Here is a 72,089-nt window from a genome sequence, read left to right as displayed (position 1 = left end):
CGGGCAAAAGAACCGAACTAGATGCAGATGGGAATATGATGATTGTACACACATCGGATGATGTTGCGTGGAAAAAGTTTGATGAATTACATGGTGACAAAGCGGCAGATCCGAGGCATCCTCGAGTCGGCATCAGCACGGATGGGTTCAGTGTGTTTGGTATGACGGCAGCCCAATACAGTTGTTGGCCCGTATTTGTCTTTCCACTCAATCTCCCCCCGGACAGATTATGCAAAGAAAGAACATTTTCCTGACGTTGATAATTCCAGGGCCCAACTATCCGGGGAAAAATATGAATGTGTACATGCAACCGCTTAAGGACGAATTGCAAGAAGCCTGGGATAATGGGTTCAAGACATACGACGCCTATAGCAAATGGAACTTCATAATGCGTGTCTGGTACATGTACTCGACGCATGACTTGCCGGCGTATGCGCTATTCGTTGGCTGGTGTGTGCATGGAAGGTTCCCGTGCCCCACATGCAAGGGAGCTCTTGAGTTTCGTTGGCTTCAGGCCGGTCGCAAGTTTTCTTGCTTCGACATGCATAGACAGTTCCTGAATCCTCGCCATAAGTTCAGGAAAGACAAGAAGAACTTCATCAGAGGTAGAGTTGTCAAAAACTCTGCACCACCTGCATTGACAGGCCAACAGACCCTGGATCAGTTAAACGCTCTCGAGCCAGATCCAGAGCGTCCAGGGTACTTCAAGGGGTATAATTCTAAGCACGCCTGGACTCACAAAACATGCTTATGGGATCTGCCTTACTTCAAAGACCTCCTTTGCCCACACAACATCGACGTGATGCACACTGAGAAGAATATCGCCGAGGCACTTTTTGGTACATTGTTCGGCATAGATGGGAAGTCAAAGGATAATACTAAGGCTAGAGTCGATCTGGAGGCGCTATGTGATAGGCCGTTACAAAACATGAAAGAACCGAAAGGAAAGCAGAACTGGACGAAGCCAAAGGCATGGTTCAATCTTGGAAGGCCAGCTATGAGGGAAATTATCTTGTGGGTGAAAATGCAGTTGATGTTCCCCGATGGGTATGCAGCGAATCTACAGAGGGGAGCCAGTCTTGATAAATTGAAGATATTTGGTCTCAAGAGTCATGATTGGCACATATGGATTGAGCGGGTAATGCCGGTGATGTTGTGTGGCTTCATCCCTGAGGATGAATGGCTAGTACTGGCAGAACTCAGCTATTTCTTCCGTGTTCTTTGTGCGAAAGAACTATCGCCTGGCGTGCTAGAAGAAATGGAAGAGTTGGCGCCGGAGTTGATCTGCAAGTTAGAGAAGATCTTTCCACCGGGCTTCTTTAATCCAATGCAACATTTGATTTTGCATCTCCCGACCGAGGCAAGATTGGGGGGGGCCCGTGCAAAATCGTTGGTGCTACCCAACTGAGAGGATGCAGAAGACGCTTCGACAAAAATGTAAAAATAAATGTAGAATTGAAGCATCGATGGCTGAGGCATTCATCACTGAGGAGGCGGCAAACTTCGTGACAGCACACTATGAAGCCAAAAATCGTCATTTGCATAATCCGAAGCCTCGGTACAATGCTGACGACCCTAAAAAGGGTGGATCCAACCTCAGCCTATTCAAAGGGAATCTCGCACCAGCCAGTGTTTCAAATCCAGTATCTTTGGATAACGAACAATGGCGGACCATTTTGTTGTATATCTTCAACAACCTGATAGAAGTGCGGCCGTACATTGAGTAAGTTCTCGGTACATAGTTTCGCAACTTCTATTTCCTTTGAACTGCTCTTATTCCTGGATATTTCATACAGTCGATACGTCGCCTTATTCTCGTATGGAGCGGTGATCCAAAAGGATCCTGTCGAAGAGTATGAGCTTCTCGCAAAGCAAGGAGGCGGCTATCCCGGTTTCATCTCTTGGTTCAAACAAACGGTAATTTCTATTAGACTTGTAGGCTAATTTGTAGGCGGCTATCCCGGTTTCATTCGCTAATTTGTGCGTAATGCAACAATCCTTTCATATTAAACTTGTAGGCTAATTCAGAGTCTATGGACGCCGAATTGAGACAAGTCGCTAATGGTTTTGACTATAAGGTCCGTTCATTTGACAAATACGACATCAACGGGTATCGCTTTCGTACCTATGGCAAAGAGCTATCTATGGCCGACCGAAAGTCTACAAATTGTTGTGTATCTGCTATCGGCGAAGGAGGTACCGAGTATTATGGGAGAGTTGAAGCAATTTATGAACTTCTATTCTATGGTGAAAACCCACCGAATGTCGTAGTCTTCAAATGTTATTGGTTTCAGCCGAAGGAGACTAGAAGGACTCATGAACATATAGGGCTAGTTGAAATCAACCAAAGCACCCATTTAGATGTTCCTGATGTCTATATTATGGCTCAACAGGCGACCCAAGTATTCTATCTACCGTGGGCCTGCCAAACTAATCCAAATCTGAAAGGTTGGGATGTCGTTTATGAAGTGCCGCCACGTGCTAGACTATCTCCCCCAAAGGAAGAGGATTATGAACCTCACATTAACCCAGACACATATGAAGGAGAATTCTTCCAAGAGACACGTCTTTCCAAAAAGCGTTTCAAGAACTGCTATACTTCACCCCAAAACATTGAAGTAGACAGCGACAGTGAATCCGACATCACCCCAGAGGAGGAACAAGAAGAGCCGGAACAAGAAGAGGTTACTGCTGCGGATGACCTGTCATTGCTTGACCAATTACGTCAAGGTGGCCTTCCACATGTTGATGCCACTGAACCCTATGAGCCCGTCATTGATTATAGTGATGATGATGATTATGCATTTATTGATGATACTGATCGAGATTATTAGTAGTGTCAGGTATTAAATTTTTTTATGTTGTACTTGATGATGATACACTTAAGTGATACACATATTATTATTCATGTCGGTCTTTTTTTTATGTTGTACTAATTTTGTTTACTGTTTGTCATGGCAGGTGTTGAAAGATGGTGGGCGCTGGTCGGGAGCGCGCCAAGGCCCCTTCTTCGTCGGCGCGTGGTTTGAGGTCTTCCATTCCAGACGCACCTCTCCGCCGAGCGTTGCTGGACAGTATGGCCACACCGCCGGGCCCTTCTTCGTCGACCGCGGTGCCCAGCAGGGGACGAGGTAGGAAGAGAGGAGGTGGGGCACGTGGTCGCGGGAGAGGAGGTAGGGTGACTGCTACGGCGCCTTCCTCGCCGCCACCCCCAGCTGTTTCACCCGAGCACGTGACTGCTAGGGTGGACTCGTCCGAGGAGGAGGCTACACGGACTCCGGTCCATGAGCCTCCGGTCCACGGGTCTTGGGCCCACGAGCCTCGGGTCGACTGGCCTTTGGCCCACGAGAGTTCGGCCCACGAGACCCCGGAGGAGCACACGTCCGGATGGGGTACCTGGCCGGATCAGCCCGAGGAGCCGAGTGGCCATGCTGATGATGGCGGGGAGCCGACTGATCTTGAGGAGGAGGGGGGCACCGTCTACCAGCGTGGTGCTACACGGCTCCCGTCCGTGCCGACGACCTGTGAGCAGAGGTGGTTGATTTTCCCTGATGGGAAGAGGTACGTAAGTGCATTTAATAGTTTTGTACCTTCTGCATTCACGTTTCTTTAAATAACTAATGCGTTGGCCTTGTCATGCTGCAGGGGTTGGGACCACCATCATAGTGTCCGCCGGCCCAACTCCGTCCTTGGAGTTCTTTGCCGGCAAAACTTCCCGGGGTTTGTCACGTTGCCTGGTGAGGGTAGGCTTCCAGATCTTGGATTGAGCTGGGAGCACTACGTGGCTGCCCCGGCCCCGCCGGATGATATTATCGACGGTGTCGTGTGCGACACGAGGGCAGACATGGTGATCATAAAGTTCTGGGTAATTTCTCCTTTACACATTTAAAAATCTTCAACTAGCTAGTTATTAATTGTACTAATCAATATTGTCTCATTTGATTGCAGACATTCTACAGGTGTGAGGAGGGATACGAGGAGGACGCGGCACATGTTATCGAGAACGTCTGCAAGCGCCTACTCCAGAACTTACGGCACGAGGCTCGGGTGCAGGCTGTTCGAGACTACTACGCCTTGCGTGGTATCAAGAAGACCAAGCCGGCGTGCCGCGATAAGTTCCTGAGTAAGGAGTAGTACATGAAGGTAATTCTTAAGGCCTTCTACTTAAGTTCCTTCATTTAGTAATTCTTAGCCGTAGCGCTCAAGTTTCTATTTGCTAACTTAGGCGCCTCCGAGATGGTGTGCGGATCGGATGGATTGTTGGGAGGTGTTGGTCGATGAGTGGTGCTCAAAAGAATGGCTAGCCCTCCACAACGAGGCCAAGGACAAACGTGCCCAAATGGAAGGTGTGCCACACCATCAAGGCAGCTCCAACTTATATCAGTTCGGGCGCAACTGGGTATGTGGTTTGCTTCATGATTCATGCAATTCATTCATCATGCTAGCTTGAGCCCTTTAATTACTAATTTACATTGTTTCTCTCTTTCAGGCACGCCACAATAAGGTGGATAAGGTGCCAGAGGTGTACAACCTGTATGCCATGGCCCACACTGCCTCTTTCAAGAAAGTCAAGGCTTTCTCTCAGTCTGACCTCGATGATGCAAACAACTTCACCAACATCTCCTCCCACAACAAGCTCATGAGATATAGAGATGATGGGAAAGCGAGGAAAGGGGAGGACTTTAACTCGAGCCAGGGTCCCATTGATCCAGAGCTGGTGATGATATCTGGTGGCGGGAGGTCCCATGGCTCCATAGCCATTGGAGATGGACTTATCCGTTGTCCTAGCACTCTCCCGGAGATCAAGGCGCGTCAGTCGAGCTCCGCTCCTGAGATAAGGCCTCGTGAACGGCCAGTGCAACTCGCCATCAAGGTTAGTGATACGTACTCAGTTATCTTTCTCCATTACATTGTGTGCGCTTCCATCAATGATTACAAATGGTCATGTGAGTGGTGTTGCAGGCTGCTATTACAGAGTGAGAGAGATAGAACGGAGAAACTTCTGGCGGAGGCGGCGGAGAGGCAGCGGGAGTTGGAGGAGAGGACGACAAAGATGATGGAGGAGGAGAGGGCACGGAATGACATGCAGGCAAGGGCCATGTACGAGCTCCTTGTGGTAAGTTTCTTCTGCAGATTAGCCAAAACATTCATGTAGTGTTTGTCTCATTACTAACTAGTATGACTGAGTCGTCAAAACCAAATGTGCAGTCTGTGTGCGAGAAGACCGGTCAGACCGCTCCGCCGATGCCAGTGATTGCTCCTGGGACCACGGTGAGTTTAATTTGAATGGACATTACTTGCTAGTCTTAACATTTGAGTGTCATAATGCTAACAAGACATTGGAAATGATCTTTGGTGCAGCGTAACTCCAGACAAGCATCGCACGATCCTTCTCCAGCTACCGACACGAGCCAGCCCGCTCCTACACCTCCTGGATCTTGGTAAGTTTATCTAGTGTTTTGCTTAACACATGCATAAAGACCTAGACTTAGCTTTATTTCCTCCAATGCTTACCATAATGACCTAGACTTAGCTTCTTCTCCTCCAAAATGACTTAATAAGCTTACTGACCTCCAAAACCATCCATTTTACCTAAGTTAGCTCTAAAACGATCTGTACTTAGCTTACTTATGTCAAAAATTGCATAATTAGCTTAGTTAGCTCATAAACGATCCATTTTTACCTAAGTTAGCTCTAAAATGACCCATTTTACCTAGGTTAGCTTATAAATGATCCAGTTCATCCAAGTTAGCTCAAAAATGACCCATTTTACCTAGATTAGCTCCTAAATGATCCATTTTACCTACGTTAGCTTTAAAATGACCCATTTCACCTAGGTTAACTCCAAAATGACACATCTTACCTAGGTTATCTCATAAACGATCCATTTCAATTAATTTAGCTCATAAACGATCCATTTCACCAAGTTAGCTAAAAAACGATCCATTTCACCTAAATTAGCTCTTAAATGATCCATTTCACCTAAGTTAGCTCAAAAAGATCCATTTCAACTAAATTAGCTCATAAATGATCCATTTCACCTAAGTTAGCTAAAAAACGATCCATTTCAACTAAGTTAGCTCATAAATGATCCATTTCACCTAAGTGAGCTAAAAAACGATCCATTTCACATTAGTTACCTAAAAAACGATCCATTTGACCTTAGTTAGCTCATAAACAACCCATTTCAACTAAGTTAGCTCATAAATGATCCATTTCACCTTAGCTAGCTCATAAACGACCCATTTCAACTTAGTTAGCTCATATATGATCCATTTCACGTAAGTTAGCTCATAAATGACATACTCTTCTTGTTCTAGTCTTCTTCTTGTTCTACTCTTCTTGTTCTAGTCTTCTTCTTGTTCTACTCTTCTTGTTCTAGTCTTCTTATTCTAGTCACCTATTTCTAACTTTCTTATTTTTCATTTTGCAGATTTCATTCACTTGACGAAAGCTTGCATAGATGGAGTGCTCCTTATCCCTTTCTCTGTTTCTTTTGTATTGTTGAACTATGCATGTATCGTTGGATGAAACTATTGTAATATATATGGTTGGATGCCTCTATGTTGAACTTGCTATGTATGATGGAACTATGCATGTAATATATATGGTTGGATGGAACTATGCATGTATGATGAAGTTATGTATTGGATATCTTATATGTTTGCTCTGTAATTGCCTTGTGAAATATATCTATATATGTCATATATATTTGCTGTGAAAATTGTTGGATTTAATAAAACAGAAAAAAGAGCCAATATGCAGGCTCTTTGCCGTCTGCCACCGACAGCAACGGGCTCTTTGCCGTCTGCCGCGGACGGCAAAGAAGACACGTGGCATCCAGCTGTGCTTCCTGGGAGCTAACCCATTTGGTCAGTTTGCCTACAGTGGCAGACGGCAAAGAGTAAACGATTTTGCCGTCAGCGGCGGATGGCAAAGGCCTGCCATGTAGTGACGTGTAGATGACATCATACGGCGGACGGCAAAGACACTAGAAAGTTTGCCGTCAACGGCAGACGGCAAAGGCACTAGAAAGTTTGCCGTCAGCGGCGGACGGCAAAGGCCTGCCGTTAGCCACTTAACGGACTGACAGCGCAATTATTGCCGTCCGCTCTCTTTGCCGTCCGCGGCAGACGGCAAAGGCCCTTTGCCGTCAGCCGCCAGGAAGCAGACGGCAAAGTAGCTGTTTACCATAGCCTACTTTGCCGGAGCCTTTTGCCGTCCGCGGTTGACGGCAAAGGCCTTTGCCGTCCGCCGTTCATGCCTTTGCCGTCCGCCGTGGCAGACGGCAAAATAGCTGATTCCTGTAGTGTATGTTTCATGATATGGTTAGGTTTACCTTAATACTTCTTTTGCAGTTGTGGATGCTTGCAATAGGAGTTAATCATAAGTGGGATGCTTGTCCAAGTGAGGACAGCACCCAAGCACCGGTCCACCCACATACCAAATTATCAAAGTAACGAACGCGAATCATATGAACGTGATGAAAACTAGCTTGACGATAATTTCCATGTGTCCTCGGGAGCGCTTTTCTCTATATAAGAGTTTGTCCAGGCTTGACCTTTGCTTCAAAAAGGATTGGGCCATCTTGCTGCACCCTATTTACTTTCATTACTTGTTGCCAATTACCTTATCAGAAAACTATCTGTTACCGATAATTGCAGTGCTTGCAGAGAATACCTTGCTGAGAACCGCTTATCATTTCCTTCTGCTCCTCGTTGGGTTCGACACTCTTACTTATCGAAAGGACTATGATAGATCCCCTATACTTGTGGGTCATCAATACTCTTTTCTGGCACCGTTGCCGGGGAGTGAAGCGCTTTTGGTAGGTGGAATTTGGTAAGGAAAAAATTTATATAGTGTGCTGAAATTTACTGTCACTTGTTACTATGGAAAGTAATCCATTGAGGGGCTTGTTCGGGGTATCTTCACCCCGACCAGTAGAGCAAAGAGTTGCTCCTCAACCTACTGAACCTACTGAAAATGTTTACTTTGAAATTCCTTTGGGTATGATAGAGAAACTGCTAGCTAATCCTTTTGCGGGAGATGGAACATTGCATCCCGATTTACACTTAATCTATGTGGATGAAGTTTGTGGATTATTTAAGCTTGCAAGTATGCCCGAGGATGTCATCAAGAAGAAGGTTTTCCCTTTATCTTTGAAGGGAGATGCATTGACATGGTTTAGGCTATGTGATGATATGGGATCATGGAACTACAAACGATTGAAATTGGAATTTCATCAGAAGTTTTATCCTATGCATCTTGTTCATCGTGATCGTAATTATATATATAATTTTTGGCCTCGCAAAGGAGAAAGCATCGCTCAAGCTTGGGGGAGGCTTAATTCAATGTTATATTCATGCCCCAATCATGAACTCTCAAGAGAAATGATTATTCAAAAAATTTATGCTCGGCTTTCTCTCAATAATCGCTCCATGCTCGATACTTCTTTTACTGGCTCTTTTATGATGAAGACTATTGAATTCAAATAGGATTTATTGGAAAGAATTAAACACAACTCTGAAGATTGGGACCTCGACGAAGGTAAGGAGTCAGGTATAACACCTAAGTTTGATTGTGTTAAATCTTTTATGGATACCGATGCTTTCCGTGAATTTAGCACTAAATATGGACTTGACTCTGAGATAATAGCTTCTTTCTGTGAATCATTTGCTACTCATGTTGATCCCCCTAAGGAGAAGTGGTTTAAATATAATCCTCCCATTGAAGTAAAAGTAGTTGCACCTATTAAAGTTGAAGAAAAGACTATCACTTATAATGATCCTATTGTTCCTACTGCTTATGTTGAGAAACCACCTTTTCCTGTTAGAATAAAGGATCATGCTAAAGCTTCAACTGTAGTCAAAAAAAGTAATATTAGGACACACAAACCCCCTGAGCAAGTTAAAGTTGAACCTAAAATTGCTATGGTTAAAGATCTATTGGCTGATAATATCGATGGGCATGTTATTTACTTCTGTGATGAGACTGCTAGAATTGCTAAAACTGGTGCTAAAGATAAACATAGACCTGTGGTAGGCATGCCTGTTATTTCTGTTAAGATAGGAGATCATTGTTATCATGGCTTGTGTGATATGGGTGCTAGTGCTAGTGCAATACCTCATTCTTTATACGAAGAAATTATGCATGATATTGCACCCGCTGAGATAGAAGATATCGATGTTGCCATTAAGCTTGCCAATAGAGATACTATTTCACCGATTGGGATTGTTAGAGATGTTGAAGTCTTGCGTGGGAAGGTTAAATATCCTGCTGATTTTCTTGTTCTTGGTTCCCCACAAGATAGCTTTTGTCCCATTATATTTGGTAGACCCTTCTTGAACACTGTTAATGCTAGGATAGACTGCAAAAAGGATGTTGTTACTATTGGTTTGGGGGATATGTCTCATGAGTTTAATTTTTCTAAATTTAGTAGACAACCCTGTGATGATGAATTGCCTAGTAAAGATGAAATTATTGGTCTTGCTTCTATTGCCGTGCCTCCTAGTGATCCTTTAGAACAATATTTGCTAGACCATGAAAATGATACGTTTATGAATCAAAGAAGGGAAATAGATGAAGTGTTCTTTAAACAGGGACCTATTCTGAAACACAACTTGCCTGTTGAAATTCTAGGGGATCCTCCTCCACCCAAGGGTGATCCCGTATTTGAGCTTAAACCATTACCTGATACTCTTAAATATGCTTATCTTGATGAAAAGAAGATATATCCTGTTATTATTAGTGCTAACCTTTCAGAGAAGGAGGAAGAGAAATTATTGAAAACTCTGAAGAAGCACTGTGCTGCTATTGGATATACTCTTGATGATCTTAAGGGCATTAGTCCCACTCTATGTCAACACAAAATAAATTTGGAGAAAGACGCCAAACCAGTGATTGATCACCAACAACGGCTAAATCCTAAGATGAAAGAAGTGGTAAGAAAGGAAATATTAAAGCTCCTTGAGGTAGGTATAATTTATCCCGTTGCTGATAGTCAGTGGGTAAGTCATGTCCATTGTGTCCCTAAGAAGGGAGGTATTGTTGTCGTTCCTAATGATAAAGATGAATTGATCCCGCAAAGAATTATTACAGGTTATAGGATGGTAATTGATTTCCGCAAACTAAATAAAGCTACTAAAAAAGATCATTACCCTTTGCCTTTTATTGATCAAATGCTAGAAAGATTATCCAAACATACACATTTGTGCTTTCTAGATGGTTACTCTGGTTTCTCTCAAATACCTGTGTCAGCTGAGGATCAAGAAAAGACCACTTTTACTTGCCCTTTCGGTACTTTTGCTTATAGACGTATGCCTTTTGGTTTATGTAATGCACCTGCTACCTTTCAAAGATGCATGATGGCTATATTCTTTGACTTTTGTGAAAAGATTTGTGAGGTTTTCATGGATGATTTCTCCGTTTATGGATCATCTTTTGATGATTGCTTGAGCAACCTTGATCGAGTTTTGCAGAGATGTGAAGAAACTAATCTTGTCTTGAATTGGGAGAAATGCCACTTTATGGTTAATGAAGGCATTGTCTTGGGGCATAAAATTTCTGAAAGATGCATTGAAGTTGATAAAGCTAAAGTTGATGCTATTGAAAAGATGCCGTGTCCTAAGGACATCAAAGGTATAAGAAGTTTTCTGGGTCATGCCGGTTTTTATAGGAGGTTCACTAAGGACTTCTCCAAAATTTCTCGGCCTCTGACTAATCTATTACAAAAAGATATTCCTTTTGTCTTTGATGATGATTGTGTAGAGGCATTTGAAATACTTAAGAAAGCTTTGATTTCAGCACCTATTGTTCGGCCACCTGATTGGAATTTACCTTTTGAAATTATGTGTGATGCTAGTGATTATGCTATAGGTGCTGTTCTAGGGCAAAGAGTTGATAAGAAATTAAATGTTATTCAATATGCTAGTAAAACTCTAGACAATGTCCAGAGAAATTATGCTAACTGAAAGAGAATTTTTAGCAGTTGTTTTTGCTTGTGATAAGTTCAGACCTTATATTGTTGATTCTAAAGTAACTATTCACACTGATCATGCTGCTATTAAATACCTTATGGAAAAGAAAGATGCTAAACCTAGACTTATTAGATGGGTTCTCTTGCTACAAGAATTTGATTTACATATTATTGATAGAAAGGGAGCTGAGAACCCCGTTGCAGACAACTTGTCTAGGTTAGAGAATGTTCTTGATGGCCCACTACCTATTGATGATAGCTTTCCTGATGAACAATTGGCTGTCATAAATGCTTCTCGAACTGCTCCATGGTATGCTGATTATGCTAATTACATTGTTGCTAATTTTATACCACCTAGTTTCACATACCAGCAAAAGAAAAAGTTTTTCTATGATTTGAGACATTACTTTTGGGATGACCCACATCTTTATAAAGAAGGGGTAGATGGTGTTATTAGACGTTGTGTACCTGAGCATGAACAGGAACAGATCCTACGCAAGTGTCACTCCGAAGCTTATGGAGGACACCACGCTGGAGATAGAACTGCACATAAGGTATTGCAATCCGGTTTTTATTGGCCTACTCTCTTAAAAGATGCCCGTAAGTTTGTCTTATCTTGTGATGAATGTCAAAGAATTGATAATATTAGTAGACGTCAAGAAATGCCTATGAATTATTCACTTGTTATTGAACCATTTGATGTTTGGGGCTTTGATTACATGGGACCGTTTCCTTCCTCTAATGGGTATACACATATTTTAGTTGATGTTGATTACGTTACTAAGTGGGTAGAGGCTATTCCAACTAGTAGTGCTGATCATAACACCTCTATTAAGATGCTTAAAGAAGTTATTTTTCCGAGGTTTGGAGTCCCTAGATATTTAATGACTGATGGTGGTTCACATTTTATTCATGGTGCCTTTCGTAAAATGCTTGCTAAGTATGATGTTAATCATAGAATTGCATCCCCATATCACCCGCAGTCCAGTGGTCAAGTAGAATTGAGTAATAGAGAGCTCAAATTAATTTTGCAAAAGACTGTTATAGATCTCGAAAGAATTGGTCCAAGAAACTTGGTGATGCATTATGGGCCTATAGAACTGCATATAAAAATCCTATGGGTATGTCTCCGTATAAGATGGTTTATGGAAAAGCATGTCACTTACCTCTCGAACTAGAACATAAGGCATATTGGGCTATTAAAGAGCTCAACTATGATTTCAAACTTGCCGGTGAAAAGAGGCTATTTGACATTAGCTCACTTGATGAATGGAGAACCCAAGCCTATGAGAATGCCAAGTTGTTTAAATAAAAAGTTAAAAGATGGCATGACAAAACGATACAAAAGCGTGAGTTTAATGTAGGTGCTTATGTGCTATTCAACTCTCGTTTAAGATTTTTTGCAGGAAAACGTCTCTCTAAATGGAAGGTCCTTACGTTATTGAGGAGGTCTATCGTTCCGGTGCCATAAAAATCAACAACTTCGAAGGCACAAATCCGAAGTTGGTGAACGGTCAAAGAATCAAACATTATATCTCAGGTAATCCTATAAATGTTGAAACTAATGTTATTGAAATCGTAACCCCGGAGGAATACATAAGAGACACTTTCCAGCACGCTTCAGACTCCGAAAAGGAATAGGTATGTGGTACGGTAAGTAAACCGACACCAAAACAGTTCTAATGGGAATTTTTCTCTGTTTTGGAATATCTAAGAAAATAGGAAAATAAGAAGTAGTCCGGGAAGGACACGAGGCGTCCACGAGGGTGGAGGGCGCGCCCTACCCCCTGGGCGCGCCCTCCTGCCTCGTGGGCACCCCGTGCGCTCTCTGAACTACGTTTTCATGCACGATACTTCTTTTGGTCGGTAAAAATTCATTATATAATCTCCCGAAGGTTTTGACCACCGTATCACGCAAATATCCTATGTTTTCATTTTGAGCTGTTTTTCTGACAGATCTAGGTCACCATGACGTCTCCAAGCGCCCCCAAGGATAAGTTCTTCGAGAAGGTCATCAACCCCTACCTCGCGGAGGTGTTGCAACACCCTCAAACCATTGAGATGCGTGATGGATTGCTGCACATCCGCGATGTTGAGGGACCAAGGAGGACCGGAAGCGTGGAGACAAGGCTTGAAGCAATGGAGCAGCAAGTCTTCAAGTGTTAGGAGATGGTGGAGCGTGGACTCGACACCAATCACATAATGATCACGGAGTTCACCAATAACCACAAGCTGGACGCCAAGGACATTGGGGAGGCCATCTTCAAGCTTCACGAGAAAATCGAGCACCTCCAAGCCCAGATCTATGACCTGCAAAACCAAAACTGTGAGTATGAATATAGATTCAAGAGGATGAGTTTGGCTGCAGATTTGAGGATTCCGGAGACTCGATCATCTTTCTATGATGGTGAGCCTATGCCTTGGAAGATGCACGACAAGTCTACATCATCAACAACTCCATCATCACCACCCCCGAGGAAAGAGATATAATCACATGGGTATTGGCACTCCCCTTAGCAACTGCCAAGCTTGGGGGAGGTGCCCCGGTATCGTATCACCATCACACTCCTATCTTTACCGTTTTTCTTAGTTCGATCCTTTTAGTAATATCTTGATCTAGTAGAATAAAGTTTTAGTATGATTTAGTTTTGAGTTTTGCTTTATGATCCCTCTATGTAATCGAGTCTGTGAGCTATATATAATAAAGATTAGTGTTGAGTCAAGGGCTTGATTATCTTGCTATGATCTCGAGGGAATTAAAGAAAAGAGAAGGAATAAAAAGAAATAAAAGAGATCATGTTGATCTTATGGAGAGTAATGACTTCACATATAAAGAGTATGATGAATAAAAGTTGCTGAGAGTTGACAAACCCAGTTTTAGTCATCGTTGCAATTAAAAGGAAGTAATAAAGAAATAGAGGTTTTCACATATAAATACACTATCTTGGACATCTTTTATGATTGTGAGCACTCAATAAAATATGACATGTTAAAGAGTTGATGTTGGACAAGGAAGACAACGTAATGGGTTATGTTTTCTTATATCTGAAATAAAGTATATTGTCATGGATCATCCAACATGTTGAGCTTGCCTTTCCCTCTCATGCTAGCCAAATTCTTTGCACCAAGTAGAGATACTACTTGTGCTTCCGAATACCCTCAAAACCAGTTTTGCCATGAGTGTCCACCATATCTACCTATGGATTGAGTAAGATCCTTCAAGTAAGTTGTCATCGGTGCAAGCAATAAAAATTGTCTCTAAATATGTATGATTTATTAGTGTGAAGAAAATAAGCTTTATACGATCTTGTGATGTGGAAGAAATAAAAGCGACGGACTGCATAATAAAGGTCCATATCACAAGTGGCAATATAAAGTGACGTTCTTTTGCATTAAGATTTCGTGCGTCCAACCATGAAAGCGCATGACAACCTCTGCTTCCCTCTGCGAAGGGCCTATCTTTTACTTTTGTCTTATTCCTTATGCAAGAGTCGTGGTGATCTTCACCTTTCCTTTTTACATTTTATCCTTTTGCAAGCACATTGTGTTGGAAAGATCCTGATATATATATATATATATATATATATATATATATATATATATATATATATATATATATATATATATATATATATATATATATATATATATATATATATATATATATATCCAATTGGATGTAAGTTAACATGAATCATTATTGTTGACATTACCCTTGAGGTAAAAGGTTGGGAGGCAACACTATAAGCCCCTATCTTTCTCTGTGTCCGATTGAAACTCCATACCCATAAGTATTGTGTGAGTGTTAGCGATTGTGAAAGACTAAATGATAGTTGAGTATGTGGACTTGCTGAAAAGCTCTTATATTGACTCTTTCCGATGTTATGATAAATTGCAATTGCTTCAATGACTGAGATTATAGTTTGTTAGTTCTCAATGAAGTTTCTGATTCATACTTTACGTTGTGAATAGATTATTACTTGAGCATAAGAAATCATATGACAATATATATATATATTGCTGTTATAAGAATGATCATGATGCCCTCATGTCCGTATTTTATTTTATCGACACCTCTATCTCTAAACATGTGGACATATTTATCGTTATCGGCTTCCGCTTGAGGACAAGCGAGGTCTAAGCTTGGGGGAGTTGATGCGTCCATTTTGCATCATGCTTTTATATTGATATTTATTGCATTATGAGCTGTTATTACACGTTATGACACAATACTTATGTCTATTCTCTCTTATTTTACAAGGTTTACATGAAGAGGGAGAATGCCGGCAGCTGGAATTCTGGGCTGAAAAAGGAGCAAATATTATAGACCTATTCTGCACAGCTCCAAAAGTCCTGAAACTTCACGGAAGTCATTTTTGGAATTAATAAAAAATACTGAGCGAAGAAAATACCAGAGGGGGCCCACACCCTGGCCAAGAGGGTGGGGGCACGCCCTACCCCCCTGGGCGCGCCCCCTGCCTGGTGGGCCCCCTGGCAGGCCTCCGGTGCTCATCTTTTGCTATATGAAGTCTTTCGTCCAAGAAAAAATAATAAGCAAGATTGCGGGAAGAAACTCCGCCGCCACGAGGCGTAACCTTGGCGGAACCAATCTAGGGCTCCGGTAGAGCTGTTCTGTCGGGGAAACTTCCCTCCGGGAGGGGAAAATCATCGCCACCGTCATCACCAACGATCCTCTCATCGGGAGGGGGTCAATCTCCATCAACATCTTCACCAGCACCATCTCCTCTCAAACCCTAGTTCATCTCTTGTATCCAATCTTTGTCCCAAAGCCTCAGATTGGTACCTGTGGGTTGCTAGTAGTGTTGATTACTCCTTGTAGTTGATGCTAGTTGGTTTATTTGGTGGAAGATCATATGTTCAGATCCATTATGCATATTAAGACCCCTCTGATTATGAACATGAATATGATTTGTGAGTAGTTACGTTTGTTCCTGAGGACATGGGAGAAGTCTTGCTATTAGTAGTCATGTGAATTTGGTATTCGGTCGATATTTTGATGAGATGTATGTTGTCTTTCCTCTAGTGGTGTTATATGAACGTCAACTACATGACACTTCACCATTGTCTGGGCCTAGAGGAAGGCATTGGGAAGTAATAAGTAGATGATGGGTTGCTAGAGTGACATAAGCTTAAACCCTAGTTTATGCGTTGCTTCGTAAGGGGCTGATTTGGATCCAAATATTTCATGCTATGGTTAGGTTTACCTTAATACTTCTTTTGTAGTAGCGGATGCTTGCAATAGGAGTTAATCATAAGTGGGATGTTTGTCCAAGTGAGGACAGCACCCGAGCACCGGTCCACCCACATACCAAATTATCAATTAACGAGCGTGAATCATATGAACGTGATGAAAACTAGCTTGACGATAATTCCCATGTGTCCTCGGGAGCGCTTTTCTCTATATAAGAGTTTGTCCAGGCTTGTCCTTTGCTACCAAAAGGATTGGGCCATCTTGCTGCACCCTATTTACTTTCATTACTTGTTACTTGTTGCCAATTACCTTATCACAAAACTATCTGTTACCGATAATTTCAGTGCTTGCAGAGAATACCTTGCTAAGAACCGATTATCATTTTCTTCTGCTCCTCGTTGGATTCGACACTCTTACTTATCGAAAGGACTACGATAGATCCCCTATACTTGTGGGTCATCAGAAAGCGAGCTACGCACACCCACGCTCGAACCCCCCCACCTCCCCCGCGTGATTTTGGGCCAGCCCATGGTGGGGGGGGGGCTCCCCTGTTTCTTCGTTTTTTTAGTTTTTTGCTTCTTTAAAAAATGCTAGGGATTTCAAAAAATGTTTATTGTTTTTAAAATGTTACAAAATTTTAAAATATTCATGTAATGTAGAAACTATTCATGGTTTTAAAAACATTCCAATTTTTAAAAAGTTCATGAAATTAAAAAATGTTCATGAATTCAGAAAATATTGACGAATTTCAAAATTATTTGGACTTAAGAAAAAATGTTTGTCGATGAAAAAATTGTTCCTAAATTTCAAAAAAGTTCACGAATTTCAGTCCGCTGATTCAAAAAAATTCATAAATTAATAAAATGTTCGTGTATTTAAAAATGTGCCGAATTTGAAAAAAGTTTCCCATTTAAAAACAAATTGCACTTTACAAAAGTTGTTCCCAATTTTTTTTAAATCATCGATTCAAAAGATATTCAAGAATTCAAAAGTTGTTCGCGAATTTCAGAAAAATGTTTCCAAATTTCAAAAATGGTTCCAATTTTAAAATGGAAAAAATGAAAAGAATAAAAAGGAGCCACGTGAAATTTCCAAATATGGGCTGGGCCGGTCCATAACACGTTACATTACTACTCGTCAACGTAAACGATAAATAAGTGCCGCACAACAATTTGTCAAAAAACAATCTGTAAAAAAATAGATTCTAAAAAACAATATGTCAACCAAAAAGAGTCGCGCAACAATACCACATGGCATAAATAGTAAGCTATCTAAAAGAAGACGTAAAAAAAGTATCTAAAAGAAATCCAAAAAAAATGTCTGAACAATCATCTTTCTTTTTATTCATGAGCACTCATCACTGCTCGGTCTGTCTTTCAGGAAAAAGGGAGGAAAGTGGTAGCATGACATGTAACTCAAGATTCTCCACTACCGTCAAGAGATCATCAACCGACGTGCCGGGTCGTGTAGCCAGTCACGCGACATCTTCTATCCTCCAAGATCACACAGCCATGTTCTCTCCAACATCACAAGCAAGGCATATAAATATATAAACAGAAATGCATGATGGACACGGTCAAAGATAGCATAGGATAGACAAACGCATTCACATATATAATAAGGCAAAAAAGCAAGATGATTTGGATTAGGGATAGGGTGATAACGAGGCCGATCGGTCGGTCGATCGACACCTATGGACCACCGGTGGATCCGCCGACGACGTACGTCGTCTCTGGCTTTTTTAGGAGCAAAAAGCGGAAAAGGGTCCCTTAATTGGCTTGGATTTGTCTGCTCTCGTGCCCACTCTATCTATCCTAAGAAACCTCAGCGTATGTGTCGTTTGCATGCCTATGCAGCAGCCTTTTCCCCACTCCCCTGCCTCAGCGATTTCACTGCCCCAAATCTGAGAACTCGACCCCATGATTTTCCTGAGCGTGGCACGTCTCCGTCTCCATCGATCCGGACTGTTGTCCATCGCCGTACGTAGCATCGCTAGCTAGCTACTACTAGCACGTAGCAGTAGCAAGTTGATGATCGATGATAGTTGATAGATGTAGCGCGCCCCATGTGTGGTAAGAGCAAGAACGAACGGACGGCTGGGAATCTCGCTCGTCAGCGGCAACCCGTCTGTCCGCGGGGATCAGTCTGTTGACACGGATATAGAAGGATGCCATCCAACGCCAGCCACATATATTTCAAACCGCATTTTAACCAACCTAAAGAAATTCATGGAAAGCGCCGATATTGATCAAAGTTTGGACATAATTTTTTTCTCCAATACGTACGAATGTGCGTATCATATATTAAGAGAAGGAGGAGAGAACCCCGCCCACAGCTATTTACAAAGCTTTCACATATGGACGCACTCCACCCCACGACACATTTACATTACATAGGACTACTCATCAGCCGCGCGCCCATCTACCCCTACGAAAGAAATTGGAAAATCTGCAGGCAAGATGCCAGCCTGCTTCCATGATGAACACTCAGAGGCAATCCGTCGTATGACAAGCTGCACATCCGGCCTCATCCCGTCAAACACGACAGAGTTCCTATGCTTCCACAATGCCCACATGGTCAACAAGTGAATGGCTCGATAGGTCTTACCATGCTTTCCCTGTGGTATGGCCCTTGTGCACCAAGTTTGTAGATCTTCGCCCACTGATGGTGACAGGCCTGTCATGCCCATGGCATGGCCTAGCTTGGTCCATATCTCTTTCGCGAACACACATTGGGTGAGGAGGTGATTTATATCTTCGTCGTCCTGGTCGCAAAGATGGCAAGCATTCCGGTGTGGGAGTCCACGCTTTGCAAGCCTGTCCGAGGTCCACACCCTGTTCCGCAGGGCCAACCATGCAAAGAATCGACAGCGCAAAGGTGCATTCGATGACCATGTGAAAACTGTTGTCGGTGAGACATGGAGCATGGCAAACCTAGCCTCGTAAGCCGACCTCGCCGAGAATTGGCCATCCTTCTCCTAGGACCACGACAGCTGATCTGGTACCTGAGTGTTTAGCGTTATATTTTCCACCCTCGACCAGGTCTCCAAAAATTGTAGTAGGCCGGTCTCGTCCATGTTCGGTCCGATATCTCGAGCCCACGTTGCATCCATCAGAGCCTCTGCAACGGTTCTAGAGCTCCGAACTTTCTTTGGCACCTTCACATATACTGCCGGGGCCAGCTCTTGTATTCAGTAACCATTGAGCCATCTATCCTCCCAGAACAAAGCTATGCGTCCATCGCCAAGGGACAGTCTAGTTGCCACCTGGAATAGGCCTTTTGCCTCATTGGTGATTGAGAATCTGAATTCTGCCCACGGTCTGGACGGGTCTGTCCACTGCAGCCAAAGCCATTTGGCTTGCAATGCCGCATTCATCCACCTCAGGTTCGGGACACCGAGACCACCTGCCCACTTTGGTCGACAGAGAGTCTCCCATGCGACAACGCATTTTCCTCCTCCTGCTTCCTCCTTTCCACACCACAAGAAGTTTCTACAGATCTTGATTATTGCCTTGATCGTTTTCGGTGGCAGACCCATGGCTATCATAGAGTGCACCGGGATTGCACATAGAACCGACTGAATCAGAAGCAGCCGACTGCTCTTCGGTAGGGACGCCGCCTTCCATGTTGGCAGGTGTGCTGCAATTTGATCTACCAGGTCTTGGAAGTGTGCAGTTGATTGCTTCCAAATGGACAATGTTAGCCCGAGATATCGGCATGGGAAAGTTGTAGTTGCACATCCCAGCAGCCCCGACACCAGCTGCATGTGCTCTTGCATGCAACTTATTGGTAGGGCAGAACTTTTCTGAAGATTGATCTTGAGTCCCAATGCCTGCCCAAACAGGTCCAGAATGGCAGCACACGCCTGAAGGTCCATCTCCTTCGGTTTTAGAAAAATCATTGCGTCATCTGCATACATGGATACCCGGTGCCGCAGTCCCGTCCTGGCCAAAGGGGCAAGCAATCCAGCTGCGGTGGCGTGCTCAAACAGTCGGTGCAGTGGTTCCATGCAGAGAATGAAGATCATGGGTGAGAGCAAACTTCCTTGATGCAGCCCTTGGCAGTTGAAGATTGTTTCGCCGGGAATTCCATTGACATCTATCTTGGTTGAGGATGTAGCAAGCAGTCCATCATCCATGGAGGTCCACCTTGGTCCGAAACCTATCTGCCTCATTACTTCCAGAAGAAAAGGCCAATGCACAGAGTCGAAAGCTTTGCTTATGTCCAGCTTCACAAGGACCGTAGGATCCTTTAGAGCGTGCAGTCTATGTGCCATGCCTTGCACGAGCATGAAATTGTCATGCAGATATCGTTCGCGCACGGACGCGCTTTGATGATTGCCCACCAGGTGCGGCAAGTCCTCAGTGAGCCGAGAGGCGAGAACCTTGTCGAAGATCTTGACTGCGCCATGATTCAGGCTAACGGGCCGGAAATCCTTGATATCCACCGCTCCCACTTTCTTCGGCAGTAGCGAGACGGTGGCTCTGTTGATGGCATGTAGCCCTCGCATATCTCCACCGTGAAACATCTCAAGCGCCCTTATGAAATCATCTTTTATAATGTGCCAACATGTAGCATAGAAGTGTCCTGTGAAGCCGTCCGGTCCGGGTGCCTTGTCCATTGGCATTTCCTTGATCACTTTTTCCACCTCTTCCATTGAGAACGGCGCCTCCAAATTCGTCAAGTCCCTCCTTGGCAGCCCAAGCACTCCAGGCTTAGAGTGTGGCTCCTCTTCGCGGCCGAACCTAAGAGGCGCTGGTAGTAATCATCAACCGCCCGCGCGATGTTGTCTTGGCCTGTGAGAACTTGGCCTTCTGAGTGGATGGAGAGGATAGCACAAATCATTCATACATAGCATGCAAGTTAATTCTAGTACAACAATTTCTCTAATTCGACTAGACCCCAGATGTCCAACAAGTTTTTTAATGAACGGATCATGTCGTTCCACACATACTCCCCCTTCAGCTTCATCCAACAGTGTGTGCACGTAAATGACCGTCTCTCTGTCCTGTGGTACACCACGACGGCGCGTGTGGGCTACATGTAATGTGCAGACCAACATTGAGTGAATGAATCAATTAACAAGTTAAGCAAGAGGAAGTAAAACTTACCATCTTCTCCATGTCCGCGTGCAATGGCCACCTTGCCTCGAGCTGACTAGTCAAGTTGCAAAACTTGATGACGATGACCTGGATAGCGTGCCAGCGATACGACAATGACCTCACGTTGCATGGTTGAATGATGTACATGTCGTAAAGCGCAATGTGATTTCGTGCGTGAAACTTTTCATGCACTTTCTCTCAAAAGGGCTCCCCTCTGCTCCTGCCTGTGAAATCTGCGGATACGGCCAGCCACACATCGCACAACAACTCATCCTCCATGATCGAATAGCTCACCGTTCTTGGTACTCTAAAAAACGACATAACATTTGAAAATAAGCTCAATGGCATTTGACTGAACACCTGCCGGGAATGGTGTCCGCCATGGAGGTCGTCGACAGGGGGCGGAGTGTAGCTGAGTACAAATAGCTCCAGGGTGGAAAGCTCCGTCGGAACGGCGAGCGGGCGCGTCCGTGCTGGTTGCGGACGTACAACAATACCTCTGTGGCGGCCGGAGAAGAACAGCAGCGGCGGTGGAGGTGGAGGGTGCGGATGCAAAGCAAGGGGGAGAAGGGACGGAGTGGAAGGAAATGGGACCGGGAGGGGGAATTGGTGGGCCGGGGGTGTCGGAGTCGTGCGTTTTGGGTGTCCGGACTCCCGCAAACCTCCCCACTTTGTCTCCAACTTGCAAGAGAAATCACGTCCGGACCGTCCCGTGGACCGATACAGGTCAGCGTTGGATGGCTTCTGCAGTCCGTATGTAGCGGGAGGTTTGCGAGTCCGCCTAGAAGATGCCCTTACCCATCAATGTTTATAAGCTGGTGCACAAGGTTATTTTTTTTAATACCAAGCTACACAAGGTTAATAATTGATGGGAGTGCCTGTACTTAGGGATGAAAATGGAGTGGAAACTTTCCGTTTTTTCGAAGGAAAAATGGAAACGGAGAGGAAATATGAAAACGGAAACGGAAATTTGCAAAACCGAAGTGGAAATGAAATTTTTTATGCAGAAATGGAAACAAAAACGGAACGGTGCTTTCCGGTGGAACATGCATGGAAACGAAACTTTCCGTTTCCGTGAATATGGAATTCCTGTTTTTTACTATAGATCTATGGCTGCTTTGTAGCCCAACCAGAAAAGAGAACACAATGACGCAATTAGTAGAATGGATTTGAGACCCAACTTCTACTACCACACATGTACTAAGCTTGACCCTATACGCAATTGTCCAGTACTACTACAATACTATGCTAAGTTGCTAACATAATGATATTATTTTATAGCCATGTTAACAACTCATTAAATTTGTTTATTTTTGTGTGTATTTCTCTATGATTCAAGGGGTTTTTAAGTTCCGATCAACGCCCACTTCTGTTTCCATATCCGCTTTATATTCGCTCTGTGTCTGTTTCCGCTAGTATTTCACTACTGGAATTTTCCTCTTTGCCGAGTGTTAGGCTCTTTGCCGAGTGCATTATGTCGGGCACTCGGCAATAGTATCTTTACCGAGTCCCAATCAGAAAGTACTCGGCAAAATAGTGAAACTCGGCAAACAGGTACTTTGCCGAGTGTCGTGGACAAAACACTCTGTAAAACAATAAAACACGGCAAACAGGGTCTTTACCGAGTGCTACACTCGGCAAAAGTGGGTCTTCACTACGCTGCACGGTTTTAACTGTACAGGTTGCATACGACCTCGGATGAAGATGTTCCAAAAATCAAAGTTGTTCATTTTGACGAGACCTAAATTTTTCATGTTGAGAACTTTTTCATTTGAGGTCATATTAATTACACTTTTGCCATGTAAATTTTTGGTCTCAAATGACCAATGTGATGGCCATATTTATTGCATAGTTTATGATAATGTGGTGAAGTTGGCCATATAGGTGCATTTTGCCATTACAAACAGTGTTGCCAAATAAAGTTTCCAACTTTTTTTTTACAAAAGAACCATTTTCGATTTTCTAAGAATAAGAAATGAGTATTTTTTTGTGAAGTAAGTACAAAAATAGTGTGCAAAATGGCACTAGTCCAATTATCACAGTAAGTAGACCATATTTTATGCACAATTCGTTCACAAAACGGGCTATCGTGTATGAACAGTTACGGTTTCAAGTCAAATGACCAAGGTAATGGCCATGTTCATTGCATAATCTTTTATAATATGCCCAAATTAGACACATAGGTGACTATTGACATTACAAACAATGTTGCCAAATAGAGTTTCCAACTTTTTTGTACAAAAAAATCCTTTTTCATTTTCTAAGTGTCAAAATTGGGTATTTTTTGTAAAGTAAGTACAAAAAATAGGGTCCAAAATGGCACCACTCAAATTATTGCAGTAAGTAGACCATATTTTATGCACAATTCACAAGTTTCATGGATTTTCTAGTTTTCTAGCTACCTTTCGCACATTTAAATGACTTTATGTCAATTTCCCGAAAGTAAGTCAAAATTGAACTGCAAGTGTGTGATAGCTCAGTCATAAAAATTGGCAAAAAATATTTTTAAGTACACAAGTAGTCATTATATGGGAGAACCACTTAGAGTTTGAGAGTTTCGACCCCTTGTGATGAATAGCCATGTAGACTATTTTGACCCCGTTTTGGAAAAAATGAAAGAAAAAGAATACAAGTTTAAAAAATGCAATCCTTTCGCATGGAGTCTTTTTATGTGTACTAGTTACGAGGAAAAATGCCAAACTTTCAATATAACAAATTTGAAAAAAGAATCCTTCACAAAACGGACTACCGTGTATGAACATTCGTGGTTTTCAAGTCAAAGGACCAAGGTGATGGCCATATTCATTGCATAGTCTATTCTAATGTTCCCAAATTAGACACATAGGTGCATCTGACATTACAATCAATGTTGCCAAATAGATTTTTCAATTTTTTTTACAAAAGAATAAATTTTCATTTTCTAAGTGTAAAAAATGGGTGTTTTTTGTGAAGCAAGTACAAAAAACAGGGTGCAAAATTGCACCACTCCAATTATCACAGTAAGTAGACCATACTTTATGCACAATTCCCAAGTTTCATGAATTTTCTAGTTTTCTAGCTACTTTCACACATTGAAACAACTTTATGTTGATTTCCCGAAAGTAATTCAAATTTGAACCACAAGTGTGTGATAGCTATGTCCTAAAATTTTTAAAAAATAATTTTAGGTACACAAGTAGTCATTATATGTAAGAACCACTTAGAGTTTTGAGAGATTCGATTCGACCCCTTTCCATGAATAGTCATGCCGACCATTTTGACCCCGTTTTGGAGAAAATAAAAGAAAAAGAATACAAGTTCAAAAAATGCAATAATTTCCCATGGAGTCATTTTATGTGTACTAGTAGCGAGGAAAAATTTCAAACTTGCAATATGACAATGTTGAAAAAAAAATCTTCACAAATCGGCATAGCAAGTATAAACATTTATGACTTTCAAGCCAAGTGACTATGGCGAAGGCCATACTCATTGCAAATTTTGTGATAATGTGTTGAAAATTGGCACATAGGTACATCTCGCCAATAAAAACAATGTTGCCAAATAGATTTTAGAATTTGTTGTACAAAAAATCATTTTTTTCATTTTCTATGTGTCAAAAACTAGATTTTTTATTTGCAAAAAGGCAAATGAAGTAAGAAAATTGTTTTATTCTAAGTTTCAAATTTTTCGTGGCAACTATTACATGTGAAAGGACTCAATGTCAAAGGATTTGATTTTTTGAAATTTTATTTATTTTCTTTTTTAATTTTTAGAATGGACAAAGAAGCACACATTCAGCTACTTGCTTCTGATTGGCCAATGCTTGAAGTCATGGCATGTCCCGATTGGTGCTCCTGGTTCATGTCTCTCTCCCTTATCTCCTCAAGTGCACAGCCGCAGCCAGCACCTCACGCCTCATCTCTTCGCTGCCTCGCCGGAGTCGCCGCTCCTCGCCGGAGACGCCGCTCCTCACGCCGCCACAGGTCCTGTCCCCTTCTTCTTCTTCTTCTTCTTCTTCTTCTTCTTCTTCTTCTTCTTCTTCACCCAAGCAGCAGCATCAGGCTACACTCGCTGCTCCTCGCCGGACAGCAGCGGCGCAGCCGCAAGCATCGGCCGCCGCTGCTGCTCGTCTTCCTCGGCCACGACAGCAACAGGTGGTCAAGCACGTGTGCAAGCAGCATCAGTTCGGTGGCTTTGACGCAAGGCATGAGGAGGCGGCTGCTCCGTGCAACACTGCATCTCGCCGTCCTCCTCTCGATCTGTGCCTTCCCTGAACGTCGGAGGCCTGTGCGCAGCTCACCAACGCGGCCATTGCGGCACTACGGCGACCACCACGGGTGCATGGGCGGGGCACGCGCGATGGGAGCAGCGCCGGCGACTGGGTTTGGCCACGATTAAATCTGGGACGGGATCGGGCGGTGCAATTTTTTTTGTTTTATTCACTACTTTTACTGAGTGGCGCTCTCGGCAAACCTCCTGCGCCATGTGGCTACAGCGCCGTTTGCTCTGTTTCTTCTGATCACTTTTCTTTGCCGAGCGCCTCTATTTGAAACTCGGCAATGTCTTTGCCGAGTGTCCGACAAATGGCTCTCGGCAAAAATCTGTTTGCCGAAGAGGTGTACGCCGGGTGGGCTTTGCCGAGTGCAACTCTCGGCAAAGACTTTGCCGAGGGTTTTTGGCCCTTTGCTGAGTGTTCTTGGCACTCGGCGTACGTGACAGATTCCAGTAGTGTTTGTTTCCGTATTTATTTTCGAGGTTTCTGTATTCGTTTCCGCTTCTGCAAAAAAAATGAAAACAAATATGATAGCACTCAGTTCCGTCCGTTTTCGCTCCGTTTTCATCCCTACATGTACTTGCTCATTAATTCATACTGGTACAGCGGCAGTGCGTACTAGCCAAAGACAGCAAGCGGCTACTCGATCGATCGGGGCTTTATTTCCGCTTGAATTGTACTGTCATATCCATATGACATTCTTACCAATGCATGCACTGATGCAAGGATGGCTCTTGCTAACCAGCACTCAGATGACCCGGACATTGTCCAGACTCCTCTGAGGCGTTGAGGAGTTGGTGATTTTACCTAATGACGGCTTATCTCGCTCCACATATGACCACCTTACAACGGAGATAGATCGATGTAAGACAGAGAGTTTATTCCTCAAAAACTTACTAGGGATAAAAAAGGATAGTAGGTCGTCTGGAATTATATAGTCACGGCATGACTTCAAAGAGGATCACCTTGTATTGATGAATTTTTGCCTCTCGACTGTAACCATATAATTATAAAATAAAACTCCTTTACCCCCACAGAAATCATGTCCCCGGCCCCTGAACGAAGAACAAAGAGAGGTAAAACCAGCAAGCTTGTCTGTCCATACAAAATTGAGGAAGTGCACAGTTAATTAGGTGGGCATTTAATGAGAGATGGCGTCACGTACTAGCCTCACATGCATGTGAGCCGCGAGCCCGCGAGGTCCATCTTATTACATTCTTTTAAACGCATAGGCCAACTTCACACGCTACAGGAAGGACTGAAAAGATCTGAATTATTATTTGTCACCAAGGATTTTTTTAAATGAAGGCAAAAGCTTTGGCTCATCTCATTAATAAAGCAGAAGAGAGTTGCCCAGTTAATAAACGGAAAACTGGGCGAAAACCGTCACAAACCGCTGAGCGGGACACTCATAATACCCCACACACACCTCACATAGAGGGTCTTGTCAACATCACACACCGGTGTCATCGTCATCACTTCTCACCAAGGATTCTCCTATACTGTCATGGCTGTTAGTTTTTCTTGCTTTTGCTGTTGGTAGTTGCTGTAAAAGACATTTGGTTTTTGATAAATGAAATGAATCTCTTTGTCAAAAACAAAAACAAAATTGTCAGGAGGGATATATAATTGAGTTTTTTTTTACAGAGGGAGTACTATATAAGTAACTGATTTTTTTTCTTATCATATGGCTCATAGTACATATCTCTCTTCTCTCGGTAAGATAGTACACAATCATATTGCACATTGCCATACTTGTCTGCAGCATGATAAAGAGCCAAACATAGGAACAGCGTGGCATGAAATTACCTCTCGTTATCATAATAAGAAGATTTACGTCGCATACATTCAGCCAACACACACTACAAAGGGACAGGGATGGTGGTTTCGTGCGGACCAAGTTAGGTGCAAAAAGATTCTCGCTGGGCCCACGCGCCTCAACCTTTTACTGTTGTCCCTTCCAACGCCACAGTCGAGTTGGGCGAGCCCCAGCTACTAGTTGTTGATCTCTGATTCGAATAAACCTAGTAGTTGTTGATGATATCTTCATTCAGATATTACTATAGTACTCTTAGCAGTAGACTAGATGAATGCAGATGCTCCTTGACTAGCACCTAATTGTACAAATCAAACTAAACTAACAGCCGACAGAGGTAGGTTTAATTTTGGGGGCGCTTTAAAAGGTCGGGCCCCGCGACTGCTGATACTAAATTGCTAGAGAATTTGTGGGATTAACCGAATTCCACAGCTTTATGGGACAGCTTCTGGAACTAATTTGCAGGTTCGATGTATGTGGCTAGCTAGAACATCTGACCCGAAAGACCCTAGCTAGGTAGTGAACCCGCTTTCAATTCATCAAACGGGTTACTGCTTATGCACCCATGCTTGAAGACAGATAATATAATTACATCTCAAACTAAAATTTGTCTACAACGCATAGTGCTTCACAGAGGTGCTTAATAGAATCTGACTCTCGTAACGAGCCATACCCTCGCGTCGCTTGTACTGGCGGCTCGGGGGAACCTAGTCCCGCCGGCCCTCCCGTCCAGCACTCCCTCGCCGCCGCTGAGGGTCTTTGCCGGGCGAAGCCCGGGCTGTGCCGCCGGCGGCGGCGCTTTTTGGTGACGGGTGTGGTGGGGTGCTCCGCCCGGTGGTGTGCCCTGACTTGTAGCGATGGCTTGGGTTGTCGATCCCTCCGATCTGATCAGGGTGGGTTGGTCGAACTCGGGCCAAAGATGCAGTCAGCAGTGTGCCTCGTCGGTTGATGCGGCCTAGGGTTTTGGTTGGCAGGCTTCATGCCATGGATATTGACGGGCACTAAGGCGTCGGGCTGGATTGGGGCGGCGTGGGGGCCTGCTACTGTGAAACTAATGGTGGCTGTCCTCGTGCTCTTTTCGCATCATGGCAACGTCCTACATGATCGGTCCTCCTCGATTTGGTCATCGACGTGTTCCGAAACTGCCGCCGGAGATCCTGCCCAAGATATCTGGATGTGATAGTATTCGGTCATGCACGCCATATCAGCCTACGAGGTTCCATGACGGCGTGGCGCGAAGCTCTATTGTTTGTTGACACCACGGGACATGCCGACTTCTCGAATTCTATGGTGTAGACAGATGTGGAGAAGGTCATGGTGACTGAGATCGGAGGATCAGTTAGACGGATGGAGCCTTCGAGCCGATGAAGTCAGCCAGGTGTTTGGTAACTCTCAGGAGCAACAATATCAAGTGGGGACGGCAGCACTGGAGGAATTCATTTTTGGTGGTGCTCCTCGGGTACCGAGCCATGACTTTCAGGGTGAAAACCTAAGTTCTTGCCTTCATTGGTTGTGCCTGGTAATTGCCTTGCTGAAGGAATTGTCTTGAGAGTTTGGACTTCTCCAGGGTGAAAACTTAAGATCTTGGATCGGGCAACGATGGTGCTTTTGCACTGTTTCCTTCTTGGAGGCGTTGCTTTTGGAGACCTTTTATGTTTTCCGAGTTTTGTATTTGGTGGTGGAGAAGCCGATCGCTGTGGTAGGACCTTTGTTTTTTCCTTTCCCTTCTATTTTTTCTTTGGTTGTCTGCATCTTAGATGTCATTGCGACATCTTGTAGGTGCAGAGGTTGAGTGTAATTGATATCTGCGTGATATTAATATATACCCCTTTAAATAAAAGAATCTGATAGTGGTGCCAGTGGTATCAGGATAACAGTTGTCTCTCCAAGACACCGCCTAGCATTGAAAGCCAAAGTTTGCTTCTACCCCCTTCTTAAGCACTTCTGTAAACTAATGTCAATAAATAAGCGCTTGCCTCTTTGATGAGACTACCCATAATGGGAGTAACATAGATGACACCTAAGAAAAAAAGATGATGTGGCAGCTAATTAATAAGGTGAGAGACAAATTGAATAACATAACTAGTTACTCACACTATAAGTAACATCCCACATGTCAAGACAAGATGAGTCTACAACGTAATAAATAAAGTGTTGCGTGCATGACACCACATATATGGGTAGTCTGATGCTTATTTCGTGGGAAATTTGGTCCAAGCGCAACTCTAGGGTCTTTCTTTGAACCGCCGCCCCTTCGATGACCATTATTGCCAAGATCAAAGAGGAGATCTCCCTTTGGGGTTTGGACGGGGCCCTTTGGACGGTACCAAGCATTTGAGTGTTGTTATGCCGTGAGAGTAGACTCCTATTTACCCGCTTTGCGAGTTTTGTCTGAACTTCTCCTTAATCACTGGGATGATAAACCTTTCTCTTATTATTAAAAAATGTCATAAATAAAACCGTTTTTTTTTCTTTTCTTGAGGCACCTGCGTTAGCAGGAGTATATATTGTACATGGCCTTAGTGAAGCCCGTATAGATGTCCAACTGGTGGTATGGTGAATTATATACTCCTATAATTTTATCGTTTTCAAACTTGTAAGAGGAATTGGCGTGGAGTAAATATATGTGCTACTGCTGAAACTATTGCTGGTACTACTACAACAACAGTAGATTACCCCCTTTGTATCTAAATAGACAGCGTATGAATTTAGTAAAAATAAGCCAATGCTCTTTAAGTTTGACCAAATTCAAAGAAGAAAATATCAATAACTAAATATTGAAAAAAAATAGATGATGGAAATATATCTAATGGTGGATATAACGATATTGCTTTGACATTGTTTATTTTTATATTTTTTGTATATATACTTGATCAAACTTAGAAAGCATTGACTTTTTTGATTGAATTTATGCGCCATCTATTAGGGACGGAGGTAGTAGTAACTAACCATAATCTAAATTCCAAGAATATTTCGCGCATCAAAGTGCACCAATATCATGATTCCATCGCAGGTGGGCAATGGCGACACTGGTAGAGGCCAGGAACATTTTCATATCTCTACTCCTATAAAAGACTCAATTGGTGATGATGGTGTGTCTGCCATCCGTCATTTCTGACCATCAGATTTGCATCTAACGATTGTGATGTAAGCTGTGGCATTCTTGCAACAAGACCCCCAGTTCTTGCTCCAATTTGCGGAAACTCCTTAGTATCTTGAAACCAACCACATCCCTCCCCCACCTCATGAAAACAGCCACGAGAAATATATTTTGAGTGAAACCAAATACGAGTATATTTTTAGTGATATATATATACTAAAACTAGAGTGTTTTTCTTTCAAATTTATGAACATGTAGTATTCTACTTCGGATCCGTTGCAACGCACGGACACATTGCTAGTTGAGTAAAATACTTTGTTGTTGGGTGCTAGTAACTTCCTCCGGCATGGATATTTACCCAGTTGGTTCGGGGATAGCATCGGCTAGCTAGCCCCCATCGATGATTGGTGCAATCCCATTGGTTGTCACATGAAATTTTACCATGCCATCCAGCAATTTTGAGTAATTCATTGAGTAAGTACTTGCTCTCTCGCTCTGTCTGTCACCGGTGGCCACCGTCAAGTCGTCTGTCACCCACCCACCAAGACGTTACCGACGGAGACCGAGACCGTGAGAAAGTTCCAAAAATCCGTTCCTTATCGACGCGTCTGCTCCGCTCCGCTCCGCACCGCACCAAAAATGACGCGCGACCCCCAGTCCTACTCTCCCCAGTTGTTACTCCCAGCCAGCAGCACCGTCCAGGGCCCGGCCGCACGCTACAACTAGAACCAACCCCAGCCCCGGTGCAGTGCACAGCCAGTGTAGCTACTCTCTCTCTCGCAGCGAGAGCAGGACGACGCAGGACGGCTAGCTAGCTTTGATCACCGCCGGATCGGAGTACTCGTGGTGTCGGGGGCCATGGCCGGCGCCGCGGGCGACGGGCCGGAGGGGGTGGGCGGAGGCGGGGACTGGCCGCCGTTCGCTGGCGACGCCTTCGCGGAGTACTCGTCGTCGGTGTTCGCCGACCTCGGCGGCTGGCCGGACGGCCTCGGCGCGGGCGCCGGGGACCTGCCGCCGCTGGATCTGCCGGCGCCGAGCCCGTCCGCGCAGGTCCAGCTGGCGCCGTCGGACGAGATCATGCCGGCCGCGTCAGGCGAGCCCGCCGGCGCCGCGTCCTCCTGCTCCAGCGGCGACGGCGCCGCAGCGGCCGCCGAGAACGCCGACAAGCCGCAGTCCGCCGCCGACGCAGCGTGAGTCAAGCGGCCCGTCCACCTCTCATCTTTGCTTGCGCCATGGTTACGCGGATCGCGCGTCCGCGAGGGGCAATTCCGGCAGCGCGCGCGGGCCGCGACGTGTCCACGCGGATCCGCCGTGATTCGCGTGCGTACAACGTAGTAGATCGTTCCCGGTCTCACTCACTCTCACGCGGTTTCTCTTTTAATTTTTCTTCTCTCTCCACACTCTCTACTCTACACCTGCCTCTTGGGTTCCTTGTTTATTCTTCGTCCCCTTTCCTCACGTATTGGTACGCCATTCGTATACGCGTACACATGTATTACTATTACCGCGCGTGCGTACTATACATGCGCACTATACATCATCACTTCTAGATCTGATCGTTTGATCATACTACTACATGTTAATTTCGAAATATACATGTTGAGCTAAGCATGCTAGCTAGCGAGCAATTCCGGTAGTTCTTTACGGAGGGAGTACTAGCTAGCTAACCATCTTGAAGAATTCAGCCCGAAAAATCAAGCGTTGATATGTATGTGTGCGCGCAGGAGCATGAAGCCGACGGCGGCGGTGAAGAAGGGGCAGAAGCGGGCGCGGCAGCAGCGGTTCGCCTTCGTGACCAAGAGCGAAGTTGATCACCTCGAGGATGGGTACAGATGGAGGAAGTATGGGCAGAAAGCCGTCAAGAACAGCCCTTTCCCAAGGTACATGATCCACATCTATCCATCACTTCACTTGTGTTGCTTATAATGTTCTAATAGTATTTGTTATTTGCACGCATGGGCGCTTTTGGTTTCTTATTTCGGCGTTCTGCCTTTTTCTCTCAAAGAAAACTACAAGCGTTTTCTAAGAGAAAATCATGCGCAAGCAGTTTATAACGATCGACCTTGACCAAACGTATGGATCATGGTATTGCTGTTTGATCAGATGCGGTTGGCGATTAATTTGGACTTTTTGTCTCTGATCAGTTATTTATATAAGATTTTCAGTTAATTACCGTACTGGAAAGAGGTCTCTATTGGAAATGATTGCCCAACCCATGTAGCAGCTATGGAATTCTTTTTTTTTTCCCCAACTGAGCTTTATCCCATGTAGCTCTACAATCCGCAGGGCAGAGAGCTTACCCAATGTAGCTACAGAATCTGAAGAGTGGATACTTGAGATATACTCCCTCCGTTCCTAAATACTTGTCTTTCTAGGCATTTCAACAAGTGACTATATACGGAGTAAAATGAGTGAATCTACACTCTAAAATATGTCTACATACATCCGTATGTGATAGTCATTTAAAATGCCTAGAAAGACAAGTATTTAGGAACGGAGGGAGTAGAAAGCATGCAATCATTTTCATCTTGTGGAGTGAGGATATTTGAGATGAGGCATAGAAAGCATGCAATCTTCTTGTGGTGGTTCATTTTCATCTTTTCTCTTGGGGGTATATATGCATACGTTCTCACCAAACTGGCTTTCGATCTTGAGCAGGAGCTACTACCGGTGCACCAACAGCAAGTGCACTGTGAAGAAGCGGGTGGAGCGGTCGTCGGAGGACCCCTCTGTGGTGATCACCACCTACGAGGGCCAGCACTGCCACCACCAGACCTCCTTCCAGCGCGGCGGCATGCACTTCCACGGCGGCGCTACCGTCGCGCTCGCGGAGCAGATGTCGTTCGTGTCAACTCAGCAGCTGTACAACCTGCCGCCCCTGCGCCGACAACAGATGAATCCTGCATCGTCGGAGTCCGTCGTTAGCTCCGTGCCCCCGTCTTTGCAGCAGCTCAATGGCGGCGACGAACTACGAAGGTCGACTAGCTATAGCCCCATGCCGTCCGCGGCGCAGACATCGTCGTCATCGTTGGTTCCTCCGGATGTTTCGTTTGACATGGGACTGCTTGGCGACATCGTGCCTCCAGGAGTAAGAAATGGATGACGATCTATAATGGTAATTATTTTAAGATAATAGGTTTATAAGCTTTGTAAATATTTGGACCATCCAAACATATTTCCCCCACCTAAAGATATAGCAATTTCAGTTTCGTTAAAATCTTGCACTTTGAGCACTGCAATTTTAGGCCAAATAATTAGTACACAATTTTACAAGACTGAGATTTAAGAAAAATCCAGGAAGCCGATAATGGATACTCCGAAATAACTTTGAAAAATGTGCAACCTTGTGAGATAGTTTATGTATATAAGCACATGTTTTGATTTATTTTTTCCATGGTGGAGGCTTTAAAATATTTATTGTCACATACTTCAGTTGAGTTAACACATGAATGATTAGTTGGCTATTTCCCTCAATTTGACTTCCTGACATGCTAATTGTTTGCCCAGATTTTGCTAGTCACTTCATCTTCATGCATGTCTTCTATTGCACAAAATTTACAGTGATGTTTCACACTGAAAACCAAATATTCCCATCCAACAGCTAAATTATGCAATAGGGCTTTGTTACGTGTCATGAATGGATATATAAAAGTAGTTGGTTGGATATAGAATTATACATTTGTTTTATATATACTAGGCTTTAATTCCTTGCGGTTGCATATATCACGAGTACTACTGTACTCCAGTATCTAGCTAGCTGGGACCAGCTATGTACATATTGTCAGATCAATATGTCATGCCATGTATTTATGGATGATACGTATATATGCATACAGCTGCAACCAATTTACACGGAGATCTTCAATATGTATAGTACATGTGAATTAATCGATTGGACGAATAAGTTCGTATAATGTCTAGTGTACTACATATATACATGCATGTACTATCCATTCCATGCACTAGGTAGTATATAGTTGTTGTACCGTGTACTAAAGCACGGCATATCCTGTCCCAAGTTTTCACCAATGTTTTTCTGGTGTTTAATTACATCCTTTTTATAGATCTGTTTGTCGACTCTCTCTCTCTCTCTCTCTCTCAGACATGCATATCATGCACATATGCATGTTTCTATGGTGTAATTAACCTACTCTGATTTCATTTTTACCCCCTTTTATGCAGAATTATCTCCCTACTGGCTATATCTGAACTCTGAAGTCATGACATGTCTCAGATCAGGGAAGGCGGATAACCAAGCAGCTACCCATAGCTAGGGTTTCCAGCTGATTGATCGATGCTCTCCTGCAGAATCCCTTGAGACCGAGCTGGATCTTGAGCCTATTACAGACGGGTATTGATCAAAGACGATGCATGGAGTACAACCCTTTCTCCTGATGACAGGATTTGCTATTGATTTTGCACTGCGCCTCATTATTGGACAGGCCCGTGCAATTCTCGATCTCATGGCAAAATTTTATGCCCACCTAATTAACTTCAGCCTATCTGTTTGATCTACTTGACCCTTGGCATGTAGCAATTTGATAGTAGTAGTAGTATGTGGTCTTCTCGCACAATAGTATTGGATTAACCTAAACTTTTATGACTTTCTAGCTAGCTAGCAGCCTAGCAGGGTTAATTTGTTGTGGATGTATATAGTATATGTTTGAGATTCTGCATATGCAGTGCAGTATCGGGGTGATCATACAGCTAGCTCATTCGACTCTTTGTTCTTTATTACTCCCATCAACTTCGAATCTGATTTTTTACTGGGTCTCAACATTCTAGATAAAATTTGCTAGCACTAGTATAGAACTATAGATAACTTTTTTCAGGGAAAGAACTATAGGTACCTTAATCGTGCAAGGGCAAAAGCACTAATTAATTTTACACAGGTATCGGGCCAGTCACTATGGGAGTGATGCTTATGCGCACGGCCCAGCAAAACAGGGTCGGTCCTTGTGTGATATGCCTTCATCGCACGGCTGGTCGTGGCCCATGTGAGATGCTAACAGGTTTGACCCACTTGCCGGGGTAATTGTCTACCCCTCCCCACACGGGCGCATCTTTGCTTGACACCTTACTGGACACCAACCATTCTAGAATGTTCACAGTGCACCGCCATGTCTACCAATATGCTTCATGCCAAAATTCGTGCATTGTACACTCGAAAACTTCCGCAGAGATTGCATCGCCATCCACCATCGCCGCAATTCATGAAATCGAGGTACGCCATTCTTGCAGATAAGGAATGCGCTGGGATCGCCCCAACCTTCCTTTTGTCCAACATCTATCTATCTATCTATCTATCTATCTATCTATTTATCTATCTATATCTCTACATTGCCATCCACAGCGAGTCCTTGCCGTCACCTCCATTGAAAGCGGTCGGGAGATAGTCATTTGAATCGATGAATTGATCTTCGTCTTCCCCTTTCTATCCATTGGCCGCCATCATCCAATTCCTCTTTGTTAGCATCTATTAACACCCTCCCACCCCCACCTTTCTATATAGGTTAAATGATACTTTACAAATGGGATGGGTTTGTGCCAAATTTGCATACATGCCGAAATGGGCTTGGGCGATGTCACCAGCTGTCCGTGTGCAATAACTGAAAAGAATAGTGGCATTGCTTTCCGACGGAGCAAATCAATATTCATGATTAAATTAGGTTCTTGGGATTTGACATGGGGACTTTTTTCAATTAATTGCACTGTGATGTGAGCATAATTAAATATCAACACATTTTTCCTAATTCCGATTCACTTTTCACTTTTTAATATTGAAATTGCCTTCTTTTTACCCCCAAAGTCAACATACTCCTAATATTTTTGGGGTGGTACTCCATCTTATTTGTGTTGGAGCAAATCGATACCATTCAATATCATCCATTGAATTGACAAAAATAGAAGACCCATATTAACTTCGTGGCACCATAAAAGAGCCCTATATGTAATACTCCCTCCTTTCCATAATGTAGTGCTTATAGATTTTTCTGGGAAGTCAAACTTTGCAAACTCTAAGCAAGTTTATAGATAAAACTATTTATATCTACAATACTAAATATGTACAATACGGAAGTACATCTTGTGATGTATCTAATGGTATGTATTTGGTATTCTAGATATATATGTTTTTCACCACAAACTTGATCAAAGTTTGTAAAGTTTGATTTTTGAAAGAAATCTATATGCACTACATTGTGGAACAGGGAGTACCATGTGCTCTTAAATTGCTTTCTACCATGTGTGCATCTGGTACAAGGAATTAGGAATGTACTGTGCTCCTTTTAGAAAAATGCTGCTAGCTTGCTAAAGTAAAATTGATGCCTGCACCACCTGCTTTCTAGTGTGCGGCTATCAACTTTTGGTTAAATTTGGTGTGGATGGAATGTTCCCTTCGGTTCGAGCATACCATATGCCTCCACATCCGATCGTTTTCAGTGTTCACATGCAGAGAGCAATGTGCACTGTGCAGGCCAGAGCCAGATCCCTTTTAATGGCGACCTGACCTACGAAGGGTTGATGTGCATGCATCTCCAATGCTCCGATCTGTGCCTGTCAGGCTCAGTTAGTTGAGAAGGACCGAACGAAGCATTTAGCCTTTCCTGCGCTTTGTTCATGTCTAGCGTGTGTGAAAATGAACAAATCTAGCATATTTTCTGAAACTTTAGCATAAAATGACTAGTATCCAAGAAAGAAAACACAAAATGACCCATCTGCACAACACCCAGGGCAGGGGCGTCATGCTAGATAGCACGACGCCCTTGGTAGAGGTAGACCGGACATCATGCTATCTAGCATGGCGCCCTGACCTGGGGCTTCATGCAAATGGATTTATTTGTAATTTGCTTTTGGATCTGGTCCATTCTATGCTAAAGTTTCAAAAAAGGTCTAGATTTGTACATTTACACGTCTAGCGTCGCTATCATTTTCTATTATTCTACTCTCTCTATACCAAAATATAAGACGTTTTTTTAGGCTGAACTAGCCTAAAAAAACATCTTATATTTTGATACAGAGGTGGTATATTTTATTGGGAGCTGAATCATTTCATTTAACTTTTTTATGAGAACGTTATCATGGCTTGCTTTATTGATCAACGCAAAACGGTTACAAAAACGGAGATTCAAGAATAAAAGAGGGAGAATCATCTACCCAATTACACGAAATATGACTCTCGTAACATTGTTTATCTTTCTCATGTGTGCAATTACACCATTGGCTTCCCGGGTGCAATGCTTGAAATGGGCATTGCCTATCTTCGTCGCAAGATGATGCAATGGGAAAACAATGTCGCCCCTTCGGTCGACCGTTTAGTCATTCCCCCATAAATCTCAATAACTTCAAAGTACTCAGATACACCATTGGCTTCCCGGGTGCAATGCTCGAAACAGGCATTACCTATCTTCATCGCAAGATGATGCAATGGGAAAACAATGTTGCCCCGTCGGTCGACCGTTTAGTCATTCCCCCATAAATCTCAATAACTTCAAAGTACTCGGGTTAGCAATAATTTGATGATACCCAGGGACGCCACTAGAGAAAGTCCCTTTTTTATTGCAAGTGCCTACATCACATAAGCTTCCTATGCATAAGGAATAAAAGAGCAAGATGCAACCACTAATTTTCCATGATTATCTCGGATCATGGCACCAGCCGATCTGGTCTTTCCTCTGTGTGAAAAGAAGCATCAATATTGAAACTTCTAGACCATTTGACATTCTCCATCTGTTAGATCTCGGAACAGTCTATGCAAAGTTGGTGCACATAGCTCATATAAATAGTTTCCAGTTTCCTACTGGAGGGGTGCCATCTTCATGCGTGACCATTCTTTTAATCCACCACAGGTACCATACAGAAACAACAGTAACTTCCAATAATCTCACTAGTGACAAACTTGGATAATGACCAGACACCGAGGCCTCCAAAATAGCCGACCCCGATCTAACGAATCTCAAGGCGGTAGCATTGAGTGGTTCAAGCTCGAGGAGTTTCCGCAGTTCATGTGCCGGACTGCAACCGCAGAACAAGTGTACATATGGAACAATCGGCAGATCGAACACTGGCGTCATTATCGATTTGTTGGTTAATTAGGATGGGTTTCACTGGAACCGCGTCATGCAATGCTCTCCATACAAAGATCTTGATACGCCGGGCTGTACATAGTTGTATCTTTCTATGTTCAAAACTGGCCCTTTTTGTTTTCAATAAATTTACATTTCAATCCTTAGCAATCTATCCAGCGAATGCGTCATGTAAAAACGAGATTTACGAAAAACCAAGGGGCCGTAAGTAGAAAAATGCAACTTGCCTAATCGCGGACCTTGTTAAATATATTTTTAGCTTTGTCCCTTTTAGCAAAAAAAAAGGGTGTGATTTTGATTGATTCTTAGTGATTTGGACTACAAGGTTAGCATTGTTTTTCCTAAAAAAAGGTTAGCATGTTTTTCAATCGGTTTATCACGTTTTGCAAGTTTGTGTGCTCAAAATATTTTCACTTTGTACCCGCAAAAGAAAAACCATTTCACTTTTGTAAGTTTGTGTGTTAGAAATATTTTCGCCACACAAGTTCGTGTGTACGGCCGGTATAATTAGCTCTTTTCTTTTCACAGAAATGAGCGTGTTTACGAGTGTGAACCAGAGCTGGAGAAAGGTGTCGCGCACACAAACACGTGGTAACGTGGGTGTCGGTGGGAAAGTGGGACGAACGGCGATCCACCCACCTACGCGACGCGGTCCAGGTGAGGTCTGGTCGTCGACGCGGTCCAGGCTGCAACCTGGAACTGAACGACGTGTGGAGTAGGCCGGTAGAGATGCGCGCCGACCCGGCGGCGAGATGGGCCTGCTGCAGGCTGCTCGCCCCACGCATCACCGGGCCGCGTCGATGCCGGTTGTCTCGCCATGTGTACGCCGCGTGGCCTCTCTGTCTGCTCCCTGCAACATATTCCGCGACACAAAGGAAACCGAACTCCATTCCTGGGTCCTCCGATTCAGTGACGAAGATGTGAGTACCATTACGCTACAGGCCAACAAGCTCGGAGTGAAGCAAAACACATGAGCAAATGAGGAGCAACTAGTCGAGCCAGCAGACTTGTCGAAAAAACACATTGATTCTGTAATGATTTCAGCAAAACAGGCTACAAAGTTCGTCCATGGGATACAAAGGAAAACCTCCTCAGGCAGCACAGGGGCCCGAGGATTTGACTTGATTATAAGTAAGATCTACAGACGCAAACATGTATCGGGAACTTAACAAGACATGAAGGTTTACTAAATTCTTATGGCCGAGAGAGAAAATGTGGATGCTTCTCCTGCAAAATGCAAACTATAAAGAATGAATCACGGTCAAACCACTTCTTGCTCTTCCTTCCTTGCTTCCTTCCCCTGCAGCTCCGGCCCGGCGGACCGGCCGACGAGGGAGGGAGAGGAATTAGGCCACGGCGGGCATGTCCTTGAGCCACCCGTCGAGCGGCTTGCCGATGGAGTAGACGATGAAGCCGATCTCCCTGAGCTTCTCGGCGTCGACCACGTTGCGGCCGTCGAAGACGAAGGCCGGCTTCTGCATGTTGTCGAAGATCTTCTGGTAGTCGAGCTTCTTGAACTCGTCCCACTCGGTGAGGATGCACACGCCGTGGGCGCCCTTGGCGGCCTCGTACGCGTCCCACACCACGCTCACCTGCTTCACCGCCGTGGGGCTGGTCGGCTGCAGGTGCATCGGGTGGTCCCAGTCGAACTTGTTCATGGCCAGGTCCCGCTGGATCTGCTCCTCCGTCACCTGCGGGTCGTAGATGCTCACCTGGGCCTTGTCGCCCACCAGGCCCTTGCACACGTCGATCGCCGGCGTCTCCCGGGTGTCGCCCGTGTCCTTCTTGAACGCGAACCCGAGCACCGCGATCTTCTTGCCGGACACCGTGTTGAACATGGACGACACCACCCGGTTGACGAACCGGCTCTTCTGGTAGTCGTTGATCTTGATCACCTGCTTCCAGTAGTTGGCCACCTCCGGCAGGCCGTTGCACTCGCAGATGTACACCAGGTTCAGGATGTCCTTCTGGAAGCACGACCCGCCGAACCCCACGCTGGCGTTCAGGAACTTGGGCCCGATCCTCGAGTCCTTGCCGATGGCATACGACACCTCCGACACGTTGGCGCCGGTGGCCTCGCACAGCGCCGACATGGCGTTCACCGACGAGATCCTCTGCGCCAGGAACGCGTTGGCGGCCAGCTTGGAGAGCTCCGCGGACCACAGGTTGGTGGTGATGATGTTCTCCTCGGGCACCCAGTGGGCGTACACCTCCTTGAGGGCCTGCACGGCCTTCTGGCCCCCGGGGGTCTCCCGGCCACCGATGAGCACTCTGTCGGGCTTGAAGAGGTCCTCGATGGCGGTGCCCTCGGCGAGGAACTCCGGGTTGGACAGGATCTGGTAGTTGATGCCCTTGCTGTTGTGGGTGAGGATCTTCTCAATGGCCTCGGCGGTCTTGACAGGGACGGTGGACTTCTCGACGACGATCTTGTCCGACTTGGACACGTCGGCGATCATACGGGCGGCGCTCTCCCAGTAGGTGAGGTCGGCAGCCTTGCCGGCTCCCAGACCGCGGGTCTTGGTGGGGGTGTTCACGGAGACGAAGATGATGTCGGCCTCGGCGACATGCTTCTCAACATCAGTGCTGAAGAAGAGGTTCTTTCCCCTGCAGGCCTTGACAACGTCATCGAGGCCGGGCTCGTAGATCGGGAGGGTGTCGCTGTTCCAGGCGTCAATGCGGGGCTTGGAGATGTCGACGACCACCACCTCGATCGCCGGGCACTTGATGGCAATGACGGCCATGGTTGGGCCGCCGACGTAGCCAGCTCCGATGCAGCAGATCTTCACCATCTTGGTTGCTTACAACCTGTGATGACAGCAAAGATTAATGGTTTTCAGAGGATTGCAAAACAGGGCACGACAGCTCTTACTGCACATCTTCTTGTAAGCAGAAGCAATCGAGATTCAGATCTTAAAAACAGAGTTTTTCTGAAGCTGATCTTAAAAACAGAGTAAGTGACAGAAATGTAGAGCTGAAGCTACAGAAATGTTCTAAGAAATCTTCTACCCAATTAATCCAGCAAACAAGCATGAAAAATTCTAAGTAATCAGATGCTGGCAGCTTCACAGCATGATCTAATTTGAGGATAAAAAAAACGCTGTGCCTACTTCTGCAGGCTGCATACAAGGAGCATGACAGACTGAACGGAGATCACACCAATCATCCGATCCACCGGCAGCGGCAGCAGACAGCAGGCCAAACGAAAATTCACAGCACGGAGCACTACTATCCAAACCACTAACTAAATCAAGACAATGAATCTCAGACCAACCCTAGGCCAGATCTGAAGACGGCAAGCATCTTCAGAGAACCCGAGAAAAGAACAGCATCCACAGCATGGAAACCACTCTCCTCGCAAAGATCAGGCGCCAAACTATACATACCAAACCAAAGGAGATCAGGGAAAAGGCTCTCACCAGATCTCAGGAACTCGGAGAAGATCTGGAGAGGAGGGGCGCGCACTGCTGGAGGAAAGCAACGGAGGCGACTTCTTGGTGGATGCAGAGAAGAAGCTGCTGCCCACGGTTTGTATGCAGAGAGGAGGCTGCAACTCCTTATATACCCCTTTGCCCGAAGCCACCAGGTTGGATCTACCCCTCCCCTCCCCGCTCTGGAAAATTAACCGTGTGAAGACCGGTCAGAATTCAGAAACCGGAATAAATTGAGTAGGTGTGGGTTGGTCTTGCAAGGCAAAGTGCCGCTCTCATGCCACCCATGAGCCCACCAAACTTGCGTTGATAGAAAAGGTTTCAGATGAGTCCATGACACTCCACCAACCTCCTCACTCTAACCAATCAGAAAAAAATAGGAAAAATACCGCGCTGTTATGGAATAATTAAATAGTGTGTGATCAGATCTGAATGTTCCGGACCCTTTTTTTCCCTTCTACTTATCTCTGAAGTTCAGTGTATGCATACAAAATAAATACAGAGGAAGTGGCTGTGTACTCGTATCCCATGAACCAAGGACATGAATGGCGTGGAAGAATAATTGGGGGCAAGCACATGGACTATTTTAATCGATGGTCAACTATAACTGCAGCGAGCGAATTAATTTTGGGTCAAAACGGTACTGCAAAATAACCTAGGATGCTGAAGTTACAGTGTTCGATCGAGATGTAAGAAATGCCTTGCTGTGTCCAACCAATGGGAGCATGCAATGGAAACCTTCAAAGCCCAGACACGGTCAAAATCAGGAACCTGATGTTGATGCCGTTGCTTGCCCCAACGATACTCTACTCCCAAATCTCACCAATCACCATTAACCGCTTGCAGTTTTTTACTGATTGAAATGCAGTTGCTGAACCTTCCACAGGAAAGCTCCAGCATACATGATACTAGTACTAAGATTTGAGCTCTGAACATATATCTTATTTCAAGAGAAAAAAGAGTGCAACCACGAGAAATACAGAATTCTCTATGGTCCTACTCTTAAGTCACTGTCATTTGATTTTTCTTTTGCAACAAGTCACTGTCATCTGATTAGTGCAACTAATAGACTAAGAAAGACCCCTCATCTTTCTTCTCTGTTTAAGGCATCGTTTAGGAAAGATACTGACTGGTAGGGCACTTGTTTACACAGTCCAAGGTCATGGGTTGTCAGACGTCCTAGCTAACAAGTCAACAAAAACCAGAACTTCATTTTCCTATATGACAAATTTCTCAAGTACCATAATGCATTATTTATACACATCACATGAAAGAAACTCCCCTAAAGAAAAAACACAAACAAACCATATGCACTCTTATACCAGAAAGAAAATCATACTAGCATTATGTCAGTTTCTTCAAGATTAAGAGAGTCATAAGAAAAGCATAAGGAAACAAATCAAGCAAACCATGATTAAAAGAATATGCACTACCAACATGAGCAGGCAGCAGCAATCGCCAACAACAAAATAAAGAGAAGCTCACTCAGAGACATTTTAACAAACACCGGATCTGCATCTCAAACCACCCCCAGTCTCAACCATAATCTAAGCAGCAGATCCACCGACATCGAGTCCCCCCACCCGATACGGTTGGAGCCGCTAGCTACGTACGGGAGCAACTAACGGGAAGAAAAAGCTGGGCCTTTGAGTGAGGCTCAAGCGAGCAATGCAAGGGAGCGCAATAAACCCCCTACTGACTTGTGTACCGCCAAAGCACCGGAAAATTAGCGATCCGAGCGTCCCGAGCACGCAAAGACGACAGCGACGAGTGCGAGCCGGAGCAGAGAGGAGGGGAGGGAGCTAGCGGTTGTCTTGCATTACCTTCAACCTCGGGCTGCTTTGCTTTGCTTGATGCGACGGAGAACGACGCTCGGTTTACCCTCGTCTCTTCTTGGATCTGGTTTGCTTGGAGGTTTTTTTTCTTCTTTTGTTTGTGATAACGAATATACCAAACGGTTACAGAATCTACCGCAGTAGTAATACGCTTTTTTTTAGGGAAGCGTGTTTAATTACGTAATGCGCTTTTATTCGTCGTTTAATTACGCGGATTCTTTCCGGGGAAGGGTATGATTTGTTGCTGAAAATGCAGTGCCGGTTATTTTCAGCCTCCGAATTTGAGGAGGTCGCAATCCGCTCTCTGGACCTGAACGCGGACCTGCGTACAGTGCGTACGCGTCCAAACTCTGAAAAATAGCAACTCGTACCGAACTGCGACTGCATCGAGAGACTCCATGCGAACTGACAATGCCTAATGTTTGACCCCCGGCTCCGACGCGATTGGGGCCGAGAATGGCTGCAGCAGGCCGGGGCCATCTCGTCAAGGTTTGGGAGACACACGCAGCTGTCGCGTGGTTTCAGCAAGTCAATCGCGCTTGGACTGGATGGACTCGTGATGGTTTGGTTCGGCAGAGTTAGGAGGGATGACGACGACGACGACGACGACTAGGCTGGAAATAACAGTTTGGTTAGGCCAGGATGCATGCCATTGCCATGGTGGATGGATGCATGCAAAGCAGAGGTGAATGGCATGCACCAACAGATTCGCTGCTCGTTCACTCATTTCTTCTCCCTCCCTTTTAGTTTATCTCGTGGGGATGATTATCCCCGACGCACCCTGTTTCAAAAATGGCCATCAGCATGGCCTGCGTCCGCTTTTGTGCACCCGACTAGTACTACGTGCGAGCATGTGGGCAGCCGTGCTCACCTAACAGTTGGGGTAGTGAGAAAATCATTGTTGGCGCCAAAAGCGTAGGTTCTTTCTTTTTTTTTTTTCTCCTCGTGCTCCATCGCAGCGGCAACGGCAATTAGTTGCACCGACAGAGATGTCGCCCTTCACATATTTTGCTACTAGTATTTCATCAACGTTTTCTTACACGCTTCCGCTGTGTCAGTTCGGGCATTTGTTTTGCATCAGCCCAGCTGAAGACAAAGCATTACCCAATCTTTTGTACCCACACTGCTTGTCCCGACACTGGCAGTGGTAGCGACGGCAATCAGTTGGGCGATCCGCGTACGCGTACGTGTGCGGTGCGAGACGGGTGGAACGCGATATCGGCACGAGTTTTTCGTTCGCAGCAGAGGCCGACGCACCACGTACAGACAGACGGATAGGCCAGCGCGCACCGGGAAAACTCCAGCCCACCGGTCGCCCCCGGCCAGCCAGACGTGCGTGCGTGCGCGCCCATGCGGCGCCGATGACCCGATCACACACACCGGAGGCCCCCGGCTCGATCAGGACGCGTCGACGGCGTATCTCCCCTTGTTCGTCTCTTTCTCCCGTGAGGGGAGGAGAGGCGCGCGGGGACAAAAGCGGTCGACCTGTCCGGTTGGTTCGGTTCTCCAGTGAGCTGGAGGCGATGGTGGCAGCGGTAACATGGGGCGGGGCGGGCTGCGGGAATCTTCCCGTGCCCAACGGGATTTGACTTTTTCCGACGTGCGTGCCTGCTGGGTTACCAGCGACTCCACACGTCTTCCTTGCCGTTCGGTATGTACGCGGTTGCGTTGCACCTTCCCTCACTCGCGTGGGGGGTGCGCACCGACTGGCCGACACCACCGACGACTGCGCGACCATGCGTGCCGATGCTGGAATCGGGACAGCCGCATCGCCCGGCAGCCCGGCACCATGTTTCCAATTGTTCAATCAGCTCTAGTTAGGCAGGGGGGAAGAGTGTAGACTCGAGTTGGCAAACTATATTTTTCCAATGAAAACAATTCCATTTTAACTTTTTTTCGTTTTATAAATCAGATAGCCCTTTCTTTCTTCTCTTCTTATCATTCAAAATAAACATGTCGAAATACTAGAGCATCTCTAGCCAAAGCCTTAAAAGGACTCAAGGGCATCTCCAAAGCGGGCTCTCAAACCACCCGCAATCGTTCGGACTGCACGGTTCGGACGTGTTGAGCCATGCATCCAACGTGGGTCCATATCAGTCCGCCGAGCGATTCAGATGTACATTTTTCAGCAAACACGAGACGGGGTCCGGACAGCGCCCACGTAGGACTCCGACACCCCCGGCCCACCCAAAACCCTTCCCGGACCCCGCGCGTCCATCCTCACACTTTCTCTCCTTCCGTCTTTCTTTTTGCCTTCGCCGCTACTCCACACCTCTCCTCTGATCGCTGCGCAGGTACCATCGACTCCTACCATGCTCACCATGCCCGGCAACTGCTGAGTGAATTGCCCAAGCCAAATACTTTTGTCCCTTCTTCTTTGAAGCAATGGATTCGGATATGGAATACATATACGGGCACTATGTTGAGTTGTCTGACCGCTCCTCCGACGAGGAGGACTACACGGTGAGACGGCGATGAGGCATCCGGTCCTTTGATGACTACTTCATCTTGAAGAAAGACGTTGTGGGAAGGATTGGGTTCTCTGGTTACCAGAAGTGCACGGCCGCACTACGGGTGCTTGCATGCGGCATGATACGTCTCCAACGTATCTATAATTTTTGATTGTTCCGTGCTATTATATTATCCATCTAGGATGTTTTATATGCATTTATATGCTATTGTATATGATTTTTGGGACTAACCTATTAACCTAGAGCCCAGTGCCAGTTTCTGTTTTTTCCTTGTTTTGAGTTTTACAGAAAAGGAATGCCAACCTGCCAATTTTTGTGGATTTTTTATGGACCAAAAGAAGCCCCCGGAGTAAAAGAGTTGGGCCAGAAGAGTCCCGAGCCGTCCACGAGGGTGGAGGGCGCGCCCTACCCCCCTGGGCGCGTCCCCCTATCTCGTGGACGACTCAGAGACCCCCCTGACGTGAGACCGCCGCCAAAAATTCCTATAAATACAGAAACCCCCGAAAAGAAACCTAGATCGGGAGTTCCGCCGCCGCAAGCCTCTATAGCCGCCAAAAACCAATCGGGACCCTGTTCCGGCACCCTGTCGGAGGGGGGATCCATCACCGGTGGCCATCTTCATCACCCCGGCGCTCTCCATGACGAAGAGGGAGTAGTTCACCCTCGGGGCTGAGGGTATGTACCAGTAGCTATGTGTTTGATCTCTCTCTCTCTCTCTCTCTCTCTCTCTCTCTCTCGTGTTCTTGATTTGACACGATCTTGATGTACCACGAGCTTTGCTATTATAGTTGGATCTTATGATGTTTCTCCCCCTCTACTCTCTTGTAATGGATTGAGTTTTCCCTTTGAAGTTATCTTATCGGATTGAGTCTTTAAGGATTTGAGAACACTTGATGTATGTCTTGCATGTGCTTATCTGTGGTGACAATGGGATATTCACGTGATCCACTTGATGTATGTTTTGGTGATCAACTTGCGAGTTATGTGACCTTGTGAACTTATGCATTGGGGTTGGCACACGTTTTCGTCTTGACTCTCCGGTAGAAACTTTGGGGCACTCTTTAAAGTTCTTTGTGTTGGTTGAATATAAGAATCTGAGATTGTGTGATGCATATCGTATAATCATACCCGTGGATACTTGTGGTGACATTGGAGTATCTAGGTGATATTAGGGTTTTGGTTGATTTGTGTCTTAAGGTGTTATTCTAGTAAGAACTCTAGGATAGATCGAACGGAAAGAATAGCTTCGTGTTATTTTACTACGGACTCTTGAATAGATTGATCAGAAAGGATAATTTTGAGGTGGTTTCGTACCCTACAATAATCTCTTCGTTTGTTCTCCACTATTAGTGACTTTGGAGTGACTCTTTGTTGCATGTTGAGGGATAGTTATATGATCCAATTATGTTATTATTGTTGAGAGAACTTGCACTAGTGAAAGTATGAACCCTAGGCCTTGTTTCAACGCATTGCAATACCGTTTTCGCTCACTTTTATCATTAGTTACCTTGCTGTTTTTATATTTTCAGATTACAAAAACCTATATCTACCATCCATATTGCACTGGTTTCACCATCTCTTCGCCGAACTAGTGCACCTATATCTACCATCAGATTACCTTGCTGTTTTTATCATTGTATTGGGTGTGTTGGGGACACAAGAGACTCTTTGCTATTTGGTTGCAGGGTTGTTTGAGAGAGACCATCTTCATCCTACGCCTCCCACGGATTGATAAACCTTAGGTCATCCATTTGAGGGAAATTTTCTACTGTCCTACAAACCTCTGCACTTGGAGGCCCAACAACGTCTACAAGAAGAAGGTTGTGTAGTAGACATCAAGCTCTTTTCTGGCGCCGTTGCCGGGGAGGCTAGGTAAGCGGCACTAACACCCCGTCAACTAAGCTCTTTTCTGGAGCCGTTGCCGGGGAGGTTAGTGCTTGAAGGTATATCTTTAGATCTTGCAATTGAATTTTTTTGTTTCTTTTTTATCACTAGTGTAGTCTATAAAAGAAAACTAAAAAATGGAATTGAGGGTGCCTCATATGCATCATCTTTTTAATATCTTTCGTGAAAATGATGGAAATGAAAATTGTGCTCAAATGTTAGAAGAAGAATGCATTAAAATGTTTGGCACTAAATATTTGAATGATGAGCATGATTGCAATGTTGTTAGTATGAATTCTTTGAATATCCATGATGCTAATGATATGCAAAGCCACAAGCTTGGGGATGCTATGTTTAATGAAGATGATATTTTTAGTCCCCCAAGTTTTGATGAGCAAATTTATTATGATGATAGCATGCCTCCTTTTTATGATGATTATGTTGATGAAAGTAGTTTCGGAGAGGTCATGACTTTATTTAGTGATGATCCACTATTTCGGAAGAGGTTCCAATTGATTATGAGAACAAAGTTGTTATCTATGATGATTATTGTGATGACATGTATGCTATAACAAACAATGATAACCATGAAACTTGTCATCTTGATTTTAATTTTTAATTGGATTATGCCTCACATGATAGTTATTTTGAGTTTGCTCCCACTACTATTGATGAGAAGAAATTTGCTTATGTGGAGAGTAATAAAAATTCTATGCTTGTAGATCATGAAAAGAATGCTTTATGTGATGGTTATATTGTTGAATTCATTCATGATGCTACTGAAAATTGTTATGAGGGGGGAATATATGCTTGTAGGAATTGCAATAATATCAAGTTTCCTCTCTATGTGCTTAAAATCTTGAAGTTATGCTTGTTTTGCTTTCCTATGCTAGTTGATTCTTGTTCTCATAAATTGTTTGCTCACAAAATCCCTATGCATAGGAAGTGGGTTAGGCTTAAATGTGCTAGCCATATTCTTCATGATGCTCTCTTTATGTTTCAATTCTTATCTTTTATGTGAGCATCATTGAAATCATCATGCCTAGCTAGGGGCGTTAAACGTTAGCGCTTGTTGGGAGGCAACCCAATTTTATCTTTGTTCTTTGCCTTTTGCTCCTGTTTAGTAATAAATAATCTATCTAGCCTCTGGTTAGATGTGGTTTTATATTTTAATTAGTGTTTGTGCCAAGTAGAACCTTTGGGAAGACTTGGGTGAAGTCTTTGCGATCTTACTGTAAAAAACAGAAACTTTTGCGCTCGCGAGATTAGCTGCCAATTTTTACTGGAGAGTGCTTTTAGGTTGATTCTTTTTGCAGATGATTAATAGACAAATTCCTCACGTTCACCAATTTATTTCAGAAATTTTGGAGTTCCAGAAGTATTCGAACAAAACAGATTACTACAGACTGTTCTGTTTTTGACAGATTCTGTTTTCTATGTGTTGTTTGCTTATTTTGATGAATCTATGAGTAGTATCGGAGGGTATGAACCATAGAGAAGTTGGAATACAGTAGATATTACACCAATATGAATTTAGAATGAGTTCACAACAGTACCATACGTGGTGATTTATTTTCTTATACTAACGGAGCTTACGAGTTTTCTGTTGAGTTTTGTGTTGTGAAGTTTTCAAGTTTTGGGTAAAGATTCGATGGACTATGGAATAAGGAGTGGCAAGAGCCTAAGCTTGGGGATTCCCAATGCACACCAAGGTAATATTCAAGGACAACCAAGAGCCTAAGCTTGGGGATGCCCCGGAAGGCATCCCCTCTTTCGTCTTCGTTCATCGGTAACCTTACTTGGAGCTATATTTTTATTCACCACATGATATGTGTTTTGCTTGGAGCGTCATTTTGTTTTATTTTGTTTTGCTTGCTGTTTGAATAATATCCCAAGATCTAAAATTCTTAAATGTTATAAAGTCTTCACATAGTTACATAATTATTCAAATACTCATTGATCTTCACTTATATCTTTTGGAGTAGTTTGTCATTTGCTCTAGTGCTTCACTTATATATTTTTAGAGCACGGCGGTAGTTTTATTTTGAAGAAATTATTGAACTCTGTGATGATCATCATTCGCATCTTGATCAACAAGAGTCTCAAGTATGGAGTGGTAGACGTCAAGAGATGTGGGGACCGGATTATCCTGGTCAAGCTGATAGTTGAGGACTTGGTTCTCAATGTTATCAGCGCGTATGCCCCGCAAGTAGGCCACAATGAGAACACCAAGAGGGAGTTTCGGGAAGGCCTGGAAGACATGGTTAGGAGTGTACCGATTGGTGAGAAGCTCTTCATAGGAGGAGACCTCAATGGCCACGTGGGTACATCTAACACAGGTTTTGAACAGGCGCATGGGGGCTTTGGCTATGCATCCGGAATCAAGAAGGAGAGGATGTCTTAAGCTTTGCTCTAGCCTACAACATGATTGTAGCTAACACCCTCTTTAGAAAGAGAGAATCACATCTGGTGACTTTTAGTAGTGGCCAACACTCTAGCCAGATTGATTTCATCCTCTCGAGAAGAGAAGATAGGTGTGCGTGCCTAGACTGTAAGGTGATACCTGGAGAGAGTGTTGTACCCCAGCATAAGCGGGTGGTTGCTGACTTCCGCTTTCGGATTCGTGTCCAGCGGGATAAGCATGCCAAAGTCGCTAGAACGAAGTGGTGGAAGCTCAAGGGGGAGGTAGCTCAGGCGTTCAAGGAGAGGGTCATTAAGGAGGGCCCTTGGGAGGAAGGAGGGATGCGGACAATGTGTGGATGAAGATGGCGACTTGCATTCGTAAGGTGGCCTCGGAGGAGTTTGGAGTGTCCAGGGGAAGGAGGAGCGAAGATAAGGATACCTGGTGGTGGAATGATGATGTCCAGAAGGCGATTAAAGAGAAGAAAGATTGCTTCAGACGCCTATACCGGATAGGAGTGCAGATGACATAGAGAAGTACAAGATGGCAAAGAAGGCTGCAAAGCGAGCTGTTGGTGAAGCAAGGGGTCGGGCATATGAGGACCTCTACCAACAGTTAGGCACGAAGGAAGGCAAAAGGGACATCTATAAGATGGCCAAGATCCGAGAGAGGAAGACGAGGTACATTGGCCAAGTCAAATGCATCAAGGACGGAGCAAACCAACTCTTGGTGAAGGACGAGGAGATTAAGCATAGATGGCGGGAGTACTTCGACAAGCTGTTCAATGGGGAGAATGAGAGTTCTACCATTGAATTGGACGACTCCTTTGATGAGACCAGCATGTGTTTTGTGCGGCGAATCCAGGAGTCTGAGGTCAAGGAGGCTTTAAAAAGGATGAAAGGAGGCAAGGCGATGGGCCCTGATTGTATCCCCATTGAGGTGTGGAAAGGTCTCGGGGACATAGCGATAGTATGGCTAACCAAGCTTTTCAACCTCATTTTTCGGGCAAACAAGATGCCAGAAGAATGGAGACGGATTATATTAGTACCAATCTTCAAGAACAAGGGGGATGTTCAGAGTTGTACTAATTATCGTGGAATTAAGCTGATGAGCCATAAATGAAGCTATGGGAGAGAGTCATTGAGCACCGCTAAGAATGACAAGCGTGACCAAAAATCAGTTTGGTTTCATGCCTGGGAGGTCGACCATGGAAGCCATTTTCTTGGTACGACAACTTATGGAGAGATATAGGGAGCAAAAGAAGGACTTGCATATGGTGTTCATTGACTTGGAGAAGGCCTATGATAAGATACCACAGAATGTCATGTGGTGGGACTTGGAGAAACACAAAGTCCCAGCAAAGTACATTACCCTCATCAAGGACATGTACGATAATGTTATGACAAGTGTTCGAACAAGTGATGTCGACACTGACGACTTCCCGATTAAGATAGGACTGCATCAGGGGTCAGCTTTGAGCCCTTATATTTTTGCATTGGTGATGGATGAGGTCACAAGGGATATACAAGGAGATATCCCATGGTGTATGATCTTTGCAGATGATGTGGTGCTAGTTGACGATGGTCGGACAGGGGTAAATAGGAAGTTAGATTTATGGAGACAAACCTTGGAATCGAAAGGGTTTAGGCTTAGTAGAACTAAAACCGAGTACATGATGTGCGGTTTCAGTACTACTAGGTGTGAGGAGGAGGAGGTTAGCCTTGATGGCCAGGTGGTTCCCCAGAAGGACACCTTTCGGTATTGGGGGTCAATGCTGCAGGGGGATGGGGGGATTGATGAAGATGTGAACCATCGAATCAAAGCCGGATGGATGAAGTGGCGCCAAGCTTCTGGCATTCTCTGTGACAAGAGAGTGCCACAAAAGGTAAAAGGCAAGTTCTACAGGACGGCGGTTCGACCCGCAATGTTGTATGGCGCTGAGTGTTGGCTGACTAAAAGGCGACATGTTCAACAGTTAGGTGTGGCAGAGATGCGTATGTTGAGAGGGATGTGTGGCCACACGAGGAAGGATCGACTCCGGAATGATGATATACGAGATAGAGTTGGGGTAGCACCAATTGAAGAGAAGCTTGTCCAACACCGTCTGAGATGGTTTGGGCATATTCAGCGCAGGCCTCCAGAAGCTCCAGTGCATAGCGGACGGCTAAAGCGTGCGGAGAATGTCAAGAGAGGGCGGGGTAGACCGAATTTGACATGGGAGGAGTCCGTTAAGAGAGACCTGAAGGATTGGAGTATCACCAAAGAGCTAGCTATGGACAGGGGTGCGTGGAAGCTTGCTATCCATGTGCCAGAGCCATGAGTTGGTTGCGAGATCTTATGGGTTTCACCTCTAGCCTACCCCAACTTGTTTGGGACTAAAGGCTTTGTTGTTGTTGTTGTTGTTGTTGTATTGAACTCTCATGCTTCACTTATATCATTTTGAGAGTCTCTAAACAGCATGGTAATTTACTTTGGTTATGAATTTAGTCCTAATATGATAGGCATCCAAGAGGGTTATAATAAAAACATTCATAATAAGTGCATTGAATACTAAGAGAAGTTTGATGCTTGATGATTGTTTTGAGACATGTGGATGGTGATATTAGAGTCATGCTAGTAGATTAATTGTGAATTTGAGAAATACTTGTGTTGAGGTTTGCAAGTCCCGTAGCATGCACGTATGGTAACCGTTGTGTAACAAATTTGAAGCATGAGGTGTTTCTTTGATTGTATTCCTTATGAGTGGCGGTCGGGGACGAGTGATGGTCTTTTCCTACCAATCTATCCCCCTAGGAGCATGCATGTAGTGCTTGGTTTTGATGACTTGTAGATTTTTGCAATAAGTATGTGAGTTCTTTATGACTAATGATGAGTCCATGGATTATTCGCACTGCTCGTTGAAATGCCATAAAGCGCGAACTAACATCCGTGATACGAAAACCAAAATAAAAATGAGGAAGAAAAAGATATCGTGATGCAAAATGCTCATGGGGGAGACTCATTTTAGGACCGCTATTTCCTGCACATCGCCTGTGCTTTTAGTGGTTTTCTGCTCATTAAACCACAGTGCCGACTCTCACCCTTCCACCATTGCTAGCCTCCCTATTATTGCGCAACTGTCGCCGGTACCATAAACCCACCATTTACCATCTTCAAAACAGCCACCATACCTACCTATTATGGCATTTTCATATCCATTCCGAGATATATTGCCATGCAACTTTTCACCGTTCCGTTTATTATGACACGCTCCATCATTGTCATATTGCCTTGCATGATCATGTAGTTGACATCGTATTTGTGGCAAAGCCACCATTCATACTTTTTCATACATGTCACTCTTGATTCATTGCACATCCCGGTACACCGCCGGAGGCAAGCATATAGAGTCATATTTTGTTCTAAGTATCGAGTTGTAATCCTTGAGTTGTAAATAAATAGAAGTATGATGATCATCATTATTAGAGCATTGTCCCGTGTGAGGAAAAAAAAAAAGGCCAAAGAAGCCAATGAAAAAAAACAAGGAAGACCAAAGAAGCCAAACAAAGAGAGAGAGAGAGAGAGAAAGAGAGAAGGGACAATGCTACTATCCTTTTTCCACACTTGTGCTTCAAAGTAGCACCATGATCTTCATGATAGAGAGTCTCTTATTTTATCACTTTCATATACTAGTGGGAATTTTTCATTATAGAACTTGGCTTGTATATTCCAACGATGGGCCTCCTCAAAATGCCCTAGGTCTTCGTGAGCAAGCAAGTTGGATGCACACCCACTTAGTTTCTTTTGTTGAGCTTTCATACATTTATAGCTCTAGTGCATCTGTTGCATGTCTATCCCTACTCAATCACATTGATATCTATTGATAGGCATCTCCATCGCCCATTAATACGCCTAGTTGATGTGAGACCATCTTCCTCTTTTTTGTCTTCTCCACAACCACCATTCTATTTCACCTATAGTGCTATGTCCATGGCTCGTGCTCATGTATTGCGTGAAAGTTGAAAAAGTTTGAGAATACTAAAGTATGAAACAATTGCTTGGCTTGTCATCGGGGTTGTGCATGATTTGAACATTTTGTGTGATGAAGATGGAACATAGCCAAACTATATGATTTTGTAGGGATGAACTTTCTTTGACCATGTTATTTTGAGAAGACATGATTACTTTGTTAGTATGCTTGAAGTATTATTATTTTTATGTCAATATTAAACTTTTGTCTTGAATCTTTCAGATCTGAACATTCATGCCACAATAAAGAAAATTACATTGATAATAATGTTAGGTAGCATTCCACATCAAAAATTCAGTTTTTATTATTTACCTACTCGAGGACGAGCAGGAATTAAGCTTGGGGATGCTTGATACGTCTCCAAGGTATTTATAAATTTTCATTGTTCCATGCTATTATATTATTCATCTAGGATGTTTTATATGCATTTATATGCTATTTTATATGATTTTTGGGACTAACCTATTAACCTAGAGCCCAGTGCTAGTTTTTGTTTTTTTTTCTTGTTTTTGAGTTCTACAGAAAAGGAATACCAAACGGAGTCCAATTGACCTGCCAATTTTTGTGGATTGTTTATGGACCAAAAGAAGCCCCCGGAGTAAAAGAGTTGGGCCAGAAGAGTCCCGAGCCGTCCGCGAGGGTGGAGGGCGCGCCCAACCACCCTGGGCGCGTCCCCCTATCTCGTGGACGACTCGGAGACCCCCTGACGTGAGACCGACGCCAAAAATTCCTATAAATACATAAACCCCCGAAAAGAAACCTAGATCAGGAGTTCCGCCGCCGCAAGCCTCTGTAGCCACCAAAAACTAATCAGGACCTTGTTCCGGCACCCTGCCGGAGGGGGGATCCATCACCGGTGGCCATCTTCATCATCCCGGCGCTCTCCATGACAAGGAGGGAGTAGTTCACCCTCGGGGCTGAGGGTATGTACCAGTAGCTATGTGTTTGATCTCTCTCTCTCTCTCTCTCGTGTTCTTGATTTGGCACGATCTTGATGTACCGCGAGCTTTGCTATTATAGTTGGGATCTTATGATGTTTCTCCCCTCTACTCTCTTGTAACGGATTGAGTTTTCCCTTTGAAGTTATCTTATCGGGTTGAGTCTTTAAGGATTTGAGAACACTTGATGTATGTCTTGCATGTGCTTATCTGTGGTGGCAATGGGATATTCACGTGATCCACTTGATGTATGTTTTGGTGATCAACTTGCGAGTTCTGTGACCTTGTCAAATTATGCATTGGGGTTGGCACACCTTTTCGTCTTGACTCTCCGGTAGAAACTTTGGGTAATCTTTGAAGTTCTTTGTGTTGGTTGAATAGATGAATCTGAGATTGTGTGATGCATATCGTATAATCATACCCGCGGATACTTGTGGTGACATTGGAGTATCTAGGTGACATTAGGGTTTTGTTTGATTGGTGTCTTAAGGTGTTATTCTAGTACGAACTCTAGGATATATCAAACGAAAAGAATAGCTTCGTGTTATTTTACTACGGACTCTTGAATAGATTGATCAGAAAGGATAACTTTGAGGTGGTTTCGTACCCTACAATAATCTCTTCGTTTGTTCTCCGCTATTAGTGACTTTGGAGTGACTCTTTATTGCATGTTGAGGGATAGTTATATGATCCAATTATGTTATTATTGTTGAGAGAATTTGCACTAGTGAAAGTATGAACCCTAGGCCTTGTTTCAACGCATTGCAATACCGTTTTCGCTCACTTTTATCATTAGTTACCTTGCTGTTTTTATATTTTCAAATTACAAAAACCTATATCTACCATCCATATTGCACTGGTTTCACCATCTCTTCGCCGAACTAGTGCACCTATACAATTTACCATTGTATTGGGTGTGTTGGGGACACAAGAGACTCTTTGTTATTTGGTTGCAGGGTTGTTTGAGAGAGACCATCTTCATCCTACGCCTCCCACAGATTGATAAACCTTAGGTCATCCACTTGAGGAAAATTTGCTACTGTCCTACAAACCTCTGCACTTGGAGGCCCAACAACTTCTACAAGAAGAAGGTTGTGTAGTAGACATCACGGCAAGGCTGCTGATTCATGGGATGAGTACCTACGAATGTCTGAGAGCACATGCGAAGATGCCATGGCCAGGTTTACAACCGGCGTGATCATGGTTTTTGGACCTTAGTACCTTAGAGAACCAACTATGGCAGGCAATAAGAGGCTCTTGGCAATCTCGGGAGCAAGAGGGTGTCCGGGTTTGTTCGGATCACGCTACATGCATTGGAAATGGAAGATCTGTCCAAAAACTTTACAATGGCAATATCAGGGTCATGTTAAGAAGCCCACCATCATTCTTGAAGCAGTTGCATCACAGGATCTTTGAATTTGGCACCCTTTCTTTGGCATGCCCGAGTCTCATAGTGACATCATTGTGCTGTAGCGATCACCATTGTTTGCTAGACTGACTGAAGGAAATGCTCATCCTTGCCACTATACTGTCAATGGGCATGAATACAGCATGGGCTACTATCTGGTTGACGGTATTGATTACTTCCTTTGGTGATCGGGAAATGGACCAGATTCTCGCTTATTTCCCCTGAGGTGACCTTGAGTTGTCAAACCCACGGGAGGAAGGCCCCTTTAAAGCTATGGTCTCAAGCAAGCTTTTTTAAAGAACAATTCCAGCTTTTGACCGGATCAAAATCAAGCAAACTGAAGGAGCACACTTATAATATGCGCGGACTTGCAACTACAATGGACTTTTAACTAAAACAAAACACAAATATAACAACACCTTAGGGGATATTTAAGGAGGAGAAAGGGGGATTCAGACATCAAGAGAGGGGTGGTAATCCATCTCTTGGGTGAATTCCTCCCTAAACCGACACTCTTAAAACCACTTAAAATTGTCTTTAATATTTTATTGCCAAAATGCTGGCCTATCCCAATACTAAGGACACGTGGCACACATCTATGAGGAAACTATAAACTAGAAAGTGTAATCTTACAATTTTTTGTCCATATCTTTGACATCATCACGATGATTTTAAAGTCCTGGGATCTCCATTGGAAGCCCCATCATCTTCCCTTATGCGCTTGCCCAGTTGCCTTCATCTCCATGCTTGATGATGCTCCTAGTGCTTGCCCCTCTTGTCCTACCAAGTCCTTACCTCTTCAATACAAAATCATCGGATTGGGCAGGGCCAAATTCTCATGAACATTATTAGAAAGTTTTATAAATGGAAGTACCTAATAGTTGAGTTGACGCACGCCGCTACGCGAGCTCTTGTGATAGAATCTTATATTTGTAGAATTTAAACATCCATAACTACGGGGCCTAACAGTAGTCCTCATCGTAGGAATTGATTGGAGCTTACAGTTATGATATTTGGATCAATAACGTTTGTAAGCACAACACAACATGATTAATGTGACAAGTACTTTTTTCTTTCTGGATTTCACAACGATAGACACCAAAACATACTATCATGATCAGGGCTTAGGTAGTCAGAATCACGATTCTATGACTTTACAATCCAAAGTAACCACTCTGATTCTCGATTTTTGTTAGCAGAATCTTCATTTCTATGACACTGATGGTTAAGAGTCTACAATTTGCGATCCTATGATTGGAGGTTCAATCCGATGTTGACTACCTTGGTTGGGCCAATTCATATTCTACACCCGTTCCAACTAATTGCCGTGCAAACATGCACTCCCTCGTGTTTTTGAGCCGTTTGCTTGTGTTTAGTTTTATCCTTTTCTTTCATTCATCTTTCCTTTATTATTTCTCCTCTCATTTTTTAGACTAATTTCTTACATTTTGTTTTCTGTACCTTGTTTTATGGACTAATGCTTGGACATTTCCCTTTTCAAATTATATGGACACACATTCAAACATGCACAATTTTTTTCTTAAAATATATGAACACTTTTCTGAAACACACGAACATATCTTTTGCTACGTGAATATATTTTGTATGCGGAAATATTTTGAAACAATGCATGAACATTTTTTGTATATATATAATTACATATTGAGTTACACGAAATTATTATTTTTGCTATTTTTTGTATTAACATACTTAACAATTTTATTGAACTATACATATTTCCAAATATGAAAATATTGTGAAGTTATTGGGTCATGCTAGTGGCCGATCCACACGGGAAGCGTAAGGCATTTACAAGTAATTTGCCACATAAGGTGTTGATTGGGAGTATGAACATTCTTTATCTCACTTCTAGCGAGACGAACGCTTGCCTCGCGTCAAGGGAAGCTTCTGGTGGGCGGGCCCAAATTTGTCTGATTTGCACTTTTTTACTTTTATAACCTTTTTACTTTCATTTATATTTCAATATATTCCGTGTAAAAATATTTAACACTTTATTTAATTTTTACAAATGTCTTCTCCATTAAAATAATGTTCATCACGTGTGAGAACTTGTTCTTGCAAAATTGAAAATTGTTCATTCAATTGAAGAAAAATGTTTGCAGATTTAAGAATATGTTAATGAGATTTTCTAAAATGTTAATGAATTTTTGAAATTTGTTCAGGCTATTTGTAAGAAAAGTTTGTACCATTTGACGGAGAAATTCCTATGGGTAGGCCCATGATGCAGCCAAAGGCCCATGCCCATGAAAATTACAGCCGAAGAGGTCACCAAATTAGGGAGTCCTTCACCGGCGGGCAAAGTAAAAAATTGTTCATGATATTGTTCTCGCGATAAAAAATATGTTCATGGCATTTTAAACAATGTTTAAACAATCTAAAATTTGTCCACGTAATTTTGAAAAAATGTTTCATACCATTCAAAAGAATAGTCGTAATATATATAAAAAATGTTCATAACACTTAAAAATGCCATCACGTTTAAAGAAAATGCTCATATTTTATGAAAATAAATGTTGAATATGTGTTTTGAAAATGTTCACTTAGAAGGAGAGAGCTTCGAGGGTGTCCGAGTTATCTAGCCTTGCAGAAAGGAGAGCAGACATGCCCAAGTTTTCACCATTGATATCTCGTGTGACCACTACAACATCACGTGTGCTACTATTCTTCGGAACTCCAACATCGCCATTAATCTTAACAAACCACATAGGTCGCTATCCATCGAGGATGTGTCATCGTCGCCCGCTGCGGGTAGTTAGGAGCCTTATAAGCCACAGTCATCTCCCAATCAACACGGAAGCGATCAACGTGGCTATTCGCTGACAATGGACTATGAATAATGTCCTCATGCATCACCTTCCTTCGATGGTGCTATATTGCTCAAAAGAAGGACTAGAACTCTAATGAGTTCATCATGTTTCAAATGGTCAAATAGAGCAAATAGCCAATCCTGAGCGTGCGGTTCCTGCGTTGAGTACAATGACACCATAACTTTATCATCGAAGAGCTCCCATACGCACTTTGACATAGTGCACTCTAAGAACGAATACCTTTACGAGTGAGAATGTCCGCATATTTTCCCCTTATTCTCCGGTGCATGTTCCTGTGCGCTAGCACACCTATAGTTGGGAGTGAGTGTGTAGCTAGACACCACAAGAACACATGGACTTTTGAAGGGACCAATATCTTCTAGTGCAAGCACGAGTTTTTCTCCACTTGTTTCATGCCAAAGCTCGTCGCCCGGCCTTGTAGACAAGCCTCCCTTTTCTCCTTTGTGGAAGGAGCATATGGTAGGCTAATTGTACTGAGAAAATGTCACGTTTGTTAAAGTACCATGCCCAGAAGTCATGTTGCCTTCTTATGGGGAGTGGGATTTTCTGAATAACCTCAACGTCCATGGGGATAAAGTGCTCTTCCAACTTTTGTTTTTCCTATGACACAGTCTTACTATTAATGAAAGAATTATCTTTAGCGGGCGGTGCATCCAAAAGCTATGGAACCGGCGATGGGAGAGATGCATGGGACGAACAATGGATACCAAGGGATGGATCTCTTACACCTATCGCTTGTCATTCTGAAGCTTCCTAAAACCGGTGCAAAATAAAAGCCTACATGGACGGGCCCATCTAATAGCCCGACCCTCCCAACGTGGGTGCTTGTTAGGAAACACCAGGCACAAATGCTTAGATTGCTTATAAGAACTGCTAACCATAACGCTCGCCCGTTGTATGCTTCCCGTGGGCCGACCGGTTACTGGTTTCCGCGAACACTCATGGAAACGGGTCGAGGCCATGGTTGGAACCTTGTTGTTGGTTGTAGGAAGGTTCCATTGATTTTTTTGTTTGCTCCATAGCTTTTTTGTTTATTCGATAGTTTTTTTGTTTATTCCTTGTTATCTACCAGTTTTCTGGTTTTCTCTTGGTTTTTCATTCTTTTTTGTTAGTTTTTTCATTTTTTTTATAAAATTAATGAACATTTTATAAATTTGTGAATGATTTTCAAATACATGAATATCTTAAACATTCGTGAAATCTTTCAAATTCAAGATTTTTTCTAAAATTCATGAACACTTTTCAAATTCACGAACATTGCTTTGATTTATTGAACATTTTTTTATATTTGTGAACCTTTTCAAATTTGTGAACGTTTCTTAGATGTGTGACCACTTTTTAAATTCACGAACACTTTCTAAATGTTTGAACATTTTTTCAAACGTTTTTTAAGACGTGTATTTTCTCTACTTGAAATTTAACAGACAAGAAATAAAAGAATAATAAAACCCCAAAATTAAAATAGGCGTGAGCTTTCGTCGCTAGCTCCGACTGTGCTCGCTGGGCCAGGACCATGTAGCGCAGTGACATGACAGACACGGCTTACGTTATGAGCGATACCTAGTACTCCCTCCTTCCCAAAATATAAGGTGCGATTGACTTTGCACGGTTTTTGATGCATGACTTTGACCATTAATAGATATCAGAATACAAGGATTGGACATGTACGAATGTCATCGTCATATTTGTCTTGCAAAACAATTTTACTTCATAAGTTTCTATACTAATTTTATAGACATATAATACAAAAAAATCATAGTCAAAGTTGTGCCATGAAGACCAGAAAAGTCAATTGACTAGTATGGTAGCTCCCAACCCTAGTAACCAACAGTAGTAACTGGCGCCTCAAGCGCCAAACAGGAAAAAAATCTTGTTTTTTGGGGAGAAAACTCTAAAATGTTTCAAAAAGCATGCATTTGGGCCGAATTTTCTTCCAGGGCTGGGCTGAAATAGTTCCACATATGAACTGGCACGAGCCTGAGACAGAGAAGAAACGGATTTCGGCCTTTCAATCCAACTCCACTGGAAAAAAAAAATCCTACTCCACTGGAGACTTGCTGAAGAAGCGTGCGTGTCCTCGTTTTCTCGGTGCACTGGCAGCGCTGGCGCGGTGCACGGGCAGCTTCCGAGCGAGTATGGCGCCATGTCTATGTGAACCTACGAGGGGATCGGAGCACTGTAATCCCGTAACTCCCGCTGGTGAGATTCTTTTGCATGCGAGTGTCAACGGATGCTTTTATTTATCGGACTGGCCGGCCGACGTCGTGCGTGCCCTGCCGCCTGCCGCGGTCGAGATCATTGTTGTCTCAGCAAGCTGACAAGCTTGAGCAAGTTCCCATGCGAGGACCCTCCCTCCCGGATGCTGCCGCACGCGACCTCCTTCCACGCCGCTGCCCTCGCCTTGACCTCCCCGTCTCCTAGAAGCCGCGCGACCTTGCTCCCGATCTCCTCCTTCGCGACGACCCCTCGCCCGTCTCGCCGGAGCCTGGCGCCGGTGCCCCACACGTTGCACACGTAGCTCTGATTGCAGAACTGGTCCGCGAAGTAGGGCCAGCACAGGAACGGCACGCCGTGCAGCACGCCCTCCACGGTCGAGTTCCACCCGCAGTGCGACACGAAGCAGGCCACGGAGCGGTGCGAGAGCACGCGCTGCTGCGGCGCCCAGCCCACCACCAGCCCCTGCCCCTCCACGCGCCGCCTGAACGCGTCGAGGTCGAACTGATCCTGCCCTGCTCCGATGGTGAAGTCTGGCCGGACCACCCACAGGAACGGCCGGCCGGAGAGCGCGAGCCCGTCGGCGAGCTCTTGGAACTGCGTCGCGTCCAGGAAGCCGGAGCTGCCGAAGGCCACGTAGACGACCGAGCCGGGGGGCTGCGCGTCGAGCCAGGCGAGGCAGGCGAGGTCCTCGGGCAAGAAGTGCCCGGCCGGCCTCGACGTGGGCGCCACCAGCGGGCCGAGAGGCAGCGCGTTGGGGAGCAGGGCCAGAGCGTCGGGCTCCAACTCCATGGAGGTGTTGCAGATGACCACCTCGGCGAGTGGCAGCGACAGGTTGGTCTGGAGGACGTTCTGGATGTTGTTTCTGCGCCTCTCGGGAGCGCTGGTGCTGGCCAGGCTGACCCAGGGGATCTCCGACGCGTTGATGGGCGGCACCATTTGGATCTTCCCCTCCCCCTGTACATTCCCTAAATAGGCTCCATATTCTCAGCCGATCTTAACCATACCAAGAATGAAAATGTTTGATTTGCTCTTACCACTTTCATCAAGAACACCATCCTCTATCAGTTTGGGGAGGTTCATCCTCAGAGCAAACACGGCTGCAGAGTAGGTCGAGAACGAGGCAACACGGGCACCCGCCGCGGTGGCCACCTGCAGTGCCCAGCTCATGGACACATCTACGATCACCCACCTGATCTTCCTCGATCTGATCATCTCCTCGAGGCGGCCGGACATGGCGGCCGGCAGGTCCTTGACAAACTTGCCGATGTCCGCGTGGTCGTCTCCAGGGCCCAGGCCGTCTGGAACGGTGAGCATGTGGATCCCGTCAGGAATTGCTCCCTTCTCTGCCATTGCTTCCATGACGAGGTCGTGGTTGAACTCGGTGTTCACGAAGTCCACCTCGACGCCGTGCTCGGCGAGCTTGCGAGACAGCTCCATGAGCGGGATGACATGGCCCTGCGCGGGGAAGGGTAGCACCATGACACGAGTTTGAGTAGCAGCAGCAGCAGCCATGGAGGTTGTCTATCTAGAATGGTGTGTGAGCTCAAGAAGTTTGCACTAAGTTCAAAGCTTGACACTCCGTATGGAGTGAGATAACCCATCACGTGAGCGTATTTGAAAGGGTGCACAAAATTATTTGATGTTCGTCAGTGCTTGCGTCAGCAGATTCCCAGTCTGTTGACCATATGTTTATCTTTAATTAAGCAGAAGAGGTTATCTTGGAAATATTTTCCCGGAAAACCTTCCGGACTATTCATCATCATGGTAGTAAGACGACGTAACGACGACTACCAGCATTGGACAGAGAAAGAGAGAGACGCAACGATTTCTAAATCACTTCCGAGAAACCGTCCGAGAAGACTTTAGGGCTAGCTGTAAAAGTGATGAAAAAATCTTGATCTTAGAGCATCTCCAACAGCCGCGCCAAAAGACGCACGCGCAGTAAAATGCCCATTTAGTTTTCGCGCGCTCCAGCGGAGGCGGGAAACAAGCGCGCGCGGTAAACGTTTGCGCGCGCGGGAGAAAGCTGTCGGTCGCACGGTAGATTTGGCGCACCGCTTCCGGCGCACCTATAAATTGCGGCGCTCGCCACGCGTTCCTCCACACTGCCACGTGCGCATTTCCCATGCCTCCTCGCCGCTTTCACTGCTTTCTCGCCGCTGCAGCGCCCCGCCACCACCGCGCCACCATGCCGCCGCGCCGCCGAGGAACTTCGGGCTACCGCGGCGTCCGCGAGCGCCCCTCCGGCGCGTACTATGCCGAGATCCAGTCCGGCAACGTCCGGCTCGGCCTCGACACATTCGAGACGGCACACGAGGCTGCCTGCGCGTACGACGCGGCAGCGTGGCGCCTAGAGAGGCCTCCGTCGCAGATGAACTTCCGCAACGTCTACACACGCGAGCAGGCGCAGGCCGTCGCCCCTCCTCCTCGTCTTATCACGGACCTGGACCGTGCGGAGCACCCTCGGCGGCAGCGCCGCCTCCTCATCGCCGAGGAGGACGAGCGAGCCATGGCGGAGTATCGCCGGCGCCACCCGGAGGACGTTGCCAACGAGCGCACCTTCTGGGCGGAGAGGACGGCAAGGCGCCGCGCGGTGCGGGCGGAAGGCACTGGCTATATCGCAGTGCGATCTCGTCAACGCCGGTGGGAAGTCGTTCTTCACGTCCGACGATGAACGTTGGAAGGACGTGTGGATCTCTACCTCGGACAACACCAGCGAGAGTGATGTTGAGGACGACTCTGAGTAGTTCTAGTTGCACCGTAGTTTATCTAGTTGCACCGTAGTTTAATGTAGTGGCACCGTAGTCCTTTTTATCTATCTATGCTACGAACTATGTAAAATATTTTTGTATCATTTTTATCTATGCTATATAAAATATCTTTGTACCGTTTTTTCTATGTTATGAACTATGTATGGTGACAAAATATCTATGCACGCGCGCTGCATTTTTGCGCGCTGCATTTTAGCGCGGCTGTTGGAGCCAGCACCGCCCGCCGCGCCAAATCAGGCGATGGGCGTGCTGTAAACTAGTTTTTAGCATACCGTGCATTGGGCGGCTGTTGAAGATGCTCTTATGGCCAGTAGTTAGTCATGTAGTCACTCTCTAAAAGCGATTAGAGTTAGACCAAGCAGCAACATAAAAGCTTGTCCCCTTGCGCTTTCGAGCGGCTGCGTAGAGATGTAAAATTTCACAATAGCTAATTCATCTGCTCTGTTAATTGTACAAAATTACAGGTCTGATATAGATAGCTTGTTGGGTGTGATCGACACGTGTAGTTTCATGTTCTGTTTTTTTTGACATTCCTAACCATTATAAGCAGTCACCGATTCTGAGGAGCTTCAAAATGTTGGCTCTGAGAAAGCTGAGCAGCGCCAAATCGGATGCTTTCGTTTAGTCCGCTAACCTCTCAATCGGCTTAGTGCATCCGATGACACCAAATGTCCATGGACAGCAGTCCCAGCCATGCAACCGTGGACACCAAATGGGAAGAAAATCCTACGCGACCTGGGTCACACACATCGACCGTGAGACCCTCTCCAGCATAGGGCACGTGGCAAAACTAAATCTCAAAGCACGTATGCCCTTTTCTTCTTCTGCTCGCTCGTCGCGGCAGTGCCGGCGCCGTCCCCGCTGCCTTTGCTGCTCTGCCCGGTGTTCCTCGGTGCCTCGGAAGCCCGCCCTTGAGGCGCTTCTCTGGCTCGCTCGCCGCGGCCGCGGTCGCGGCCGCCCCGGCTGCTCTCCTCCGTCGTCTACGACCGCCCTCCTCGGCGCCCCAGCATCTCGTCCTGCTTGTTGCATAGCTCCCCACCGGCGCTCAGCTCCGTCCACGGCCACCGGCCAGCTCCTCTACTCCGTTGACGTCCTGCAGGATACATGGTGATAGACTGGTGTGACCGTGGGATGAAAGGAACGGGATTATAGAGAATTAATTGGAATTGGAGAATTAATTGACTTGCCTTGCCTGTCCTATGCTGGAGAGGGTCTCACGGTCTATGCGTGTGACCTAGGTCACATAGGATTTTCTTCACACCAAATGCCACCCCTCGGTTCTTTTTATACTGAAGCTACTGAAAATAATCAAAGAAAATGTTTCGCCACCTTGGCATGCTGCACGGTGCAGGTCTGTTGCGCCACACTTGTAATGTGGATGATGGGATCTAAAAAAACTCTCGACGAGCTCCCACCGTCAACTTTGAAGTGCTGCCGAGGATAGTTTCGTCTTCGCAAGAGTTTCCACCTTCGCATGCATGGGATCCTCTTCAACAACGTCTACTTCTCCCTTATGTCCTTCGCGTTAAGTGGTGCTGCAGCATTCTCGATAACTTCGTATTCCCGAGAGTTTCCTTAATCTCATGCCTGGGATAGCCGGCTAACGTGTTGGCCATAGCTAGCAGAGTTAGTCCAACCACTTTTGGGCCCAGGGCGATGTAAACATAATTTTTTATATTGAACTTTTATAGTTATTTAAAACTAATTGTACCATATTATAATTTTAATTATATAATTTTCTATTACTTATTCACATAACAGTGATTCGAAATAATAGTTATATTATTTATTGTTATACAATTGTAATATATATTATTGAAAAATTTATTATGCAAAATTTAAATTGTATGATGTGCTCAACAATCTCTTTCTTGTTAAAAAATCATTTAAATTAATTTTCTAATATTGCATAAACAATATATTGTATACACATATTTGCATATCTATGTGTGTGTTCTTATATATTTTAATATTATTGAATATCATGATAGATATTTCTTAATTATATAAACACTAACAAATATATTAATAGTGGCTTCTAGCGTATATTACACAACCATATTCATAGAAACTTCTAGGGAATAGCAAATGTGGCTTGCAAGTTGGGTTCAATAATAGAATCATCGAAGAACGAAAAAATTGTTGATTGAACTTTTGCGTATGATTCGATTATATGGCGTGCTTGTCTAGATTCACCTGGTTTGATTTGGTGCAAATGATATCTCCTACCCGTTTGTCAAATGAAAAATTGTGTATTGGTTTAAATATTGAAATCTCATTATCATAAATTTCATTACGATACTAAGACATCCATCATAAAGGGAGACTAGCGTATTTAAACTCATCTTCGCTAGTCGAATTGGTTTGGCTCCGCGTGGTATAGACTATTAGTATGTAGCGAGAACTTGCGCTCCTATGAACTAAGCCTTTATTTTATGCATTTAATATTTTTTCAGATGTAATGTATAAATGTATAATGTTTCTAGTATAATTTGTAGTTCGGCCCCTCCCGTCTTGGGGCCTGGGGCGGTCACCCTTTTGCGCGGCCTATGGGCCAGCCCGGATAGCTCGGAATGTTGTTGTCGCTCATGTTGGGGCGTTAGTCATCGCCGCAGGCGCTCACATTACTCTATTCTGCAATTAGATATGTTCTACCATTAGCCCCTCTACTCGATTAGCTTTGAGTGCACCTCTGTCTGCAATTAGCTATGTTCTGCCATTAGGTACGCTCCGTGCGATCTACTTTGTAGTAAGTAATCCTAATCAATGCATTTCGTCTGGAATTAGCTATGTTCTGCCATTAGGTACCCTCTGCTCGGTCTGCTTTGTAGTGAGTACTCTTAGTTAGTGGAGTTCGTCCGCAATTAGCTATGTTCTACCATTAGGTACCCTCTACTTTGTAGTAAGTAGTCTCAGTCAGTGCAGTTTCTTATGTACTGATGTTATGTTAAGAGATGGATGGCTAATGGTACTTGAAAAACCTATATGCTTGTAAGATTTTTGATTCACTAGTAAATGTCTCGGGAAAAAACATCCCCACCCACTATTAAAATAACGCATCCATAAACTTGATTCTGAATGTTCTTATGGTGTAGCTTCATCTTGTAAGTTAGTTGTGTGCGACCAAGAATGCAAAAGTTGGAGGTTGAATCTACTGAAACAACATAAAGCTCAGCGGCTCTAGATTATACCACTGTCTCAGAGAATTTAGATAGTGCAGAGATCATTTTGTCAGGTTAATGCGATGCTACAACATTCTCTTCGCTTGCTGATGGTCAACAATCACATGGTTACAATGCATGTCTGAGCTAGGCAGTAGCAAGTACCAACTCGCTATCAACTAAAGATGATATGCCTCTTGTTACAAGAGCTTAAACACCTTGTGAGGTGGACCAAAGTGCTTAAGTAGGGGAACCTTAAGTACCACACGCTGTGAATAAAACTCATCACAGACTCACAGTTAACAAATGGATCGTACACGTCCATGAGGAGTACCAAAATGAATGTACAGTAAGTAAGGACCATCAATAGCCGAATCAAATCACACATCCTAAAATTTAGAATAAAGGTAACTGATCAATATTAAGGAACATGTTTGTTCCGAGTATTCAAGTTCCGGACGAGTCGAACCCAAGAGCTTAATGCATGAAAACAGATCACCATTAAAATAATGGCTTCGTACATATTCATGCCAAGTTAGCATTCAGCTCGCAAGCTATCTACTCCCTCCATTCTTAACTATAAGTCTTTTTAAAGATGGAATAGGTAATGCATGAAAGCAGAACACCAAAAAATTAACATCTTCGTACATAAAATGGCTTCGCACCGCCGGCCGATATATACAACAATCCAATCCAATTGTTCTATATAGTTATACCAGGCTGTGGCATAACAACATCAGCCAACAAAAGAGAGCAGGACTCATGACATTGAGTATATCACTAATGGTTGGGGTGTTATCCTATGGCGCCGCTTGAGAGAAAGTTGTACGCACTTTATTTACAAAAATACATGGGGTCCTCAGCTTCATCTATAAAAACATCTTAGAAAAAAAATCCTCACCTCCATCTAATATTTCTTTGCATTGAACACCCTAGTATTTCTTTCTTCTTACAAACAAGGTCAATTTTCTTGCATGAAACCCCCTAAGGTTTTCATTTTCTTACAAAAAGGGCCAAAAATTTGACAAGTCGGGGTAATTTTTGCCGGAAATTTCGGTAGCATAACAAGTGGGGAGGTTTTTTATTCACACGCAAGGGAAACACTACATGCCATGACAACCACTCCTTCATTTTAATTAGCCGACAACTCAACCACCGTCATTCCTTTACAACCCAACAATCGAATGCCCCTTGTCGTAAACATACAACTTTATTGCTGCTCCTCATGATGCCTATGTCTTGACGCCGAAGACCTTTCTCTTCCCACGCCGACATAGCACATATCCGTCTTCTCTTGTCTTACAACTAAACTAGCATAGCGTGCTCCCTGTCTAAAAAAAATAAAAATAATGACAAACCAAAAATAAGCGGTTAAATTACACATAAGTAGCCAAAGAAACTTAAAAAAACTATGGGTTGTTAATGACACAAAGTCAAATTATAGATATTGTTCTTCTTGTTATTTCACACAGCATCTAGGTGGGGGTCAACACATTATTATCATGAAAACCTATCTAGATTGGTCTTATTCTTTTTTTCATTGTACTACTGAAATGGACTCAATTAGTCATGTGTGCTCATGGCCAGCTAAATATTGTGGAATGCAGAAAAATGCAACGATTCATAATTAACCTCAACATCCTACTGAATCATCAAAACGAATCATGATGATGTGTACTCAACAGAGGCATGTCTTGCATGCCTACACTTGTCCAATGTGCTATGCAAGAGTGCAGAAACTTGATGGAATTTTTTGTCATGCCTACACTTGTCCCCCTAAGGTTTTCATTTTCTTACAAACAAGGCCAATATTTTGACAAGCCGAGGTAATTTTTGCCAGAAATTTCGGCAGCATAACGGGTGGGGGGGTTTCTTATTCACACGCAAGGGAAACATTGCATGCCATGACAACTCCTTCAGCAAGCTTAGGAAGCACTTTCCTCATCAGCATCCAACGTCCATTATAGTGGGCAGCCCTTTGTCGTAAACATACAACTTTATTGCTCCTCCTCGTGATGCCTACGTCTTGAGCCGAAGACCTTTCTCTTCCCACGCTGACATAGCACAGGACCCTCTTCTCTTGCCTTACAACTAAACTAGCATAGCATGCTCCCCGTCTGAACAAAATAAAAATAATGACAACCAAAAATAAGAGGTTAATTTACACATAAGTAGCCAAACAGACTAAAAATAACTATGGATTATTAATGACACAAAGTCAAATTATAGACATTGTTCTTTTTGTTAGTCCGCACAACATCTAGGTTGGGGGAGGGGGGCACAAAATCACATTATTATCTGGAAACCTATTTGTTCTTATTTTTTTTTTCAGTCTACAACTAAAATGGACTCAATTAGTCATGTCTGCAACCGTGGCCAGCTAAATGCCGTGTAATGCAGAAAACACAATTGTGTCTAATTAAAATTGCACCTTCTTAGTTGCACCAAACCCTCAACATCCTACTGAATCATCAAAGCAAATCATGATGATATGTACTCAACAGAGGCATGTGTTGCATGCCTACATTTATCCAAAGTCCAATGCAAGATTGCAGAAACTTGATGGAATTTACTATCATGGCAACATGTACTACTTACTCCTATGAAACATTCTACCAGCTGATTTTGTAGTTTACACTTCAAACATTAAGTTGCATCCAAGGAGATGACGATGATACTGGTCATTTAATTAACTTTATAACGTAGACCAACAGAATAATGTACCTATGTGTAGTACAAGTGCTTTGTCAAATGCATCATCCCCTTATCTAATGTTCCCATTACATCGAAACCAAATATTGTCGTCCCAGCACTAATGACCATGATGCTACAAAAGCTACCACCCATGTATGCTCTTAATTAACGTGTACTTAATATGAAATATTTCTTTATAGTTGTCATATAAAAAATTAGTATGCTACCATGACTGTATACTAGTTACCAACACAAACTAAAAAAACCTTTTATGGATCATGTATTCTAATCCCCAAAACCATCCTAGAATTCAAAGAATTTGCCATGCTGAAAGGGGGGCGCCTCGCCGGTGATTACAACAGGGCAGGGGCTGGCTAGAGACAGTTGGCGTGCGGTGAGCCACTCGCAAGTAGTGTTTGTAGGCTAGAGCTTGCTTCCTTGGAATGGCCGGAGGTAGGAGAGTTGGTGGTATGGAGAGGAGCTCATCGAAGCTCTCTCGTCTGGCTCGCCATCATCAAGCACCCATCGCGAGGGGGGGTAGTCGTCTTTGCCGGTTGGTGTAATGTGATTTTGTCATCCTCCTCTATCCTCCCCTGTAATCCATGCTATTCGCTCTGAGTTTCTGAACCTCTGCTCCTCTGTATGTTTTTGTCAGTAAGATTGATGCTTTTGTTCTGCGATTTTGAGTGAATTATTTCCTGCTTAGTTAGTTAAATCATTGGATTACTGGTTGCCCTTACATGATAGTAGATCTAGAGAATTAATGTTCCTATTGTAGTAGCAATCTCTGCTTCTATTTACTTCCTGTGAACCTTACCTATTGTTGTTTTACTTTTCAGTTTCGTCAAGTTCTATTTGGTTAGCTAATAACTTGCAACTACTAAGAAATACTAAAACTGAGGATGTTTCTGTTTCTCTTTCATTCAGTTTGTCAGTTTTTAGTTTTCAGTACCTTTCTATAATTTTATTTCGGTCATTGATGTTTCTTTTATTCTTTCAATTTTCATTTTTCTTCAACTTTTTTCATTTTGAGTCTAAAAACAGGACTGTCCTAATAAATTATTTATTACGTTCTCTCTATTTTCATTTTTCAGCATTAGTAGTTCTTAGTATTTCATTATTGTCACTGTGTACCAGTCATCAGTTATATGTGGTGTTAGGAGTTCAGCTTTTAGTCAATAGTTATCAGTTTTTTAGGGTTTAATTAATACTTTTTAATTTTTTCAGGTTTCAATGTATGGTTTTCAGTGATATATTCATTTTGTGTTCAGTTTAGTATAAGTCATCAGTTAGGTCTTAGTCTTTAAAGAGGGAGTGACATCATATGCATAGTGTTAAGTTAGGTGTCATTTTCTTCAGTTTCATGAGTTAGTTCCATTCTTTGTTAGTTTCTTCAGTTCTTATTATCAGTTATCAGTTCTTAGTCTTCATAGTTATTTATCAGTGCCCCTCGGAGGATCAATACTTTTCAGTTATTAGCCT

The 72,089-nt window shown here is 44.2% G+C and overlaps 3 protein-coding genes across 4 annotated transcripts; 1 reads left to right on the top strand and 2 right to left on the bottom strand.

Moving 5' to 3' along the window:
- Nucleotides 1–31,084: 31,084 nt before the first annotated feature.
- Nucleotides 31,085–35,223, top strand: LOC109758703 (probable WRKY transcription factor 57). 2 transcript variants are annotated; one of them, XM_040390904.3, is made up of 4 exons: nt 31,085–31,647; nt 32,182–32,337; nt 33,116–33,545; nt 34,640–35,223. In XM_040390904.3, the coding sequence occupies exons 1-4, from the start codon at nt 31,316–31,318 to the stop codon at nt 34,664–34,666; spliced, it is 945 nt and encodes a 314-aa protein (XP_040246838.1). In that variant the 5' UTR covers nt 31,085–31,315; the 3' UTR covers nt 34,667–35,223. The 2 variants fall into 2 exon arrangements, with proteins under 2 accessions (XP_040246838.1, XP_020173159.1); XM_020317570.4 differs by having other exon boundaries at nt 33,116–33,572.
- Nucleotides 35,224–39,548: 4,325 nt separating this feature from the next.
- On the bottom strand, nt 39,549–42,166 carry LOC109758711 (UDP-glucose 6-dehydrogenase 4). Its single transcript, XM_020317576.2, has 2 exons — nt 41,958–42,166; nt 39,549–41,346 (listed from the first exon to the last, which is right to left on the bottom strand). Exon 2 carries the CDS (start codon nt 41,328–41,330, stop codon nt 39,888–39,890), a length of 1,443 nt encoding a protein of 480 aa, XP_020173165.1. The 5' UTR covers nt 41,331–41,346; nt 41,958–42,166; the 3' UTR covers nt 39,549–39,887.
- A 19,282-nt stretch (nt 42,167–61,448) lies between these two features.
- LOC109745083 (UDP-glycosyltransferase 83A1) lies at nt 61,449–63,578 on the bottom strand. The gene is made up of 2 exons (XM_020304222.4): nt 63,016–63,578; nt 61,449–62,946 (listed from the first exon to the last, which is right to left on the bottom strand). Exons 1-2 carry the CDS (start codon nt 63,491–63,493, stop codon nt 62,060–62,062), a joined length of 1,365 nt encoding a protein of 454 aa, XP_020159811.1. The 5' UTR covers nt 63,494–63,578; the 3' UTR covers nt 61,449–62,059.
- Nucleotides 63,579–72,089: the final 8,511 nt, after the last annotated feature.

This window comes from Aegilops tauschii, chromosome 5, assembly GCF_002575655.3.
Source record: "Aegilops tauschii subsp. strangulata cultivar AL8/78 chromosome 5, Aet v6.0, whole genome shotgun sequence".
Taxonomy (NCBI): Eukaryota; Viridiplantae; Streptophyta; class Magnoliopsida; order Poales; family Poaceae; genus Aegilops; species Aegilops tauschii.
This window is presented reverse-complemented; position numbering and strand designations above follow the sequence as displayed.

Coding starts and splice junctions, on each gene's coding strand:
- LOC109745083 (XM_020304222.4), bottom strand. CDS start 63,493: ATGGCTGCTGCTGCTGCTACTCAAACTCGTGTCATGGTGCTACCCTTC. Junction 62,947..63,015: donor TGGTGTTCTTGATGAAAGTG/GTAAGAGCAAAT, acceptor GAGCCTATTTAG/GGAATGTACAGGGGGAGGGG.
- LOC109758703 (XM_040390904.3), top strand. CDS start 31,316: ATGGCCGGCGCCGCGGGCGACGGGCCGGAGGGGGTGGGCGGAGGCGGG. Junction 31,648..32,181: donor CAGTCCGCCGCCGACGCAGC/GTGAGTCAAGCG, acceptor GTGTGCGCGCAG/GAGCATGAAGCCGACGGCGG. Junction 33,546..34,639: donor GCGACATCGTGCCTCCAGGA/GTAAGAAATGGA, acceptor CCTTTTATGCAG/AATTATCTCCCTACTGGCTA.
- LOC109758711 (XM_020317576.2), bottom strand. CDS start 41,330: ATGGTGAAGATCTGCTGCATCGGAGCTGGCTACGTCGGCGGCCCAACC.